Raw genomic sequence first — 70,953 nt, forward strand, 5'->3', positions numbered from 1 at the left:
TGGGGACTTTTCATGTGGTGTCCACTTTCACTGCTCACACCTCAGTTTCAAAGGCTGTGATTAAGAATGGGTATGTGGTTTGGGAAATAGTATAAGTGTATGTTTGTGAGGCTTAGGGGCTAATAAGGATGTATAAGATGTGCGGCTTATCAGCCTACATATATGAATATGGATGAGTTTCCTCTGTGAGGCTGTGGGTCTAGAGTGGATGAACTTGTGCGTGGCCCTCAAGGTTACTTGGTCTCCAAGACAAAGTCTTCTGGAATCCTGAGCAAGACATGGGTCCAGAATGGAGTTTATGGATCCGGTGTTAGCTGAGCCTAAGAACATGTGGGACATGTACTTAGGACATGTGGGAGATGAACTTAAGTCAGAGACTGTGGGACCCTCACCCTCCTTAACTGGATGTCCACCTTCCTCTAGCTGTGTTCACGGCCGCAGGTCACTCCTTCCATTGGGGTACAGAAGTTGTGACATGTCACCTATCAGATGACTGCCAGGGGGCCTGTTCAGATTGGGCTTTTCATTTTGGAAAAGTCAATCTGACCTATGGTTCTTCCTTAGCAGTAAGTAGAAGCTGGGGGAAGGAAAGCAGGCACAGGGCAAGAATCAGGAACATCGGACAGGATGTGTGTGTGTGTGTGTGTGTGTGTGTGTATGTGTGTGTGTGTGTGTGAGAGAGAGAGAGAGAGAGAGAGAGAGAGAGAGAGAGAGAGAGAGAAAGACTTACCCCATGTCATGGCCTCCTGCCAGAGGGAGCTGTTGCTCACCCTCCCGCCCTCCGACCTCCTCCCAGGTCCATCTCTGTTTGGGAGCACAGCCTGGTTTTGAGCTATGGCTTTTCTGTCCTGCCTTCCAGGCACCAAAAAGGAAAAAGTAAAAGAGAAGATATGTTTAGCCTCCAGCTGGCTTCTCCTGCAGGCTCACTGTGGGGACAGTATAGTCTCAGACCCGCCCTGCTGATTGGGGCTGGGATTAAGGCTGGGCCACGAGGAGATCTGGTGTTCTTCCAGCCAAAGCAGTTCTTCTCTCCTCCTGCAGCTAGGTGCCTATGTTCTGGTAATGCTTCTGTTCCCATGTGCCCCCACCTGGTAACCTTTCTAGTTTTTCTAGGCTTGAGGTGCTGCTTTGCTCTTCCGGTCACTGCCTAATACCCAGACCCCCAGATCTAGCCTTCAGTTGCATCCTGGGATCTGAGGCAGATGTTCCTGTGGCTGCCTGCCTGCTTGGATTTCAGAAGACCCCTCTGGAATTGCCCATTGCTGTGATCCACCTGCTGCCAGATTCACCCTGCTACCAAATGCTAGCTGATCTGCTCCTCCCCTCCCTAGCGCTGACTGTTGCTGAGCTGCCACCTGTTGTCTGTTTCCACACCCTTGTACACTGCATTGTGCCTGTCACCTTGGACGGCTGCCCGGCAGCTGCAGCAGAGGCCGTCCTGCCAGCACCTTCCCCAGCTCAATGGGTGGTCCTGTCTGGCCCCGGGCCCTCCCAGCCTGCCTCATCCGTTGTATGTACTTGGCCACATCTGGTTGAATACAGAGCTGGGTTTGCCTGGAGGGGTCCTTGGCACACTCACCCCCAGAGACATGGTCACGTTCCCTTAGGACCACTAGGGGAGGACTAGGTCTGGAACTCAATCATGAAGTACCATAAAGCTAATGTTTACTGAGGACTTACGATGTGGCATGCTCAAATGCGGGGGCGGGGCTTTTGTATTTCAGGCCATCAAGGACCCCTGGACTCTGCTGCTTGGGCTGGTCCCCGGCACTCAAAGATTTACCAATATTACTTTATTTGTACTTCACAATTCCTCTATGAGGACATCCCCGTTTCACAGATGAAGAAACCAAGGATAACCAATCTAAGTGAATCTGTGTAGGGTTCCCCAGGACCCTAGTTATGAAGCTAGGATTCATATTCAGGCTGCCTGACTTTAGAGCTCACACTCCTAACGTCTCAACCAAAGAACCTCCTCAGAGCCCTCTGTTAAGGGCCCTGACAACATTCTCTATTGTCTCCAATGCCTTCTCCTTGGTCTGAGAGCAACTGACCACAGGAAAAGGCCATGGTCAAGGTTTTGGATATTTCCTGCTTGCTTTAGAGAAGGCTGGAATAACCTCACTTCTGGTCACATTCAGGAGGGGGTCCCAGAGCCATTTACCTCCCAGTCCCCCCCCCCCGCCCCCCTCCAGTGTAACCAGGCTCTTCTTCCCTTGTGTTCCTTCTCTTGGGATCCTTAAAAGTTTTCAGGGGTAGTTACCCAGTTAAACGAAGTGGGAATGGGGCTTGTGTGTGTTTATGACCGAATCATCAATTGATGGTTCTATCTTCTTGGGAGGCTCAGAGACTGTGTGAAAGGGAAAGAGAAAGGAAAAGGTGCCTGGGGGCGGCAGTAATCATGGAGGGGATGATGGAGGTCTTCCTGGAGGAAGCTGTGATGCAGATCACCTTAGCATGGCTTTTCCTCAGAGCAACCATAGGAGAAAAAGGGGAAGAGTGAGAGCTGGTTTGGGGGTTCTTCCGTTTCCAACTGAATGATTTTATACGTGGATGGGCGATAATGGAAAGGAAATGGTTAGGATGGTCGTGAGATGGGGCTGGAGGCTGGCAGATGTCCACTGAGTCAGTTCACTGTTTCACACTGAGTCTGTGCTTTGAGGTTTCTGTATCCTGCTTATTATTGGAAAAACAAGTTCTTGTGAAAGATATCAAGGAGAATCTTCTGTTCTCCTACCACCTCTCAATCACTGCTCAGCTTGAGATAAATGGCTGAGAAATGAGAGGGACATGTTTTTTAAAAGTTCCAAGAGGAACCCAGCATGTGGGCTGTAACCAGCTCGGCCATACTCATCATAAGTCCTCAGCCAGTACATGTAGCTCTGCTCCTGGGTCTCTCTCCTCTGCAAGGCTCCTCCTGGCTGGCCTGAACAGGGCTGGGCTGAGCAGGGAGCTGTTGCTCATTCCTTTTTTCCACGTCCATTTTTGTTTGAGAATGTGAATTAGTTATGAGCTGCTTCCTTTCAGTCCTGCTTCTTGGGCACCAAGAAGGAAAAGGAAAAAAGAGAAGATATTTTTTTTTTTTTTTTTTTTTTTTTTTGTGGTGCTGGGGATTGAACCCAGGGCCCTGTGCATGTGAGGCATGCACTCTACCAACTGAGCTATATCCCCAGCCCAAGAGAAGATATTTTTAAACTTTAGGATATTAAAGTCCAAGAGAACAGAAGGGAGAAGGACAAGAGATAGAAGGATGTCCTTGTCCAGCAGTGGAGATAGTAGTGGCATAAGGCATTGTGTGACCAAGCACTTTCCTTCCGAAGATATGGATCGGAGATAATTGCCTACCATGTCTTTGAATGGTTTTGGACCAGGGTGGAAGAACTGTGTTTCCACTGGGTTCTGCCGTATGCCTTGACTCTCCCTTAGAAGCAATATTCGACTGGATTTTGCAAGCTATGGTGTGATCAGGAAATAGGAATACAGCTGTGATTGGGTTAGGCTTTGTGGGATTCCAAGGTTAGTCCTATTATGGCTCTCAGTGCCCGAAGTGTCATTTTCTGATTGTTGAAAGAATTTGAAGGGGGATTTTGCCTTTTGGTCTTGTCAAGGAGGGCCCTATTTCAAAGAGCAAGGTGAGAAAGGAACTCTGCAGTGAATGTCCCTATCCCAGTGCCATGAGGGCTGGTGGAGCCCAGGCATGACCTCAGTTACACACATGCACCCCACATGCTGGACATGTGTGCTGCTGCCTGGGCTCTGCAGGATTCAAGGCCCTCCCTCCATGCTTGGAATAGTGTGGATCTGCTGACTTGGCAATACAGGATGGGGGCTGGGCCACATCTGGAGGGGAGGGGGAAGGAGCCCCCAGTGGCTGGGCCGTGGAGGAGCTTGCCAGCCCTGCAGCCCCGAGCTCCCCCCCTCTTCCCCCAACCACAAGAGCAGTGTAATTCTCCTCACGTTAAAAGTAAACATCTGGCAGCATCTGCAAGTGCCCAAAATAAACTAAGAACTAATAGGAGGCGTTTGTGACCACAGTGGGTCCTGCATGAAGAAAGGAAGGGTGGTTCACTATGCAGGAGCCAGAGTGGCTACTTGGCTCAACTCATTCGTTTATTGATTGGTGATGAGTTAATTGATCAATGCACAAGCTCCTAGAATACCCTGCTGATGCAATTTGCCATGGCCCCAGGGCAGCAAGGACATTACAATGACTTTGTGGGGTCAGAGTACACCAGAGGCTGAGAGTGATGGTCAGACCTGGGGGTGTCAACTGGGCTTGAATATCCAAGGATCCAAGAACAGTGGCAAACCTGTGTGGCAAAGCCACTAGGATCACTGTAGGGAAAAGTGTTGTTTTCTAGAAATGAAGGTTGTCTGGATTGCCTCATGACAGATCAGAAGCAGATGCCAGCATGGAAGCAGGTAGGATTCCTCAGTGGTCATTGTGCGAAAGGTGCTTCCAGGGGCAAGAGGGGAGGGAGACAGAGAGCCGAGACTTCTTTTGTGTATTTGTGTGGGTGATGCTGAGATCAAACCCAGGGCCTTGAATGTGCTAGGCAAGCACTCTGCCCCTGGGATACAACCCCAGCCCAAGGCAGCCCATCTTCACATCAGTCCTCTGAAGCTGGTCACTGGGGCCAAGCAGGGCGACAGTGTTGGAAGACATGGTGATGAGCACATTGACTGTTGAGGTCTGATTAACAACAAGCTGGAAACAGAGCCTGGGACTGGCTGGCACCATCTGACAACTGTAAAGGGGCTTAAGGATGAAATTGGGCATATTTGAACAGCATCAAATCCATTCCTCACAGCCACACTAAATGTAAGCGACAGACAGAGAAACAAATTAATACCAAAAATGTCGCCAGCTTTCATGTTCTGGAAGGACAAATGCTTCCAACTAGGGACAGATTCGCAAGCCTTCACAGTTCTGAGGACACCATGCTTCATCACTCTCATCAAGCAGTCCCAGTGGTGCAGGGCTCGCCGCAGAGGAGGGAGCAGAGGAACTCGGGCAAGATTTAATTGCCAGGGTGCTGGGAAATCGGGCAGCAGGCTAGGCTTTTAGAAATGGCCTTTACCCTAGAGGCCATAAACTGTCTGCCAGCTTGATGAATCCAACCTATAGGCATGTTCTATTTGGTCCACAAATGTCTATTTTTTTTTTTTTTTAATTTTGAGTTTTTATTAGTAGCCCCAAATCTACAAATTAGGAGAGTCACAGAAAGCTCCAGTTCCCCTGAACTGGAGTTTACGTCTGGGTTCTCCCGATGGCCCCCAGAACCACTGATTGCTTCTGCTGGCCTATAGGCATTTGAGATTTCAACTCCTATATGAAGCCATCAGGCACTTTTTATATATTAGAGAGTTAGTGGGAATGACTTTCTGAAAGTCCAATTGAAAATGAAGTTTATATAACAAAATAGGAGAATTTGGTCCCACTTAATGTAAAAAGAACCACTCCTTCAATACATTGAAACAGCACTCCAAATAAAACCATTTTTTATTAAGCAAACATCACAACATACGTGAACATTTTTAAAAAATAAAGAGAAACATGAATTAGTTTGTCATCCTTGCAAAAGTCTGTTCTGCATATTTCCTTACAGTCTTTTCCACTTTCATTTTAACGTGCTTGAATTCACATCCTGTTTTTTGCATTTAACCCCGCAAATCTACATTTTATCATATTGTATAATCCTCATGTTTTGTGATTCTAAGTAACATTGTAGGGAACATCCGTGTGCATTTGAATCTCTCCGCATCTTCAATTACTTGCCCAGAATATATTTTCAAAAGCAGTGTGAATGGGCTACAGAAAGACTTGAGCATGAAAGAGTTAACCTGGAAGTTCCTAACCCAAAGTGCCTGGTAGAAATCTCTTCATCTCAGCAAATTGTTGGAGAGGCTATAGGAAAAAGAAGGTCATTTCAACATATGTGATAGGATTGTGGGTAATTAAAAAAAATTTTTTTTTCAACATGTAAAGTCCATTCCGGGACTAGCCCTACCTTGAGACCCAAGTCAAATAGTACTAAATATGCTAAGCAGAGATCTATGTTTGAAGAGGAAACTCATTTGCTCTTAACAGCAAAATGTTGCATAGCTCTACGGTGGAATCAGAAGACTCCACATAGCATTAAAGCCCTGTTCAAAAGAAATGGGAGGCCATGATATAAGACAAACTGTCTTCCTCAATTATGATAGCTCTGCGCCTTAAGTATAATCGTCATTTCTTAGAATAATGGCTGCCTTTAAATTTTTTATTGATGGCAGAAAAAAATGACTAAACAGGAACAGAGCATTTAAAGGTAATTTATATCCTATATACAGCCTGGAGAGTGGTGTAAACAAGGTGGTATGTCATAAAATGAAATCTGATACAGATAACCTCACTACTACCTTCTGCACAAGTTCAGATGAATTCAGGGCCTTAAATCTCCAAGCAGTGGAAAGCAGAGCCTACTGTCTGTTTTATTTTTATTTTGCTCCTTTCTCCTCACCAACCCCTTGGGGCTGATAAAGAAGATCAATATCATGGAAGGGGAGGACAAAATGAGAGCCTTTTCTCGAGATCTGCACCTTGGCACCAGGGGCGGAGAAATGGAAGGCACCAGAGGGGTCTCTGGGAAATGGCCCACCAGTTTTTTTTCCCTGGGACACCAGGCAAGTCGACAGAACCTCTAAGGGCAGGATTATGGAGCACTTGAGCCAACTCCGCCTCCGGTGGAAGGCAGCCTGTCTCTAAGGAGAAATCATGCCTTCCTAATCTACTAGAGCTCTTTGAAGGGTCAAATAAGTGTACGGATAAGGGGGTAACAGTAGACACAATCTATTTACACTCTCAAGAATCCTCGGAAAGCTCCACACCAAAGCCTGTTAACGAAGCTGAGTCACCATGGGAATGGGGAGAATGTCTGGTGACAAATAGGGAACCGGCTTAGAGATAAGAAGTAAAGAGTGAGGATAAACAAGTCTTTCCCTGGATGAAAAAATGTTCACAGCAGGGCTTCTGCTGCAGGGGTTGATGCTTCTGGGCCACCAGGCTAACTGATCCTTACTGTTTGGAGATATGACTGTAAAGCCCTTTTGCCTTCATAAGCCATGGGTGGAAATCAGCCACCTGGCCATAGAGTCATATCTTATATATCACCTTGTTGAATTTGTCTATCTTTGTGAGCTCCTAATGGGCAGGGGGCATGTCTGATATTTCAGAATTCATTACACTGACTAATAGCCAAGAAATGTTTTGTGACTTGATTAGTTAAGAGAAGGTTGGGTCTACTGAAATCTTCTGATTTGCTAATAATGACCCAGAGCTTCTCCATGTAGGGAAATAGCAACCCAGGGCTGGAAATTGCAGAAGAGGCAGCTCGCTCAGGCTCCAGGGTAGCCAAAGATGTTCAACAAGCCCTAGTGCAGGTTGGGTAAAGTATTAAGTGAAAAGGAATTCAAATCATAATTTGTTTTTATTATGAACTGCATAACGAATGAATATCAGTTTAGAGAATAACGGTAAAACTACGGAGTGCATGACAATATATAACGAGGGGAGGTGGCAGGGGGAAGAGAAGAATGAAGGAACTCTGGAAGGTGTAGAGGAAAATGGGGTGGGAGGGTGTGGGGGACAGAAAGATAGTAGAATGAAACAGACAGTATTGCCTTATGTATATGTGTGATTACATGAACGGTGTGAATCTACGTTGTGTACAACCATAGAAATGAAAAGTTGTACCCCATTTGTGTACAATGAATCAAAACGTGTCTGTAAAATTAAAAAACATATTTTAATAAAAAATAAATAAAAAAGAAGCTATAGATGTTAAAAATACAATTGATTATTTAGACTTAACAGAAATATAGAATATTTCATCCCCAAAAAAAGAAAAAAAAAAAAAAAAAAAACCTGCAGGGTGAAGGGTTGTGACTAGGAGCTCTCAATGACAGCCCAAGGAAGGGTTATGGGTCACTGTGAGCCAGTGTTTCTCAACCTACTCTGCTTTATTAATCCTATTGCCACCATCACCACCATTACTACTAAGCCCCCCCGCTTTTTTCCCCCCCAATACTGACCCAGGGGCTCTCTATCATTGAGTTATACCCACAGCTCTTTTAAAATTTTTATTTTGAGATAGGGTCTCACTAAATTTGTCCAGGCTGGCCTCAAACTTTTGATCCTCCTGCCTCAGACTCCTGAGTTGCTGGGGTTACAGGCATCTGCCACTGTGGCCTGCTATCAAGCACAGTTTTAGACACTTTTTGCTAATTGCCACCACTTCATGGAATTTAATAGCATGAGTATGCTGTATATCTGTTTATGTCCCCTGCCCCTTTGGAGAGCCACAAACCATTGTAATATCTAAGGTTTTTAATCTTGCAAGGACCAAGGGCTGTCTCCAAGGGGCTGGCAGTGGCTCTATTGGGAATCCATGCTGACCAAACCTCTGAAGATTTGGGCCCGAGGTGTTACTTTGACCAAACAGAATGACATGTAACTGAATATCTAAAAATGGAACTAGGGACAGAAAGAAGACCTTTTTTTGTCCTCCTCTCAACCAAGGCTCAAAGGTGAAGAGGGCTGGGGTGCAACTGGTCTGCCCTCTTTCCTTCTCCACCCTGCTCAGTCATGAAGGGGTGACAGTCATGAACCTCATGCCAAGTTCTCTGCCCTTCTGCCTTCAAGTGGGGTTTGGCCAATGAAGAACTCCACAGGACAGTGGGTGGAGGGGAAGGAGAGCCTGGGTCTGTGTTCTTCTTAGTGAGAAGAAGAACTGTCTGTGTATCTTGGTCCCTTCTCTCCTTGAGGTGAACCCCCACAGGTCTCCTTTGATGTTCTCATTCTAGGTAATGGTAATGGCTCCCACCTCTTCTCTTGGGTAGAGATGGTAAGGATTCGGCTTTTGTGAGCTCCAGGTGGCAGCACTGTCCCTTAGGTTCCCCTGTGTGTGTGACACATTTTGTCATTGCTCATGGTGCTGTTTCCTGCTGGAACCCTGGATAATAGAGTGTGTGTGGGGGTGGGCATCTTGTCACTGCATCTCAGGAGAGACATTCAGGAGCTGGAATGAAGGCAGAGGTGGGCAGGTGAGTGGATGTAGGGGGATGGGGCAGGAGAACAAGGGACCATGATCCAGAGAAAAGGTGGATCAAAGGGCCTTGAATGGAATAGGGTGGGAGAATGAATCCCCCACTCCCCCCTGCCCCAACACAGTCCTCGGGGAGTCTCTGGAGTGAGAGAGGTAATTTTAGAAAGATCTTGGTCCACATCTTTCACATAGTCACACTGATACAACACTTTCTCCACTTGGGTGGCAGGTAGCATTAGCTGTGTCACAGAGAGGTGAACAAGGAAAATACAAGTCCTGCACAGTGCACCACAAGGAGGTCCTTCAAGGTCAGGTTCTTTGGGGACAGTCTCACTCTTGGGGGATGATGCAGTGAGGTGAATCTGGTCTCCTTCAATTGCCTGTGGGGCTTCTCCTCAAAGGCAGGGTGCATGCCCCGGAATCTCTCCTAGGGCTGGTGGCAGGTGTGAGTGATATCACTGATCATGCACTGACACTGATCTTCGGGGTGCTGGGTGGAGGGAGGGGAACACAAACACCTAGGCTTGGATCTTGGCTCCTCTGGACCTCTCTGGGCCACCACCCATCTCATAGTTGCCGTGAGGACTGAATAAGAAAGTGCACACAGAGGCAGCCAGGCCTGGCTGGCAGCCAGGAGCAGCCCAGCCCCCTTCCCTAGCAAACTGAGTAAGTCTCCTATTCAGTCTACCAAATCTCCTTTCCTGGTAGCAGGAGCAGAAGGCAACCACTGTCGTACATGCTCCAGACTCCAGAAGCCATGGAGTGAAAGCAAGAAGCCGTTGTCATGGATGGGGGGCGGGTGGGCACATTATCCTGAGGCCTCCTAATCCCATTTTCTGCTTTCATGTTAATCCTCTTCCTCCTTCTGCCTGCTACACACTCAACTCCCAGGGCACTGACCCGGGGAACTGGGCCACACCTCCAATCATCAAAGGCAGTGCTCCCTATTGGTGGTGGGGGGTGGGGAGTAGACAGGGGCCAGGACAGTCTGTCTGTGCCTGGGTCCTCACCAGCTGACCTGGCTGTTCTTGCAGGCCAGATCATGGATGAACATTGAGCACTCAGCCCACTAACAATGACACAATGACAGTGTCAGCCAGTATTCCTAAGAACTTACCATTTGCTGATACTGGCTAAGACCTTTATGTACGTAATTTCATCCAATTCCCATAATGCTCCTAGGAAGCAGATAGTATTGATTAAATTTGCAGATAAGGAAACAGAGGCTCAGGGAAGTTGTCACAGCCAGATAACACTGAGAAAAAAGTAGAATTGTTCAGGATTCCTGCCCAGCTTGGCCTGGCTCCAGAGTCTCATGGGGAACCATTAGACAATACTGTCCTGTGTCTCTTCCTCTTTTCTCCGACTCTGGAAAGAACCTGTCCTTCCCACCCCTTCCCCTGGCTTCTCTCTTCTGGCAAGTCTCCCAGGCCTTCTCTTGGGTGAATATATTTCTCCCATTCATACACCTGGACATCCCTGTATTTCAATGGAGTAGAAACAGCAGAGGCCTTGTGGGAGAGGTGAAGGGGAACGTGGTTCTGGCTCCCTCAGGAAAGGGAACAAGATGCACCCAGGAACCGGAAGTTCTCCACGGATACAGGTGGCTGCATGTCAAAGGCCATCTGTGAGGAGGAAAGATTTTGCCTCAGGTCGTCGCTCACTCTCCTCTTTCTTTCTGGGCACTCCATCACTTCTCCACTTCCATTTGAAAATGTCGTTCTCTCAACTCTGCAGGACTGAGCTTGACCATTTCTGTCCTCAGAAAGAGGTTCTGAGGCAAAGTTCATTCTCAGGGAGAAGTTGTCTATCATCCCGAAGATTTGTGGGCAAATCTTTTTTTTTTTTTTTTTTTGTACCGGGGATTGAACTCAGGGGTGCTTCATCACTGAGCCACATCCCCAGCCCTTTGTTAATTTTTATTTTGAGACAGGGTCTCACTAAGGTCTTAGGGCCTTGCTAAATAGCTGAGGAACTTTTGATCCTCCTGCCTCAGCCTCCCAAGATGCTGGGATTATAGGCATGCCCAGTTGGGTGAATCTTTCTAAAAAGACTTTGTGCCTTTTGGGTCTCCGTTTTAGCTTGTCACATGCTTAAAATAAGAAGGGATCTCTCTAACTTTAATTCAGAATCCTCTGACTGCAGTTTTGCCCTTTGGGGGTTTTGAATTAGGGCTGAGTTTATATGCTTACTAAATCATTCTGCAGCTGTGATGTGGGATTCAGTTTTTTGGTCTGTAAAAATGGAATAATTGCACCTCCCTAAGGCCAGAGTGTGGCGGCCCTCTGTGGGTGTCATTTCCTTCTGCCCCTCTCCATGGGCTGATGAAGCCTTCATCTGGAAACCTTTCAGTGTCTGGGAGGCAGTGCTGGGCTCATCTTCAGCCATTTCTTCTTCTACTGAGTTAGGTGGACCGTGGGCTCTGTGGGCCTCCCTGCTGATCAGACCCAGGTCTTTGTGTTCCTCTAGATTGAGAGATCTCACCAATTTTCTTCTCCCAGTCATCTCTCCTCAGGTTCTCACCTCAGGTTCTGGCACCTTCTCGGGCCCAGGTTGGTGACGTGGCCCCTCCTGCCCTCAGTGCCCCATAGGCTAGATGACATTATTGGAAAATAATGGAGGGTGGTGCAAAATCCAACCCTGGATGACATGGAGTGGGCCACCTGAGTTCAGCTGGGAAGTCTGGAGGCTGATGGAAGCCAAGGTCCTTCTCAGAGGCCTGAGAACTGAGGGTGGTGAGCTGGGGCAGGATTTGACTGGGTGAGTCATGGTGTGAGGTTGCTGCAGAGACTTTGACTCTCCCCTTCTGCCCAGTCACAAGCCTAGACACCAGAAATGAGACAGGGGGTTTGTGAGCTGGGGTAGAGGTGGGGAGCTACAACCATGAGGGTCAGAGCAGTGTCCATGGAGACAACTCGAGCTGATATCAGTCCCTCACTCACTCAGAACTACAAACATCTTTTACCTGAGAAATAACACCCACCATCTCTACTGAGGAGAAAGTGGGTTCTGAGTTAAAGTTTGGTTCTTCTTTGTAAAGCCCACAAAGGGTTCATGCCCTTTGAATCACCATCCAGGCTTGGTTAGAAGTCTAATATACTATCCTTTGTGTCACAGAGTGGGTTGGTTCCTTCCTTCCTGAACTTGTGGTAGGCAGTGGGGATAGTGGCAAGACAAAGCTGATCTGCCTGGAGATTGCTTGTCCAGTAATTCTTTCCGGAGCTATTTATCCATCTGTTAACTGAGGCGGCTAACATCCCACCATGGGGACCTGACTCTTTTGTACACAAGAAACTGGGATGGGTTAAAACGAGAGCCTTCCTGGGGAAAAGGCTGTTTCCATGTCTTTTGTCAGAACATTGAGGTGGGGGGCCACACAGGAGGAAGGTACCACGGAAGGAGGGTTTGGAAGCACATTTGGTATCTGTAGTGTTTGCCACAGAGATTTTACTCTTCAAAAGCCATCACCCCCCATGACACACACATACCCACAAACATACACCAAAGAGATGACAGGGAACCGAAAAGTCACAGCCCATGAAACTGTAGCTTGAGAAGAGTTTTTGCCGTGAAACATCATTTTATTAACCGATATATATATATATATATATATATATATTTTTTTTTTTTTTTTTTTACAAAAATAAACAATTTAACAAACAAGAAGTACAAAAGCTTCTGGATATGCAAACTCCAGGAGGGGGGAGCCTGGCGTGGTTGCTTGAGGCTTTCACTGAAAGCAAATGAGGCAGAAAGGTCCTGGTCCCACCCCCACTCCAGGTCCTGGCTCAAACGGCAACCTGCTCCTCCACCCTAGTCTTGGCTCATATTGATGTGTGCACCTCTGCCCCTGACCCCTGGGCTGGCCTGGGAGCGTGCCCTCTCGGTATAAGATCACCCACATCCTGGAGCATCCCCACCCACCGCCAAGTTTCCTCTCTGGAGCTAAGCTGAGAGAACACTCTGTGACCGATTGTCCCCACGCAGCCCCCGCCTGCCTTGGCATGTGCAGCAATGGTGGCAGCGGCGGCAGCAGCAGCAAGGGCTTTGGCTACATTCTCACACTATGAACACAGTGATGGGGCTGCCCACGGAGCTGTCCCAGTGCAGACCAGCCTGAGCCTTGCTCGCAGCCCTGAGCGCTGGAGCGGCAGTCGCTCCCCAACCAGGATTCCTGGTCTGGGAACCAGCAGTCTCAGACTTAGCCTTGTCAACTCACATTTTAACATTTTGCATTATTGCACGTTTGTCCTGGTCACATCGGTCTGTCTGGGATGTCAGTCTTGTCTGCAGAGGTTACCAGGTGACATGCAGCTCTGCTAGTGCAAGTCACTTCCTCCATAGGCAATCCCAGCTGGTGAGGACAGTCAGCTGAGCCCTCAGACAGGTCAGCCAGTGGCCCTTACATATGTGGTCCTGTTGGGATCGGGGACTACTTGGTTCCATCCAGTCTTGAAAAAGACCAGCTTCCGACCTGGGGGCAGAGGTGAGATGTAACAGGTCAGGATGGTTCTCTTCTTGGAGGCAGGGCCACTGTCCTAAAGCAACTGCCTTGAGGACACTATCTCTCTTCCATTATCTCAGCCTCCCCGATGGTTTCTTATTCACTTTTTGGGGGGGGTCTTCGGGGTGGAACCCAGGGCCTCATGCATACTAGGCAAACACTCTATCACTGAGCTACCTCCCCAGCACTCTTTGTATTTTTTTACATTTTTGTTTTTAATTAGCTTATAAATTAATTTTAATTTTTAATCCTACTGCCTCAGCCTCCCAATAGCTTTGGTTACAGATATGTGCTGACATACCCAGATTTCCCCATCAGATTTCTGAAGGGACCCACTCCCTGTCAACCTGCTCTAGAGCAGTTCAGTCACCTTCCATGGAATGCCCTCTCCCTCTCACTCACCTGTCCAGGTGGTCTGGTTAGTGACCACAAAGGCATGGCACTGGGCATGGCTCTCACAGACATCCACGGCCTCTGCCAGGTTGAATACAGACAGGAGGCAGCTGCCATGGTGGTAGGATGGCCAGCACCGGTAGTCCTCCTGTGGAATGGTGCTGTCTGGGATGCGCTGGTACTCTATGGGTGGGGATGAAGCAAACGTGAGAACTCTGGCCTGGTGAGGGCTGGGGTCACTTTCTGAATGAGGGCTGCAAGACTCATTTCCTAAGTGGCGGCTGAGATCCAGGCCAGCATTCCCAGCACGGAGGTGAAGGCGGCAAACACCCCATGAGCTGATTGTTCAATGAAGACGAAGTGCAGACTTGGTTCTGGGGAGATACGCAGCTCTCAATTTTGAGGGCACTGAACTGGTTCAACAAGATCAGCAGGCACATGTGTGGCACAGATACATAGAGCTACTAGCTGTCCAACCTGGCTGCTGAGGCCAGGACATTTCAGACATTTAGAACACAGTTCTCAAATAGCACTAAGCATGTGATCCCCAGGGAATCTTGTTAGGATGCCTTACGATTCAGGAGGTCTGGGTGGGACCTGAGAGTGCATTTCTAACCAGCTTCTGGTCTTGCTAGTATGCAGGCCTCACTTGGCTGCAAGGGTTCAGAGCACCCCTCACTGAACTTTCTTCTGGTTATGGGGAGAGAGGTCAGGCAAACTCCTTAGATAGGCCTAGGGGAACAGTCAGGTAGTTCTGAGGTTAAGAGGCCTAGGAGTGGATGCAAAATGTCCATGGCTAGAGCAAGAGGGAGCTGAGATCTCCCAGGATGCAGAAAGAACCACAGAGGCTCTAAAAACACCTCCTAATTGGAAAGTAGCTCAGCCTCAGGCCTCTTGCTCACCCCACCTTTCCTGCTGCCTGGGGAGCCCCAGTTCTGGATCGATCATCCAGAAGCTCTGGGCCTCTGGCCACCCCGCCCTCCGGCCTCCTTCTCCTGCCAGGGACTAGACCAAAGTCCAGGGCTAGCTGTGATTTATGGCCCCATAAACAGCGTCCTCAGGGACAGAGCCAGCCATTGTTCACCTCGTTAAACTTTATTTACAGGGCTAACGAGGGCTCCCCCACCCCTAAGACTGGTCAGAGTGCCTTGAATACAGAGGCTGCCCACCCCTTGCCCCCCTGCCAACCACAGCTAGACCCAAGGACTTCTGCAGAGGGACCACAGCCTGTAACCAGTGGCCAGAATTCTCTCAAGCCCTGGGAGAGCAAGTGTCTTGTTTGGTTTCAGTGTGGGGTCCCCTTCCACTTCTAGCTGTCCCCCTAGCCCAGGGAGTGCAGAGGAAGGAAAGAGAAGCAAGTCTATATTGTGTTCCAGCTGTGTAACAGGAACTGCGCTAATGCTTTTACACACCTGGCCTGCATCTAATCCCCATAAGAACTTTGTGAGGGGAAGTAATATTGAACCCCAATTCACAGATGAGGAAAGTGAGGGTCCAGGGCTAAGGCACACAACCAGTAAATAGAGGGTTTGAAGCTATCAGAAGAAGGAGAGTTGGCACCCACCCCTGCCCCAGTTCCAGGCAGAATGGCAGTGTTCTAGCTCAGCATGAGACAGGACCTCAGGGTAAAGGCTCAACAGTCTGTGTCACCCCAACTGAGCCCTCAGGATGACCTTGGAGACAAGGGTCCCCAGAGGAAGGGTGAGTCACTAAGCTCAACTGGGGGTCACTTACCCTCCTACCTGCTCCTCACCTACCCAGCTCCTGGGTCCTGCTGGGCCACTCACCAGCGCTACTGCTTGTGGTGGAGTTCTGCAGATACTGGCCGCTCCGGTACAGGTTCAGCACCATCTCTAGCTGGGCCAAGGTCTCATCCACTCCCCAGGTGAGCTCTCCTGCAAATTGTAGTGTGGCTATAACAGGGTACCTGGGTTCCTACTCCTTCCCACAGTAGGCAGCCAGCCACTGCTCCTTCCTTCCTCTAGGGCCTGGACCCTACAGGTGGGCTTGGGAGGGTCTTTGCCTCAGAATACTGCCCTAGCACATGGTGGGTTCTGGACCTATGCCGCCCTGGGTCATTCTTGTCCCCTGCTGGGGGAGGGGTGGGTGATGAGAAGCAGATGGCCCTGAGACTCACCTGTGGCATTGACAATGATGTCCAGCAGAGGCCGTAGTGAGGGTGGGGCACTGTGGGGGCAGGAGGTATGTGAAGAAAAACCTGTGGTAAAGATAAACTAAGGGCTCAGGGGAGCCAGTCTTTGGAGACACATCCTTCCTTTACCCCAACCTGGGACAGAACCCAATCTGGCTGGGGAGCTGGATCTCTTAGGCCTGGTGACCAGGCATATCCTGAGTGTGTCCCAGGGAGTCTACTCTTCGGAATGGGCCTGGGCACAGATATGACCACATCTAACGTCAGACCCAACTGAGATCAGAAGCATGTTTTTCCCGTTCTTCCTCATCTTCCAGCCCACATCACCCCCTGACTGAGCTCCAGCACCACAGCAGTTCCAGGGTTGGGGCTTCTTAGCCATGAAAAATACTGCAGAGGTCAGGAGCCATGGAAGGGGAAGGGGAAATGCCAGCTCTAGTCCCTGAGTTGGAAACTATTTTTAGAAGCCTCCAGCTGCCACCCTCCAACCCGGATTCTCCTTGGACTTGTCTATTTTTAGTTCTTACCATCAGGAGCTTGTGCATTCCCTCTTGACTTGGCAGAAGGCTTTCCCTGCCTCTGTGGCTCCATTGGTCAGGGTTGAGCCTTCCTCCCTAGCTGGCCTCCTGGACCCCATGTTGGTTCTGGCTCTGCCTCCCTCCTTGACCTCCTTCCCTGGTGGGAACTCCTGTGGAGGTTACCTGTAGGCATTGTAGAGGTTCCGCTTCTCATTCATGCCATCACACCAACCCTGGGCCGAGCAGGGCAGGGTGAAGTTCCTGGCTGGAAACTCCAGTATGCAGTCAGCACTGCTTGCACATGGTGTCTCCTCCCACACGGGCATCATCCAGGTCTGTCACCTTCAGCTCTCCATCCACCAGCACGAACTGCCGAGGGCGGAAGTCTAGCAGGGTGACTGAGCCCAGTGGAGAATGGGCCAGGTGGTGAAGGAGGCGGCCCAGGCTGAGGCAGATCTGAAGGACAGACACCGGCTGAGTAGGGCCTGCTGGACCTGGGCTCCTTCTTTTGTGGCTCTGAACTGAGCTTGGATTGGTCTTTCTATTCTCTGGGCCCCTAGGGACCTCAAAGAAGAGGCCAGTGATTTTGATTAACCCTTGGCTGGCCTGACCCTGCAGGCAGGGGGTCTAAGGATGAGGAATCTCTTCCCTGAAGCTTCATCTTGAGTGTGGTTTTAGTTCAGTGTATGGGAGTAGAAGGAAAGTCAGGATGACCTTAGTCATTCATGGTCCCAGGAAATTGGCCCTCCTACAGTGGCTGTGTGTGTGTGTGTGTGCATGCGCCTGCACACGTGAGGAGGGGTGAAGCAGTGAAGCAGAGAATGCTGGGATCCTCTATGTCTTGCTTCTTTTCTTAACCCTTTGGTTGATGGCTGAGTCAGCTTCCTTCCCTCTCCTTGGGGTGAGGAGGAGCCGAAGCTACTCTAGAAGCCTGGCCTTCTAAGGGAGAATCATCCCAGCAAGGAGCCTGGGGAAGCCCCACTCCCTGCTCACTCGGAATCGATCCTCCCAGGAAGTCTGCAGCAGCTGGATCATCTCCACAGGGGCGCCCAGCTCCGTGATGGTAGTCAGGGTGTCCGGGATGTCCTCGCTGTCCTGGTAGCAGTAGCCATAGAGCTGGGGGAAAAACCAGGGCAGGTCATTAGGTCACAGGGTGGGGGAGGGACAGAGAAAGGCTGGATGCCCCCTCCCTCTGGCCTGAGGCCATCCCTAGGCCTTTGCTACAGCTCAGGCCAGAGGAGAATAGCAGCATTGCCTGGGAGGTCTGCCCCCTCTTCCTGCTGCCGGCAGCCTGAGTTCCTACTGACTGACTACAGCAGCCCCTCACCTCTTGCCACTCAGGGTGATGGGCAGGTCTGGCCACCACATGTTAACCAGGTACCAGGCAACGTGCTCAATGCACTACATGCGGAATTCAATTTATTATAAATAACCCTGAGGGGCACAGTAGGTACTGTTATTATTGTCTCCAATTTCAGGTGGGAAACCTACTCAGAGAGGTTAAGTTGCTTGCATAAGGTCACACTGCTAATAAATACAGGAGGTAGGATTCAAATTCTGCCACTCAGATTCTACAACCTGGTTCTTTCCAAGAATACCATTTGCTAATACACAATACCGCAAATGATTACCACACTTTGTCCCCTATTCCAATCCTTGTCTATTCCTTACCATTCCTACTTTCTGGCAACTTCTTCTTTTTTTTCTTTGCTGGGATTTTGTGGGAAAAAAAGCAAAGAGGCACATCCCTGGGTGCCCTTGGCCCTTGTGGGTTAGTGACATGTTTCAAGGGGGTTGTAGTGAGGGATGGGTCTCAGGGAAGATCAGCTTCTTGGGGACATGGTCACAAGAAGCTGCCCATATCATGTCATCTGAGGGAGGGGCTTAGTACCACCCACCTGATCGGGGAAGTACAGACTGACTTTGTCACTAACACCTACACCAGAGTCCACAGGAAGCCCTGCTTTTCCCAGCACACTCCATAGCAGTAGGGGCTCAGAATGGGCTCTAAACAACCAGCACCCTGTGGGTAGGAACACAAAGGTGAGTTGTCCAGGCCAGCCTAGGGAGAGGGGAGAGCTGGGAAGAGTCCATGGGCTAGATGTTCCTGCACATTGTCACTCCTCATGCCATCATTCACACCCTTCCCAGACCCCTTCATGCCCCCTTTCCTCCCCAGGGTGCCCTTTTAGCTGCCCTTCCCCAGAGCCAGCTGCCCTAACTCTGCTGGAATCAGAGAAAGCGTGACTCGGTGTTAAGCTATCAGATCACTTGGGTGGGGGTGGGGGTGGGATGGGATGTCAGGGGCAGTTCCAGGCACCCTCTTTTTCTCTCCCCTTCTACCCCCCCATCAGCCTAGGGAGGCCTCAGACCCTGGTGAGGTTGGGGGGGGGGGGGTAAGGGGAGCAGCCCTGGGGCCTGGTTCTCATTTTCTTGCCCAGAGTCTGAGCCTTTGTGGGAAACTTCTGAAGGTTATTAACACCCGGAGGTCGTTAAATGCGCTGTTACGAGGTATTAATCAACACCCCTCAGAAAAAAATAAAAAGACACCATTAACCCCCCCCAGGAAGCGTGAGGCTGAGCATTTCAGTCACATCTTTTGTTCCATTTGGAAGAAGAAATACACTCTAGCATGGCCAGAATCTGGGCCCAAGTAGGCCTGGGGCCCATCTGAAGCCTGAAGCTCCCAGGATGACAGAGTTGAGGAGGGAGGAAGACCCTTGTGCCCTCTGACCTTGGGCTGCAGAGGCAGCCAGGCATCTATCACGTGAGGAAGTGTGTGTGTGTGTGTGTGTGTGTGTGTGTGTGTGTGTGTGTGAAAGAAAGAGAGGAAGAGAGAGAGAGAGAGAGAGAGAGAGAGAGAGAGAGAGAGAGGGAGAGAGAGAGAGAGAGAGAATTTGTGTGTATATGTGTGTTGGGATGGGGAGGTGTCACATAAGACAGATAGAAAGATCCTGGTGACCAGAGCGCATGTTGGGAGGTGCACAGTGGCCCTGCTATTAGAGCCAACAGCACCAACTAAGGCTGCTGAGAGCAGCACTCAGGAACCTGAGTGACTGGGACTTCTAGAAACCTTCCTTCTGGTTTCCTCCCACTTCAGCAAACAAACGGTTTTGAATTTAAGCAATTAAGAAACATAAAACAACACGGTTTCTGGTTCCCTTCTGATTCCTGGCATACCCAAACCAAGCCTCCTGGGCAGGAAGACCCCCACCATAGACTTCCCTGGCTTAGAGATGGCGCAGCTGAGGAAGCCAGAGGGATACAGGCCTGGGAGGACAGGGATAAGCAGGGTGACCCAACTCCAAAACACACTAGGGCACCCCACTTTTTTACTTCCCTTGGGTCCTAGCTACCGTAGCAACTCTTGTGCCTGAGTGCAGTTGACTCCAGCCTCTGACCCTGTGAGAGTCACTCAGCCAACCCAGACAGGCCCAGTCTTGATGAGGGAATGGGTGAAAACAGTCCAATTGTAATGTTTTTATTTGTTTTTTTGTTTTCCCCTGTAGCACCTTCAGCACCGGGACCTGATGTACACAGGGTGATCATTCTGTGGTAGGTGTGCGGGGGTGGGGGGCTAGCTGGAGGCTTGCCAGGAAGTTTTAAGAGGTCCATGAGCGAGAAGTTCCTGAAGACACAGGAGGACACACCAAAGGCAAACCTATTCTGAGAGGGTGGTATTGAGTCAATTAACTAACATTTAAAGTCCTACTAAGTCACTCAGAACCTCTCCACCCTCTCAGAATCAGGCTGACATTCCAGAATTTCCAGAAAGTTCTCCAAAACCCCCTGGGAAGTGCAGAGAACAAGATCCTCCCAGTTAGAATGGCCACGTAACCAGTGGCTCACTCCCTGGAGCTCTAGACACAGTGTCAGCCATGCAGCCAGGCATAACTACACACAAAGGTTGGCTCTGCCCAACATGTGACCAAGGCAGGGCCCAGGACCCTGCCATAGTGTCTGGTCAGGGTAGGGGTATCCTGGGGAAGATGGGAGCCAGCAGGAGTCCTAAGGAGTTTTTTTGACTATCTATCTTATTCTGGGCTAGGATTCCATTCACATCCCAGGGAAAGAAGGGATGCCTCGTTTTTTGGTCAGTTCTGCTGGGTGCAAAAAGGTGAATCTGAGTGGGTCAGGAGGTGGGAGGTGGGAGGCATGGGCATATTCACTGCTGGGGAGTGCACACGCCCTGTGTTCACTGGGCTAGAGCAGTTAGGGATTCCCCTCAGTCTGCTCAGACATGTGCAACAGGAATAGTTTGTCTTATCCTAGGCAGACTTAAGAACTGGGACCCAGGAGAAAGGAAGCAGGGTATGTTAAGGCAGTGCTGGATTGTGAGAGGCTCACTGAAAGTTCAGTTTGGAGGAGATTAGGTGGGGGTCTCATCTCTCCTGCCTGTTTCCTAGTAAACAGGAGAGGCAGATTCTCACTTAATAGGATTCTGAGCCTCTGGCCCTCAGTCTGCCTAGGATCCTAAGGCTTTCCCAGTGGTTCAAGTAGACCCTCTTTAAGCCCCTGGGAACCCCAGGGTCACTTCTTGGAAAGGCTGGACATTTTCTGGTCAACTCCCTCACTCCCTTCCAGTGGTTTCTGACTGAGTGGGTGGGGACTCTGTGAGAATCAAGCCTGCCACACGGTCTCTTTCCAGCCCTTCCTAACTCCATTGCAGTCCCACCCCATCTTTAAGGTCAGACGAATCACTGGGAATTGAAAGAAGTGGGGTTCATATTCCATCACTATGGGGGACTCTACCACTGCTGCTGGGGGCTGACTCAACCATGGATGTTTGGTGTCTTGGCTTAGAATTAATTTGGCTTGAGTAAATATCCTGATGTTCAATACCCTAGCTCCAGTCGGGCACAGGGTTCTAAATTCGAAGCACTGCCCCATCCCTAGGGTTTTGGGGCTCTCTGTCCTGGCCTCTGTCTTTCAGGGATGTGTGTAAGCTGAGAAACCCAGGAATCACTGGGTAAGAGGCAGAGTGGTGCAATGGGAAGGGCCCTAGCGCGGGTTCTGTTCCTAGCTTAACATGGGCACAGTCACTGGTGCCGCATTTCTTTTTCTATAAGACCAAGGCGTTCTCTTTCAGCCTCAGTGACCAGGGCCTGGGCGTTCCAAGCAAGCCCCCTCACCCTCGCGCTCCACCCTCGTACCTGCAGCACGTTGGGGTGCCGCAGGCCGCTCCAGCAGCACCATCTCCTTGAGCAGTTTGTGGCCGCCAGCCCGATAGCAGCCCCTCCGCGCCCGAACTCGCGCACACAGCTGCCCAGATCGTGGCCCCGCTGAAGTCCACCGCTTTGAGCGCCACCGCGCCCCTCCGGGCAGGCGACCCGGTACACTGCCTTAGTGTAGCCGGAGCCCACGTACTGAGCGCCAGACACGTGCGGAGCGCGGCGCAACCCAGGCGAGGGCCCGGGCCGGGAGCCGGGGGCCAGCCCGGGGCGCCGTCGGGGCAGGGGCCGGGCCCGTGGGGGCCGGGGACGCTGCAGGCCCAGCCCGCCCGGAGCCAGGTCCATCAGGCGCCGCCGTTCGGGCCGGCCAGCCCCGGGCCCAGGACCCCCGCGGGAATATCGCTGCACCTCCTCGTAGCGCGCCCGGATCTGCCGGGCTAGCTCTCCACGGCCCCCGCGACGTCCCGGGCCCGGGGCCGGCGAGGGCCCGGGGGACTGGCCTGGCCGCGGAGGCTCCGAGCCCGGTGCGAAGAGCACGTTGAGAACCGAGCCCAGCAGGAAGGAGGCGCAGAAACCCGCGGCCACCGCCGCCCGCCGGCGCCGCATCGCTCCCCTCCCCCCGGCCGGCCGGCCCCGCGCGGCTCCCCGGCCCCGGCCCCGGCCCCGGGCGGCTCAGGCTCGGAGGCGGCTTCGCTCTGAGCCCCGGCGGCCCCCTGCCCAGCCCGCGCGCATGGCCCAGGCAGCCCCGACCCCGGCCCCTCGCAGGAGGCACATCGGCCTGACACTTGCCTCCCTCCCGCCCTGCCCCCGCCGCTTATAGGCCCGCAGCCGGCCCCCGCCCCCGCCCTCCGCCTCCGCCTCCCGCTCCCGGCGCGAGCCCGTCCTCGGCACCGCCCCCTCCGGCCGCCCGGGCCGGCCTTCCTGCTGACTGACAGCGGGACCTCCTCCCGCGGCGGTCCGGGCCTTGGGAAGCGGCGCGGAGGCGGCTCCGGCCCTGCCCAGCCCGCGGCCCCCGGAGCTCAGGCTGGGAAGCGCGAGAGGGGGCGGTGGCGATCCCGCGGCTCGCAGGGGCTCCGGGCCCAAAGCGAGGGAGGATAACGGGGCCGGGGCGGCCGGATAACGGGACCGGGAGGCCGATAACGGAGCTGGCCCAGCAGAGTGGGTGGGGTAGATAAAGGGGCGAAGCTGGCGGGTAACGGGTTACGGAGGGACGAGCAGCTGAGGGCGGGAGCGGGGATCCCTGTGATCCCAGAGCTCCCTGCCTGGGACCCCGGCTTTGGGGGCGAGCTGGTCACAGGGAAGGCGCTTGGGTTCCGCTTCTCGCGGGTGGGGCTGGGGGGTGGGGACTCCTTATTCTGCCCTGGACTCTGGGTTGGGGTGAGGTGGAGGGCGGTTTGTTGAAGCGAGCACGGCCGAGTTGGCACCTGTGAGTGCCATGGGACGGGAACTCTGGGCTCAGAGGAGTTATCATGAGCTTTCTAAGATGCCTCTGTTCAACTCCTTTCTGCCAAGACTTTCTGAAGTTCCTTGTCTGAATCCCATATTTAGCCAGGGATCCACGGCTTACCCTGAAATTCCGGGGGGTCTGACGGGTCAGCAGCGAATCACGAACCACGTGCAAAAAGTTCATTTGTGCCCACGCACGTCTGTGGGGTGTGGTGCATCAATATGTCCGAAGGAGCCACTGTGTCCCAGGAAGGGAGTATGTACCCTGTGTGAAGTTGGTGCTGACTCCACCAGAACGTCTGGTCCCTCCCCCTCCCTCCCTGATTGCATCATTAGTGCTAATTGAGGGGCTTTCACACGCCAGTGCATTAGTTGTTGGAGTAAGCTCCCCCCTCCGGGAGAGATAAGCGCTGCCCCTCCCCTCGCAGTTCTCACCTTTCCCCACGCCCTGAAAACTATCCACTTAGATCCGCTCGCCTCCATGGGCATCCTCCTCCCTCCCTCTGGGCAAGTTATTCTGCCCTCCCTAGTGTCAGGATTGACCGGGGAGGGATGGTTGGGGAGAAGGAGAAGGATCCAAAGCCTCCTTTCTGAGTGGGTATCAGGAAGGGGAGATTTTCCCAGAAGAAATCTGACTTCCTACGGAAAAACAGGGTCTCTGATTAGAAAGGGGACAGAAATTTCTGTCCTTTTGAACATGGAAGGTCGAGTTCTCTTGCCAGGCTATGATCCACCAAGGTAGGCCATCCAACACTGACTTTTTGATCCTCTAAGACTTAGAGAGTAGGGGGTCCCCCAGCTAACTTAGCTGTCATGGGAAAGGCAAGGTGAAGGAAGCCATGATCCCCCTGAGAGCTTTGGTTTTGGTCCGGTCCTGTTCCTGCTTAACTGCTCTGCCCTGTACTGGCCTATGGATGCTGGTGTGGGGGGAAGGCTCTGAGCAGATGCCCTCCCCAGCCCTCACACCAGATGTCTTTGGTCTAATTAACTGTGCTGGGAAAACCAACCTGGTTTGTAAACAGAGCTACTGGCTAAAGTCAACAGGGAACAGCAGCAAACAGCAAACATTCCCCTTGCACTCAGTCTCAGTCCAATTCAGCCTCTGGGGGAGAGGGGGAGCTGGGTGGATCATAGGCCCACTGGTCCACAGCTGAGTCAGGGAAAGCTTGTCTGCTTCTGGGGCCCCAATGTGGCTGTTGATTTCCTTGGTCAGTTTCTGGATCTCCTCTACTGGGAAGAAAGGGGACTCTAGGAGATGCAATTGCCATCCCAAGATAGGCTCTGTCCTGGTTCTGGAAATACCCCATGGATTTTTACACAGCCAAACATATCAATCCATGAGGACACCTTTGCCAGGAGATTATTCCTTGAAGAACTTTCTTTGGGGCCTACTCTGCTTTCAAGTCTTGGAGAAGCATCTGGGGGTAGGGCTTGATATTGTGGGTCTGCAGCTCCATGTTGGTGAATATAACATGAACATTGTGAAGTTCATTACACATCATGTAGGTATTATAATAACATGTTCTGAAATTAGATAATGATTCCTGTGATATTTCTGCCAAGCTTCAGTATTTCTGTTATGGTTTGAAAGTTCAGTGCATACAGGGCCAGAGAAACACGCAAATGTACACATAACACATACACAACACATACACAGAAGCCCCCCGAGTGGGAGCCTCACAGGAACACAGGCATTTCAGCTGTCTCACTCTTAGACACGCAGACATATACAATGAGATGGTAATAAGGCTTTTGGCTTTTGAAAGAAAGAGATTGAACTTATGAACAGAGTAGTTTCTGAATTGATAGTTCTTAATCAAATTTTGCTTATTTTATTTTATATATTTTGTGCCACCCAGGGAGGAATTATTTCAAATTGAAAGACATGAAACACTGGGCTGCGCTACTATAGGCCGCTAATCTCCATCTACTTATCCATCCAGAGACCAAGTGGGACCCATAGCCTGGGCTTCACAGGCCACAGTCCTCAGACCAGTGTCCTGCTTCAAACCTCTCGTGCTATCTTCACATGGGGAGTCATTCCCCGTCATCCCCAAGCAAAGTGGTCTCAGGAGCCCTCAGAACAGTGTTAGTGCTAGTAGCTTTGGATGCTATGGCTCTCCTGCCCCTGCCCATCCAGAACACTAACTGAAATACCAGTGCTTGGGAAGGAGAAAGATGACTCAGACTGCATTTCTTGGATTTTCTCTGAGGTAACTTCTTTCTGCATGTTCTTGTCAGGATTGTAATACCAGCCTTCCATCAGTGGTCTTTATTATTGACTCTTCCTTCCAGCCCAGGTCTTGAACACCTCTTTGGAGTGTCACTCTCCTGCTCAGAAACCTGGAGGATAAACTGAACTGGCCTCAGGCCTCCAGATGCTGACCCCGGCTCTTCCTATAGAAAGCCAGACTCCAGGGCTGTGCCGGTGCTGGCTCCTGACTTGCTGCTATCATCTATTTGCCCTTTCCTATCAGTGCCTCTCCTCTAGGGCCCTTCCTCCCAGTACCCGCTTCCTGAAATACTTCTTCTAGCCTTTCCATTCCATCTTTGCCAGCTGGTTCTTCAGTTCTCCCAGAAGTGAGTTAGAGACAATGCTTCTGTTACCGGGTACCTGAGTCCCTGAGAATCTGGAGAGTATATTCTTGGAAATTCTGTAGCTTTATTCCTTTAAAAGGAAATGTACAGATGCATTTCTCAGGTCTTAGAAATCTTGTGTACAGAGATGGAGAAGTGGAATCAGTTGCTTAATCTCAGTTGAGATTCCTTGGGCAGGTTAGTTATGCTCTCTTTGTGTAAGTTTCCTAATTAGGAAAACAGGGATAATAATAGTACCTATCGCATAAAGTTGTTGAGAGAATGAAATGCCAAAACAAAGTGTCTGGCATAAGACAAACCCTCAGTATGTGTAATCTACTACTAGTATTAATAATATTAAGCAAACAAACATCTGTGACAGCATGTTAGACAACTTGGTTGGCTGTAACTCTGCCTAAAGGCAGAAATGACTTTGAACGCTTTCTAGCCTGGTTCCCACTGATGAAATCTCTTGGCCTTCTGGGCTTTCTCTGGACCTGTAATTTTAACTTTTTTCTAAATCAGCAAACCAGCACTTGATCAGGAGAGTTCTCACTGGTGCCCCTACCCACCACCCCCCAGAGCTCCCAACTGGGAGGGAAGACTATGAATCTGGGTCTGGGCTCAGCCATCAGATGGCCACAGTGCCATCAGAGAGCAGGGGCAGGACCTCAGCTCTGCCCTCCCCTGGGGCAAGTTTCTGGGGGAGGGTGTGATTCCAAAATGAAGGGGGGCGGGTGGGGTAGAACCAGGCAGCCTGCTCCTCAGCCCCCACCTCCTCCAGGTAGGAAGTGAAGCTGATGTTTTAAAATATAAAAAACAGATGATGAAGGTCAGGTTTCCTATACACTGGAGAGCGGGAGCCCCAAGGCAGAGTCCCCACGAAATTATCTGAGATGGTGGGGTAGGAGGGGTGGGTGCGGAGAGAGAACCGATAGACAAAGATGCAGAAACCTGGAGACAGACAAAAAGCTCTGCATCCTGAGGTAGTCAGACAAAGACAGAGAAAGTTGTGGCTCAGGAGAGATCCTTCCACTGTCTCTGGAAAAAAGCTTAGTTCCCCTCTGTGGGTCTCAGGCTGGGAACATGAGCCGGTTGGGCTCTGAGACCCTGTCAGAGGGTGAGGCCCTCCCTGAACCCAGACACCAAAGGCTCTGTGAGCTCTCAGTCCCCCTGCTGACTGGGCTGTCTCCTCCGCCTCTGAGTCTGTGATCCAGTGGGTCCTGCTCAGTGTCCCTGCCTGTGCTTGGCACTCGTCCTGCTCCCTCCCCCCGGCTCAGCCTCACCCACCCACTACACGGAGACGCTCTCTGGAGGTTCTCCTGTGCTTGCTCTTCTGGATTTATGAGGTGTGTGCCTCCTCCTTTGCTGTTTGCTTCGAATGGAAGAGTCGGCAGAAGCGATGGTGGTGGGCAGGAGTCGGGGGGGGGTACCTGTGCAGGGGTATCTCCCCGGAGAAGGTGTGAGGGTCCACCTTGGGGTTGGGACCCCACCCTAAATGGAGACTCCGTCCTGAAAACTTTGGGCGGCCGGGGAGGAGGAACTGCAATAGTGGAACCCCAGGGCCTTGTCTTTGCCCGCTCGGGGCAGGCGCAGCCCAGAGGCAGGTAGAGGGATGGAAAGTTGGCCATCAGAACAATTTGGTGACAAATGGACTCCTGGCAGAGGCTGATGGAGCAGAGGCCTCCTCTTAGTCCAGAGGGCATGGGTGTGGGAGTGCAAGTGCCAGGTGGTGCAGGAGAAAACAGTATCCCTCTGACCAACTCAAATGTTCTCCCAGCGGACAGGGCAACTTTTCTAGGCTATGTTCGAGTAGGAAGAAGCAGTTTCTTTTGAGAAGCCTCAGGACTGCTGTTTGGGAAGTGGAGAGGAAAGGGGAAGCTAGGAGGGGCTGCTGAGCTGGTGCACTTGACTCTGGACCTCTCCTTTCCTGGTTCCTTCAGAAGGCCACCTGGATCCAGGATCAGGAGGAAGAGTGACCCTCCAGTCAAGGACTCCTTTCAGGAACTTACATTGTAATTGGGAAGAATCACCCCAAATCATTAGGTTCTCAAGTGAAGGAGAATGTGGAAGGTCAGTGGGTAGGGGTGGGGGCAGTGGGTGTGTGTGTTCTGTGTTGGGGGTGGATAGGCAGGACAGATCTGGCCTGCACCTGGAACTTGGTAGAGACCTGTCCTGCCCCGAGGGCCTGCGTGTACCAGAAAGTGTGGCCCCTTGACACATGCTGTGAAGTGAGTATGTTTATACCCATTTTATAGTGAAGAATAGAGGTTCATGAAATTCTGGGATCTGTTGAATGCTTCAACAATCCTAAGTGGCAGAGCAGGCGAACATGAAATCAAGAAGCAATGACTCAGATCGCCATTCAGGGTCTTTTCTCTGCTCTTTGTTCGTTTGCGGGGAGGGGGAAAAATTCCAAGGGAGAGCCAGAGAGGAAAATTCTTGGCACCAAGACAGAAGCCAAGATGGGAGTTCATTAAGATCATTTTTGCCTCTGGGCAGCAAAGTTTGGTCATAAAGATTTATTATTTTATTGTTCTTATTAATACTAATGATAGCGCATACTTATTAAATGCCTTTCATTATCATTTAATCCATTTAACAACTGTAGACTATAAATGCTATTATTATCTCCAATTTTCATGATGAGAAAATTGACATAGAGAGATTAGGTAAGGTGCTCAAAGACAGCTATTAGGAGGCAGAGTCTGAATTTGGGCGTAGCTGCCTCTGACTGCAGAGCCTGTGATGTTCCCTGTTCTGTCCTGGATTTTAGTTCATGGGCTGGATGAATTTCAGCTGCAAAAATCTTAAGGGCAGTCTTTCGATACTTGACACTGCAATCTTGGTTAAGAGAAGTGTGCGATGATGTTTGAGCCTTTAAAGGATACAAGTGGGATGTTCTGGGGAGGGGGGAAGGTGGTGAGGGGAGGGGGGAAGAAAGGAGAGAGAGACAAGAGACACTTTGAGTAGACCTCCGCCCTAGACCTCCGCCCCCTTTGCACAATTGGGAAAACCAGACTCGGCAGGAGAACTGAACTCCTATAGGTGTTTTTCAGAGATCCCAGAAGGTCCTGTAATCATTTCATCCTCTCTCCCTTCCTGGGGGGATGGACTGATGATTTACAAAGGGTTCATGAGACTCTGGGAGTCTGTGTGGAATTAAAATAATTATTTGAAAAATTCCAAAAAGCACACAAAAAAAGGAAGTCAAAATTATACAAAATCCCTCCATTAAAAGCGATTATCTATAGTAAGAGCTACCTTGCCTGCCCCTCCAGCCCCATCCTTGTGGGTAACCACCATGACCTGTGCAGAGTATAAAGGTTCCCTCAGATGCCTGTGCACCCACCATCCCCTGCCCGTCCAGTTTTCCTTGGGTTCTGTCATTTCCGCCAGGCTTCAAGGTTAGACACCCCAGAGCCTCTTTGGTATTTCCAAACTCAAATCCAAGTCCTGTGCTTTTAAAAAACACCTCTTGGATTTGTTCCTCTTTTCCCTCACCGCCCGGTCTCGGTTCTTCCTCCCACATCTGCTCTGTTGACTGGGTCTCCTCGGGTTCTCCCACCTCAAAGCATGTATGGGCTCCAGATTCATCTGCCAAGAACACTGCTTCCAACACGTCATTTTCCTGTTCTAAAATCTTTGATGATTCCCCATCATTTGGAGGATACCTGGCTGGTGGCTTCAGCAATGTTGGAACAAGTGCTGCTACTGCTACCTGAGGACACCCTTTCTCACCTATTCTAAAGCTTGCCTCCCACCCCTATGCCTGCCTCCCCAGCTTGGTAACAGATGACCTAGTATAGGAACTAAACTTTGTTTTCTCTTTTTCTTTTCTTTTCTTTTCTTTTCTTTCTTTTCTTTTCTTTTCTCAGTACTGAGGACTGAACCCAGGGGTGTTCTACCACTGAACTCCATCCTCAGCCCTTTTTATTTTGAGACTGGGTCTCATTAAGTTGCTGGGGGTGGCCGCCAACGTGGGATCCTCCTGTTTCAGCCTCCCAAGTAGCTGAGATTATAGGCGTGCACCACCATGGTGACTCGATTTCTAATTGCTTGTCAAATTAAAAAATAATCTGAGCTGGGCATGGGGGTGCATACTGGTAATTCCCGACACTCAGAAGTCTGAGGCAGGAGGATTATTGAGGCTAGCCTGGACAAACTTAGTGAGACCCTGTCTCAAAATAAAAACCAAAAAGGTCTGAAGATGTAGCTCAATGGTATAGAGCCCCTGGGTTCAATCCCTGTACCAGAGGATGAATGAATAAATAAATAACAATTTGACTCAATGAAGTTCCCCCATATGTTCATTTCCCCTCCTCCCTCTCATTCCCTTCCCCTGAATCAACACTATTTATTGATCATCTACTTTACCTGATACCAAGCAAATAACCAGGAACACAAAGAAGAATGATGGAGTCATTTCCTGTGATATTTCTTGAAATATTCTTAATGAAAGAGAACTCTGAGGTCTCTCCTCTGATTACTCAGCAGTTTGTTAATGCTCCTTTCACAGTGGGGCCACAGGATCTTTGCACTTGCTATCCCCCCTCCCCTGCTCCTACAGATGACATCTGAGGCTTCAGGCAATTCTATGACTAGCTGCCTCTTGAGTATTCAGGCCCAAAAATCACTTCATCAAGTGGCCTTCTCTGGTCATTGTCTATCACATTGCTCTGTTGTATGTCCTCAGGACATTTTGTTTTCTGAAATGATCTTGCTATGTCCATCACATTGTTACTTTTCTGTCATGGGTCTCCTCTTATGAAAGCATAAGAACAGGGTCTTTGCTTCATTGCTGTGCACTGCAAGCTCCAAGCAGCTACCACATAGAGTAGGATTTCAGGAATGGAAACATGACATTACAGGTATCTTTGCCAGTTCATCTGAATGCTTCCCCTCCTATGATTTGGGCATAGTACATCTAGTAATGCGCTCATCTTCTGATCTTTTTCAGGAGCATCAGTCATATGCCAGAGGTTAAATAACCAATGTTTCCTCACTAGCAAGGAAAAAAAAAAATCCTCTCCTGTCTTAACCAAATGCAGCCTGGCTTCTTGCTTCCTGTAACTGTGACCTGCCCATCTCCTCAAAATTTACCTGCCTTGTGTCTCATTCCCTGAGGGCTTTACTTGGTGACTTTTAAGGTGACAATCAGTTAATCCAATAACAGAATCCTGCTAATGTGCTAACGGGAAAGGGTGGAAAGAAAACGACTCCCGGCTCCCTCTCTTCGACTCAGGTAACATCTGTGCTTTTAGCAGGGCCCTTCTGGAGACAATTAAATCAATGCTTTATTGAAACAATAAAATTAATAGAGGTCTCGTGGAACTCAATGAAAGGTTTTTAAAAATTAACTTCATTGTTTTTTAATCTTCAAAACAAGCTTTGCAAGGCAAGGGGGCTGGGCAGGGCCAAATTTTCATTAAAGCAGGTTCCTTTCCAAAGGGCTGTGCTTGGGGGGCTGGGAACCTGGGCTTAAGCTCTCTTGCAGGAGGGCCACTACTGCTTTTCTGGGGGCCTGGCTTCCATGGGCTCCAGCAGAAACAGGTCTGGTTCTGTTCCTAAGACTCTGACCTCACAGATTCACCAATCCCAGTCTTCATGGGACTTAGGCACCCCGAATTAGGTGTCCCATGAAAAGAAATGTCATGATGACATTTATCATGTGGAGTAACGAACATTGGGGATACTCCTTCTGTCAAGAAGAAGTTGTCTGGTCTTCATTTGTCTGTACCCAGGTCCAACTACACCACTGTGCTGACCCCAGCCCACTCCCCAGCCTATCACTGATGGTTACTCCATCTCCTTAGGAACCATTTTTGGCTTCAAGAAAGGTCTAGAGGAGTCATTTTGTCAAACTGGAACCTGAGGCCAGAGATTTTTGGCAATCCTATGGGTGGTTCTGCTGGTGGGGGGCTGGAGGCAGGTGTGATGTGGGGCCAGGGAATTTCCTCGTGAAGGATTTGCCTGGCTTGGAGGGTGTGGGACGCTGGACAGGGAAACTCTCCTGGAAGAGGTGGTTTTCTGTCCAGAAGGATGGAGCTGGCAGAAGACTGTCTTCAGGGCTCCTCATTATTCCTATCAAGGTAGCACTTTGATTCAAACCATCTGTGGGCTTGTGAGGTTTGATTAGACTTGGCGTTTCCAGCCCTGGGCTCCCGACTTACGCCCTCTGCGAGTGTGAGGAGTAGACTGAGGGTGTGGTTGAAGTCTGGGGTTGGACCCTTTCTCTGAGCCCCAGACTCCCTAGTGACTCAGGGCACTTGCTGCCTGGGCCCCTCTTCTTCCCTGGGCTGCCGACGGGCCCTGGGAGGGGCTCTGAGCTGGAAGTTAGAAGGCTTCTGCTCCCAGTGCTGCTCTAAACTAGCTGTGGGACGTGGAGCAAATTATTTGGCCTTCTTGGGTCTCAGTTTTTTCATCTACAAAATGGGATAATGACACCTGCTGTGGTTATTTTGAGGATCAAATGAGGCACAGGTGTGAGTCACTTTGAAGTGCATGAAAGAAAGATCGTACAAAGGTTGCTTTCATGAATGGTATCCTGGGTCTTGGAGAACAGGACTTTTTCTACGCTGGTGTTGCTCTTCCCCCAGTACTGGGTTCAGGGCATCTTTTGACTCTGGAAATGACAATGAAGCTTTTGGGGACTTTTAAGTCCTCTGCCCCCCGCCCCCGCTGGAGGGCAGCTCCACTCCCTTCCAGGCCCTGCCTCCCTCCTAGTCTCCCAGTCTGGAGATCATAGAGGCGTTTTGACTCTTCCCGCTCCTTCATCCCCTCCTATCTGTTCTGTCAACACGTCTCTTCCTCCTTTGAAATCGAGCCCAGACTCGCCTTGCCTTCGTGGTCTCAGTGCCATCGCCTGTCACCTTGGTCTAAGCCATCATTACCTGGCTTCTGCTCCAGCTCCCGGCAGGCTTCCACCCCTCTGCCCTTCCTCCCCTCGCGCCTTCTGCAGGGAGCTGCCAGCTTACTCTCCCCGAGTGCCACCTTTTAGTGGGTCACTCTCTCCCTCCAAAAGACCCGGTGGCTCCCGGGGGGTCTCATCAACCCCGTTCTGCACGGGTGCTTTCAAAGTGTCCCGTGCTTCGGTTCTACCTGTTCTTCTCCACTGGATTTTCTCTAGCTCCTCTGCACACACCCGGTTTCCCCTGCAAAACCAGGCCCGTTTCCTAATTGTTCTCCAAAGAAGCTTAGTCCACTCTTACTTCTGTACCTCTGCTGCCCCTGCTCTGGTCATTTATCCTGTGTGGCATGGAAACACCTTCCCCAGTTTCTCTGCCAGTTCTTTCTGGAATGCACCCTCCAGCCCAAGTCCCAGCCACCATCCTCAGAGTCTTCCTAGGAGCTTGGTTGCTTTGGGTGACTATCTTTCACTCTAGCCTAAATTCTTTTTTCTTTTTCTTTTTTGTGTTACTGGGGATGGAACCTAGGGCCTTGCACATGCTAGGCAAGTACTCTACTACTGATCTACCTCTCCAGCATGTTTTATTTATTTTTTAAATTCTGAGACTGTGTCTGCTGGATTGTAGAGGCTGGCCTCAAACTTGCTTTTCTCCTGCCTCAGCTTCCCAAGTAGCTGGGATTGCAGGTGTATCCTAAATTCTTACTGCTTATATTGACATGACCAATTTTGTATCAATTAATTTTCGTTTCTCATCCTCCTGCCCTGCCTCTCTTACCTAGATTATAAACATTTTGCAGGCTGGGACTGTCTTCTATCTTCCCTAGGATGCCTAATCAAAGGCTGGGTGCCCAGTGAGGTCTTTGTTGGTTGGGTGAACAAAGAGGTTTGGTTTGGTGCATGGAGGAGCGTGGAGATGCTCTATTCTGAAGAGAGATTTCTGGCCCCCACCTCGCCGCCCCCACTGCACCCCTGCTCTTCACAATCTCCCCCCTGCTACGTCTTCATCCATCAGTAATAAAGCAGGAACAATAGGGGGTTTCTTTCTAATTAAAGGGAGCAGTTAGTGTTTCCACTTCAAAGCCCTGAGAGAGAAGACTTTTGTTCCCCAGGCCTGGGAGCTCTGGGAGCCCTGGTTGGGTTGGGAAGTGGAGTTCCAGGCCTAGCCAGCATTAAGCTCGTGAACCTGAGATTCCCCCATTTGCAGGCAGAGAAGCTCAAATTTAAAACAACAACATAATTTGGTAACTTCGGCTCTGATAAAACAGTTGGGGGAATTTCTTCTCTCCCAGCGTCTGAAGCCAATGTTATTACAGGTGTGTGCTTGTCTCTCCCACACCCTACCCGGGCCCTGTCGCCCCAGTGCACAGCACACACATGTGCCACATTGTGCGCTCTCACGTAAGTGGGACTCAGCACACGTGCTGCACGCTTGGTGGGTCCGGCTCCTTGCCCCCATTCCCAGGGTGCTCCAAGCCCTCACTGTGTCACACACCCAGTTACTCTCACACACATCTTCTTTGTGTTTCCAGATGGCCAGAAAGAAGGACTCTGGCTTGAGGACTATGCATATTCTATTCAGCAGCAAGTCAGCTTGCCGGAGAGACTTCCACTGGCTACAGATTGATCCTTTAACTTGGGCCCAGACTGAGCCCCACAATGATTATAAACTGGCTCCTATTTCTGACCCCAGACAGAGAAGCCAAGGTGGCTACCAACTGAGACTGCCATATGGTCACAGACTCAGGCTCCAAAGTGGCCACAGACTGGTGTCATGATCAGTGAGCCAACAAAGAGCATAGAACGTGTCTTTGATTAAGACAAATCACTCACACATTTGACCTATTGATTACAAGGGAGATGATAAAAGAGTATTTTGGGGAGCCCATTTCCATCTCTTAAACTCTGTAAACCCCACATCATCCTTATATTTATCTGTTCATCTGTCCGTCCAACTGTGTCCATCAATCCGTCCATCCACCCTATCTTAAGCACCTAGTCTTTGCTGTGAGGTAGTAAGCAAGGCTAAATACAGACAGACCCTCTGGAATGTCTGTTGACATCAGATCTGCTATTTTGCCGCTGCCATTATTCTGCTCCCTGACACCACCTTACAATCCAGATCGTTAGTCCGCAAACTTCCAACCCAGTAATTGGTCCAGATTGTTAGCCCGCGAACTTCCTTGCCAACCATTGGTCGGTTGTTATTAGCCCGCCAAATTCTACTGCTTAAGAATGGCTCCCGGGCTGGGTAGACAGCTCAGTCGGTAGAGCCCTGGCCTTGCAAGCACGAGGCTCCGGGTTGGATCCCCAGCGCCGCCAAAAAAAAAAAAAAAAAAAAAAAAAAAGGAATGGCTGCTCCACCATTTACTCTCTCTCTCACTCTCTCTCTTGCACACACTCTCTCTCTCACCCTGCAGGGATACACTCTGTCTGTCCGCTTAATAAACTCTCTTGCGTGAGTTCCTGCCTCTGGAGTGGTTTCTGGGTTCCTACAATGTCCCCCAAAGTTTCATGTGTTCAGCGGTACGACTTTTGGTGAGTGAATGGATCGTAAAGGACTGTGACCTCATCAGTGGATTAATCCATTTATGACTGAGTGGATTACAAGAATATGGGACCTAGCTGGAGGAAGTAGGTCACTGGGGGTGTGCTCTGGAAAGGTCACTGGGGTGTGGCCTCCCACCATGATACTCTGGGTCACCTGGTCCCAGAGCAATGGAGTCAGCCTGCCATAAACAGAGACCTCTGAAACTGTGAGCCAAAATAAATCTCTCCTCCTCTTAGATGTTCTTGCCAGGAATTTGGTAACAGTGATGAAGAGCTGATTGACACAAACCTGGTCCTTACACTTCATGTTAGATTGACAGCCGGGCTTTGGCACTTCACCATTCTGTGTTGAGTCCCCCTTTAAGTAAATCAAGGAAGATTTACTAGCTGGGTCACTTTGGGACCCAATCACTTAATCTAGCTGAGTCTCAACTTCCTTGTGAGTAAAGTGGGGATAACAATGGCCTCTAGGGTGCTAACAGGATTAAATGAAGTCATCTATCAAAAGCTAACACAGGGTCTGGCACATAGAACATGTTCAATAAACAATGATGGTTCAACTAGTTATTACTTATTCGGGTGAGATACAGAAATACCCACCTACAAAGACAAAACAGCAAGGGAGAAACTGGTACTGGTTACACGTACCGGAAGAAGGAAGAACTGAGACAAGAGACCCTGGGTCTGCTGGGATGTCGGAGAGGCTTCTGGAGATGGGAGGCAGTCTTGGTCAGAAGCTTGACCTATTTGGTCCAAGATGGGGAAATAACATGCATACTCCACTGAGGTCAAGAATGGTATTCCCCTGCAGGACTGAGGGCAGCCAGCATATTCTGAAGACCACACTGAGGCACTATTCCTATGACATACTTAGTGTATGCACTAACTGACGAAGGTGAAGACATTCTAAGCATCCAGGGAGGTCCTGAGGGCCTTGTGATGGTGCTGAATGGAACTTGCAGTAAAGCTCTCTTGTGGTGTTAATGGGGGGCTGAGGCCTCCCCTTAGCTCTGACTTTGCCCTCTCAGCTCCTTTTTCTTTGGCGGTCCTCCAGCCCACTTTCTTTATTGGCCTTGGTCTCTGTGGAGGCGTGGAGGGATCTTTCCTTGCTGCTTGCTTTCTTCCTCCTGCTGGCCCCTCTGGTCTGAGGTCTCATCTGGTTTGCCTGAGGGGCCTGTTTCCACACACGTGATCCTGGCAGCCCGGGGCATGGCCGGCCTGCTGTGGCCTTGCTTGCTCCCCTGATTATTTCTCCTTAATTGAGCGTAAAGAATGTGAGGAATGTGGAGTAGACGCATGAAGAGGGCTGCTGCAGCCTCGGGGATCCAGATTCCGGCCTCTGGGATGGGAGAACTGCAGATGGCCGGTGGAACCCCACGTAGTGTGCCTTGGGGCCCCCCACCTCCTCCGCATGATGGTGGGCCCACTTCTCTTGCTTTGATCTCCTCTAGTCTCAGCTCTGGGGTTTCCTTCTCCCTTCTTTCTGCCCTAAAGAATTTCACATCTTTGTAAAACTGGCTGTGGTCTTCCTTCTTCCTGGAGTCTGCCTTGATTTAAATCTGTCGGACACAAATAATCCCTATAAATCTGTAATTCTAAAAGCTATTAATTCTCCCTCTGACAGAGGATGGGGAGTGATGTTTCTGTCTGCTCCTGAGTCTTGCTTGGTTGCTGGAACCCCTGGGCCCAGCTGCCAGTCCAGTTGCTTACTTGTCAGGAGGTGAGACTGTGAGGACCCAACAGCAGTGCTTCATGGGCTCTGCCACCCAGTGACCCTCAGGTGGGCCCCTTCATTTTGATAGTGCCTGTGTATTAGTGAGGCTTAGGACAACCCTCCAGCACACCTGTCCCAGGTGTGACTAGAACATGGAGAAGGCACAGATTGCTGCTTAGACCCGGGTTCAGTGCTATTATCTATTAGCTGTGTGACCTCAGGTGAATTTTCCACCCTCTCTGAGGCTGTTTACTCATGTTGGAAATGCCAGTGGTATTTCCAACTTCGTAGGGCTGTCGAGGTGAAATTAGATGTGATAGAGTATGTGAAGTATGTGGCAGGTACTCCAGAAATGTTTGGTTTTTGTAGGAAACTAAGGTGTGGAGAGTTTAATTTCCTAAAAAAGGTTTTGTTTCCTGTGGTAAGTGCAGTCAGCTGTCCTTAGAAATCCCATAGAAGGGACAGGTTGATACTGAGAAACTGAGTCCTAGGATTTCCACCCAAAGTCTGGTTGATCTCAGAGCAGATTTCTGCATATGAACAGATCTGTGTAGCAGCTGGGGGCCTGGGCCATCTCAGTGCTGCGGCTCCTCACTGGATGACCATGACAGCTGTCTTTAGTCTCTCTCCTTGGGTCCTACCAAAGGACGTGGCTGGTTCTACAATGGGAGGGGTTCAGGCTATATTTAAAGAACTTCCTGCCCAGGGGAGATGTTCTATGTCGAGACATCCAATCCTCCTGGAATAGCAAAGTGTGGCTGGCCTCTGTGTTTTCACAAACAGGCTGGGGACAGACCAAGCTCACCGACAGGGGGGGGGCTGGGCAAGGTCATCCTGTATGACTTCTTCCCACTCTAGGCTCTGCCAACCTCGGGTCTCCTCTGCTCCCTGGTAGGATACTCCTCGGGGAGAGCTCTGTCTGAAAGTGGCAAGACTGATTATATGCACTGATTATATTCTGTACTTCTGGAAATTTCCTGCTGTGAGCAATTTGCAAACTTCTCCTGCGATGAGAATTGAAAACGAAGTGGGAAGTAAAGGTGCCTGATGGGTGGTGGTGCCGCAGCCTTAGCACTGTGTTGTGTGCGGGGGCTCCTGAGCAGGGCTGTGGCCCCTTCATCTTCATAGTGCCTGGGTATTAGTGAGGCTTAGGACAGGGGCTGACCTGCCAGCAGCAACTGACATTTCCCTCCCTGTCCCAGAGACAGGAAGCTGTTGCTGCCCTCCCCTCAGTGGCAGGAGGTGCCCAAGGAGAAAGGTCCCCGTGAAGCTGAGGTCAGGATGGACAGCAGGAGTTGGAGGAGAGCCGAGAATGAAGTCAGGAGTTTGGGGTGCCTGATGGTGGAATATTTATTCGAAGGGATCTATTTTCCCCAGGGAAAAATCGACTGAGCATTTTTGGTGAAGTCAGACACTATATCTCTTCTTCCTCAGAGTTGTGCTCCTCTTGGAGCCCAGAAGCAGCTCTGTCCCTTCCTCTGGCCCCATCTGGGTGTGCATTCCTGTTCACAGCCACAACAGCAGCCCTGGCAGCGGCCGGGGCTGAGCCACATCTGGGACTCTGATGGCCACATCTGCACCCGCCCCTCTCCGAGCTTGGTTATTTCTGTTCTTACTTTTATCTGCATCTGTGGAATTGGGGGGGGGGTCTGTGGATGGTGGGTCTTCAGCTCCAGGAGCTGTCAGTTTCTAGGGGAGGGCTGGGGAGGACCAGGCCCCCACCCCTCTGCACTCGCGGGTTCTTTCAGGTTCCTGACGGAGACCACTGGGGACCATCCCATTGCGGTCTCAGATCCTCCTGCCCAGACACTCGCTCTCTCCTGGTTCTCTCTGCTTATGCCACTTGCCCCTCTTCCTCCAGGACTCATTATACTTATTATAGTCACTGACTCCAGGTGACGGCTCCCACGTGACAAATGGGGACAGCGGCGGAAGAACACTGAGGTTACGTGCGAGAGGGAGATGAATGTGGGAGGTGGGAGAAGAGTGAGATGGGACTGGACACAGGTGGCTTCAGGAAGTCACTCCTGGCTATCCTGGGAGTCGAGGCCCTGGGAAATGTCGGTGTGCAACACCAGGGCTGAGGGCTGCGAGGCCAAGCGTTCAGTGCTTCCAGTACCAGGAGGTTCCATGAGGGGACTTCTGTTGGCTTTTAAGCCAGAGCATCCTGGGTCATAGACTGGGCCTCCCACTTGGTCTCTGATCAGGCTTCTTTGCGGCCAGGGATACCTGGCTAGGCCAATTTGTAAGGACTGAGGGAGAGTGGTGGAGTAGGGTCTGCTGAGCATTTCCTGATGTTGTCCTTCATGGTTGGACAGATTCTGGTCATAAAGTCCCAGACACAAAGCCTGACCCAGGAAGAAATAGAGGACTCCAGGGAGTAGGTGCCTTTCCTCTCGTCGGACCCAGACATGCTGATGTCTATGGATTTTTGCAGATCAGTGTCCCCCTGAGTGAGCTCCTCGATGAGGGGGATAGACCTCCTATTGGCTTCCCTTTACATGCTGAAGAAATCATCAGGTTTTGGGGAGAGAGAAGCTGGAGAGATCCTGACCTGAGCAGCATGGGAGTGCCCCTTGTGGATGTGTGCGTGGGTTAAGCCACTGTGTTAAGGTCCCTGTGGTGATGGAGGTATCCCCTCACGGTGTTCTGGATAGCCTGGTCATTTAGAATGCCTTTTTGCTGGCCGAGAATGGATTGGAATAATATCTGGGCGCAGTTTGGGTTGACTGATCGGGAAATGTACTCTCAGCGTGGTGGGATCAGGGCTGCAGTTGTGAGGTCGTCAGTGACTCTGTGGACCTGGGGTTAGCCAGGCTAGGGGTCATTTTCCTGGGTCTGATCCTTCCCACCCACACGGTACTTGTGTCACTCTGTAGTGTATTTCCAGGCTCCGAAGTCTCAGGGCCAACTCTCACTTGATTATTGAGCAGAGACCCCATCACGATCTCATCTGACAGGGCTTGGTTTGGCTTCTAGAGCAGCATAATATTCCCCATGTAGATAGAAGATGTCCAGCTGAGACCTGACCCTCACTCTGCTGATACTGCAGATGGGAGTGAATGTTTCCATTAGTCCTATTCAGGGCAGGGGGCGCCTTACCAGTATCCAACCTTTTTTTTGAACCTTGGTTTCCTCGTCTCTGAAATGGTGATTATAGTCATGCCAACTCATAGGGTGGCATGGTGTAACTATGACAGAAAACTGGTGCTTAATACCTCATAATTACTCAACACATGTTAACTCTTCTCCTTGGCCCCTCTCCCTTCTTCTTCATCTTTTGTTGTTGTCTCCTCTTCTTTCTCCTCCTGCAGCTCGGGATTGAGCCCTGGTCTCCCACCTATGAGATACATGCTCTACCACTGTGCCACACCTCCAGGTCCTTTTTATTGTTTACTTTGAGACAGGGTCTTGCTAACTTGCTGAGGCTGGCCCTGAACTTGCCTCCTCCTGCTTCCACCTCCCAAAGCACTGTGGTCACAGGTGTCCAACACTGCACCCAGCTCGCTCTTCCTTTTTGTGAAGTTCCTCCCCTCAGCAGACATCTGTGTTTAGATCAGTTTTCCTCTTGATGTTCATATGAAAACCTGGAGCTGGGGTAGTGGTAAAGTTCAGAATTTGGACGCAGATAAAAGCATGGGGTTTAATTCAGCAATTTTGAAGGGTTCGGGTTGAGACTGGTTTGGGGGTCCTGTGAGGGATGGGTGTTGGGATTGAGTTCAGGGTTAGAAGGACGTTTGGGATGGAAGTCATTGGGAAAAGTTGGCTTAGGAAGAGAGTCGCCCTTGAGAAGTCCTTTTCTGTTGGGACTAGAACAACTATGTCCTGGTAAGTCCGAGCATGAACTCAAGAGACACGTTTGGTTGCCCAAGGTTCAACTTCCGGAAGGGATACCCTTGTCTGTCTGCCTAAGCCTGGAGCTTTTCCCAGGATAATTCTCTGCCCCCCACCCCGCCCCAACTGTCAGGTCTTATTCTGGTGGAGAGGTTGGTGACCAAGGCCATGGAGCAGGAACAAGACTTGAGAGAAGGTCGGGGCCTCAATGGGGTTGAATTCTGCTTTGCAGCTAGTTCTACTCCTTCTATGTCTAACCCATCATGCCTCCCGCCAACTTATCTGCTCCACCCCACACACATTCCATGTTCTCACTGGACTGGCCTCTAATTCCAGGACTTTGTGTCCCTGGCTCCCTTTCCCTCATAGGGAGCAGCAGGAAGAAAACTTGGCCTGGCCTGGGTGTCCCTTCCAGGCCCCCTGTCCTTCTTAAGTCTCCATCTCCTGGCAGAGGGTAGGACACAAAAGCGGATCTCTCCTCCCTCCAGCCTCTCTCCCTCTCTCTCCCAGTTCCCTCCAGGACTGGAGGAGGCCAAAGAAAACAAAGTGCTTCCCCAGTCAGCTCACTCTTTCTCCATACTTCCTGCTCTGGGAAGATGGTTTATTCCCTCCCCCCAATCCTGGCCTGGACCTGGTCTTGGTGTCAAGTTTCTCTAGAGCTCTTAGAATCAGAGGCCCTGCCTGCAGCTCAAACTAGACCCCTTTTCATGTCGTTTCTCCCTGAACCTAAGAACCAGTACCTCATCATCCTCCCTATAGTAATGTTTTCTTCTTCAGGTGGTGGAAAAACCCAATGAAAGGAGGGTTTTTCTTGGGAATGTCAGAAATGTGGGAGGGTGAGATCAAGGCGGACAGAGAACTGCTGTGGGGAAATGGTCCCTGTGCAATGAATAAGAAATCCTGTGGACATATGGACCTTTCAGGTCTGGGGACCCAGAAAAAGAAATCTTCTGCTTGCAACCCAGGAGGAATGGCATCCTTGGAGATATACAATATGGTGGCCCTGGATGGTGGCTGGGTGGCCTTGAAAGACTCTACTGCAGTAGCACCAGGGGGCCAAGCATCCCCAAGTCGTTGGTGACCAACTCAAAGACACATACATCCCTTAGAAACCTTTTGATTTTGGACCTCTGTTCAATCCAATTCCAAGTCCAGCTACCCTCCCCAAATCCCTAAGAAGATTCTCTTGTTTCTTCTTTTGGTCTTTTCTCCTTTGCTCTGAGTAGAGCTTTGTTGAAGAGTCCCTGAGCTCCTGAGGACATTATGGAGGCTCTGAAGTCTGGATCTCTCTCCTATCCCTGCTGAGAAAAGCAAGAGGCAAGTAAGTAAACAAGGAGGGGGAAGGATGGTCTGGAGGAGCCCAAGAGAGGCCTGCTCATGGAGACTACTGTTATCACTGCCTTATCTTATGATCCTCTCCCACACCTGCACCTGCAGGTGATTCCACAGGGACTGTAGAAAGAAGGTTGAAGAATAAGGGTGTCGCTTCCCACAGGACTGGCCAGCAGGAGGCCTGGGTTTGCAGATTTACTACTCTGTGAAACTATCCTTGCACTTAATGCCACATTAGGTCTCCCTTCTTTCCTCCCTTCTTCCCTCCCCACCTCTTTCCTCTTTTCCCCCTTCCATTCTTCTTTCCTTCCTCACTCTTTTATGCATTTAACACTGAAGAATCTACTTGCTGTGTACTGAGGATACGATAAGGGATTAGGAAAAGAAACCACCTGAAGTCTGGTCTTGGTGATGGAGGAGGCAAACATGTCAACCAGAAACACCATGCTGTATCCTAGATACCCGTAGCAGAAGGTCATCCAGGCATGGTGGACCATCAAAGAGGTGAGTTAGCAAAGCTTCCCAGTGGAAGGGTCCGGAGTAGGTTTTCAGAAAAGGGAAGACTTGAACAACGACGACAAGGTGAGAAGTATCACATTTATGGGGAACGTCTTGTTCAGTTTTGAATTGAGGAGTAATGACATGAACATGAGAGCTACAGAATATATTTTCTTTTGGAGAAGGCCAGAAGAGCAAAGTTTGTTTGCTTTTGCTAGAGCTCATGGAGTAGGCCTTTCTCCCCCCTCACTTTCCCTCTCTCTCTCTCTCTTTGTGGTACTAGGGATCGAACGCCAGCACACTCTACCACTGAGCTACATCCTCAGCCCTTTTTAATTTTATTTTGAGACAGGGCCTTGCTAAGTTGCTGAGGCTGACCTGGAACTTGTGACCCTCCTGCTCAGCTTCTTGAGTAGCTGGGATTGCAGATGTGAGTCCCCACAGCTGACTTTACTTCTTCTCTTTAGAATCTTGACTCAGTTGCCCCTTTCCTGGTGATGTCTTCCCTGACCACCCCATTTTAAACCACAACCTATCTCCCCCTCCACAGCTCTACCCTTCATCCTTCACCTTGCCTTATTTTTCTCCATAGCACTTACTGCATTCTAACATTTCATGTTTCTATTTTTGTCTTTTACCTTAGAATGTAATCTTCATGAAGACAAGTTTTTTTTTTTTGTCCATTTTCTTTTTTTTAATATATAAATTTTTTTTGGTTGTAGGTGGACACCATACCTTTATTTTTATGCAGTGTTGAGAATTGAACCCAGGGCCTCGCGCATGCTGGCGAGCATGCTACCACTGAGCCACAACCCCAACCCCATTGTCCGTTTTCTATATTACTGTATCCCTAGTTCTTGAACAGCTTGGCATATAGTAGGGGCTCAATAAATATTTGTCAGATTAGTACTTATTTTTTCATTCATGTCAGAAACACGTGTGGCCATCTCTAAAATGGGCCAGGGTGGGGCTGATGAGCTATAGCCAATGACACTTATACACTAAGTCACAGACTAGGTGCATTAGAATCATTTTAAGATTTTTGTTCCTCCTCCTTGTCCCCCTCCTCCTTCTTCTTTTAATTCTGAGACAGGGTCTCACTATGTTGCACAGGCTGACCTCAAACTTGTGATCTTCCTGCCTCATTCTCCCAAGTGGTTAGGGTGCTTACTAAATACATTCTGGAATTTCTCTCAAAACCCAGTGAATAAAATCCCCACAGGTGGATGCTGTGTATTAGCAAGGGCACCGGTGATTCCATGTGCAACAAGCTTTGAAACCACACCTCCAAGGAAAGCAGAACCTGCTTCAATTATTGAAAGCTCAGTCCTTGTCCCCAGTGCTGATTTAATAAGGAGTACAAGGTTTTGAGAAAAAGGAAAAAGAAGGTTTGTTGCTTTGCTAGCAAAGGAGAAGCACAGGGGATTCCTGTCCCAGAGGCTGTGGTTCTGCCCATCAGGGAAAACACAGGGCTTTTAAAGAAACTCTTCAAAGGCTGCATTCCAGGTGTGCTCTGATGGGGGTCCCAGGTGTGCCTTGATGGTGTGTTGAAATTCACATGTTAATTTGGGAGATAGTCACTTCCCAGATCTTCTGGTGACATCCTTTCTGTGATGTGTGTGTGTGTGTGTGTGTGTGTGTGTGTGTGGTGTGTGTGTGTTCAAGAACAGGTATCTTGGTTTAGGAGGGGAAAAGGTAATCTTGTCCTGGCTCCAGGTTAGGGAGGGGGAGAGGGAGAAGAGGAAAGGAAAACATGTCCCTTTTAAAACAAGGTGAAGTGGGCCACTGTTACACTTCTTGGTAGAGAATGGAGAATAACGGGAAGGAGGGCCGGGAGACTAGTCAGGAAGTTATCATCTAACTCAGAACCCAGCTGGCTTGAACTAGCATTGAGGCACTGATGTGGATGGATTCAGAGGATGTTTCAGGAGCTCAAAGCTTGAGAGGGGTTGAATACATCAGGTAAAAGAGAGAAGGTATTAAGAACATCACTAGGTCTCAGATGCATGGATAAAGGGCTGTTATTCAGATGAGGATATCCTGGAAGAAGATCTAGTTTGGAGCATCAGATTTTGAATTGGACTCAGACATTTTGAATGGAAGGAGTTTTTGGAAACCAAGGGGAAATTGTCAACAGTTATATATGCCAGGCCAGATTTCCAAAGCCAATCATCCAAAACATCATGGCTAGGATAGAAGTAGCTGACTTTTATCTAAGCACTAAAACTGAGATAAAAGAAATCTGCAAGGGCTATCATCATGGTTACCTGTTATGGAGAACAATATGCAAACATATATGGTTTCTACTGTGAGACACAAAGTAATGGAAACTAAATAAAAGTACGTGTGCTCAAAAAAAAAAAAAAAAAAAGAAGAAAGAAAGAAAAAGGAAAGCTGGAACTATACAACTATAAATTGCATGTACTGCTTTTATTGAAAAATCTTGCTGACACAAATTTGAAATGGTGGGTCGTGACTCACAGGAAAGGTAATGTGATTCGTGCACATGGTCTCTGACCTTGGGTGCCTTAGCCAGAGCTTGGAGAGTGATTCTAATTGAATCAGCACCAAACTGGATCATGATGGGGTGGAGACACCATATCTACTAGGACTATGGGAAGACACTGCACTTTAAATGGAAAGAAAAAAATGGGCCAACAGAGAAGAGGCAGTTCACATGGAAAGAGAGGTTTATAAAAGAATAACATTTAAAGTCCTACTAAGTCACTCAGAACCCTCCACCTCTCAGAATCAGGCTGACATTCCAGAATTTCCAGAAAGTTCTCCAAAACCCCCTGGGAAGTGCAGAGAACAAGATCCTCCCAGTTAGAATGGCCACGTAACCAGTGGCTCACTCCCTGGAGCTCTAGACACAGTGTCAGCCATGCAGCCAGGCATAACTACACACAAAGGTTGGCTCTGCCCAACATGTGACCAAGGCAGGGCCCAGGACCCTGCCATAGTGTCTGGTCAGGGTAGGGGTATCCTGGGGGAAGACTGGGAGCCAGCAGGAGTCTAAGGAGTTTTTTGACCTATCTATCTTATTCTGGGCCTAGGATTCCATTTCACTCCCAGGGAAAGAAGGGATGCCTCGTTTTTTGGTCAGTTCTGCTGGGTGCAAAAAGGTGAATCTGAGTGGGTCAGGAGGTGGGAGGTGGGAGGCATGGGCAATATTCACTGCTGGGGAGTGCACACGCCCTGTGTTCACTGGGCTAGAGCAGTTAGGGATTCCCCTCAGTCTGCTCAGACATGTGCAACAGGAATAGTTTGTCTTATCCTAGGCAGACTTAAGAACTGGGACCCAGGAGAAAGGAAGCAGGGTATGTTAAGGCAGTGCTGGATTGTGAGAGGCTCACTGAAAGTTCAGTTTGGAGGAGATTAGGTGGGGGTCTCATCTCTCCTGCCTGTTTCCTAGTAAACAGGAGAGGCAGATTCTCACTTAATAGGATTCTGAGCCTCTGGCCCTCAGTCTGCCTAGGATCCTAAGGCTTTCCCAGTGGTTCAAGTAGACCCTCTTTAAGCCCCTGGGAACCCCAGGGTCACTTCTTGGAAAGGCTGGACATTTTCTGGTCAACTCTCCCTCCCTTCCAGTGGTTTCTGACTGAGTGGGTGGGGACTCTGTGAGAATCAAGCCTGCCACACGGTCTCTTTCCAGCCCTTCCTAACTCCATTGCAGTCCCACCCCATCTTTAAGGTCAGACGAATCACTGGGAATTGAAAGAAGTGGGGTTCATATTCCATCACTATGGGGGACTCTACCACTGCTGCTGGGGGCTGACTCAACCATGGATGTTTGGTGTCTTGGCTTAGAATTAATTTGGCTTGAGTAAATATCCTGATGTTCAATACCCTAGCTCCAGTCGGGCACAGGGTTCTAAATTCGAAGCACTGCCCCATCCCTAGGGTTTTGGGGCTCTCTGTCCTGGCCTCTGTCTTTCAGGGATGTGTGTAAGCTGAGAAACCCAGGAATCACTGGGTAAAGAGGCAGAGTGGTGCAATGGGAAGGGCCCTAGCGCGGGTTCTGTTCCTAGCTTAACATGGGCACAGTCACTGGTGCCGCATTTCTTTTTCTATAAGACCAAGGCGTTCTCTTTCAGCCTCAGTGACCAGGGCCTGGGCGTTCCAAGCAAGCCCCCTCACCCTCGCGCTCCACCCTCGTACCTGCAGCACGTTGGGGTGCCGCAGCCGCTCCAGCAGCACCATCTCCTTGAGCAGTTTGTGGGCCGCCAGCCGATAGCAGCCCCTCCGCGCCCCGAACTCGCGCACACAGCTGCCCAGATCGTGGCCGCTGAAGTCCACCGCTTTGAGCGCCACCGCGGCCCCTCCGGGCAGGCGGACCCGGTACACTGCCTTAGTGTAGCCGGAGCCCACGTACTGAGCGCCAGACACGTTGCGGAGCGCGGCGCAACCCAGGCGAGGGCCCGGGCCGGGAGCCGGGGGCCAGCCCGGGGCGCCGTCGGGCAGGGGCCGGGCCCGTGGGGGCCGGGGACGCTGCAGGCCCAGCCCGCCCGGAGCCAGGTCCATCAGGCGCCGCCGTTCGGGCCGGCCAGCCCCGGGCCCAGGACCCCCGCGGGAATATCGCTGCACCTCCTCGTAGCGCGCCCGGATCTGCCGGGCTAGCTCTCCACGGCCCCCGCGACGTCCCGGGCCCGGGGCCGGCGAGGGCCCGGGGGACTGGCCTGGCCGCGGAGGCTCCGAGCCCGGTGCGAAGAGCACGTTGAGAACCGAGCCCAGCAGGAAGGAGGCGCAGAAACCCGCGGCCACCGCCGCCCGCCGGCGCCGCATCGCTCCCCTCCCCCCGGCCGGCCGGCCCCGCGCGGCTCCCCGGCCCCGGCCCCGGCCCCGGGCGGCTCAGGCTCGGAGGCGGCTTCGCTCTGAGCCCCGGCGGCCCCTGCCCAGCCCCGCGCGCATGGCCCAGGCAGCCCCGACCCCGGCCCCTCGCAGGAGGCACATCGGCCTGACACTTGCCTCCCTCCCGCCCTGCCCCCGCCGCTTATAAGGCCCGCAGCCGCCCCCGCCCCCGCCCCTCCGCCTCCGCCTCCCGCTCCCGGCGCGAGCCCGTCCTCGGCACCGCCCCCTCCGGCCGCCCGGGCCGGCCTTCCCTGCTGACTGACAGCGGGACCTCCTCCCGCGGCCGTCCGGGCCTTGGGAAGCGGCGCGGAGGCGGCTCCGGCCCTGCCCAGCCCGCGGCCCCCGGAGCTCAGGCTGGGAAGCGCGAGAGGGGGCGGTGGCGATCCCGCGGCTCGCAGGGGCTCCGGGCCCAAAGCGAGGGAGGATAACGGGGCCGGGGCGGCCGGATAACGGGACCGGGAGGCCGATAACGGAGCTGGCCCAGCAGAGTGGGTGGGGTAGATAAAGGGGCGAAGCTGGCGGGTAACGGGTTACGGAGGGACGAGCAGCTGAGGGCCGGGAGCGGGGATCCCTGTGATCCCAGAGCTCCCTGCCTGGGACCCCGGGCTTTGGGGCGAGCTGGTCACAGGGAAGGCGCTTGGGTTCCGCTTCTCGCGGGTGGGGCTGGGGGTGGGGACTCCTTATTCTGCCCTGGACTCTGGGTTGGGGTGAGGTGGAGGGCGGTTTGTTGAAGCGAGCACGGCCGAGTTGGCACCTGTGAGTGCCATGGGACGGGAACTCTGGGCTCAGAGGAGTTATCATGAGCTTTCTAAGATGCCTCTGTTCAACTCCTTTCTGCCAAGACTTTCTGAAGTTCCTTGTCTGAATCCCATATTTAGCCAGGGATCCACGGCTTATCCCTGAAATTCCGGGGGGTCTGACGGGTCAGCAGCGAATCACGAACCACGTGCAAAAAGTTCATTTGTGCCCACGCACGTCTGTGGGGTGTGTGCATCAATATGTCCGAAGGAGCCACTGTGTCCCAGGAAGGGAGTATGTACCCTGTGTGAAGTTGGTGCTGACTCCACCAGAACGTCTGGTCCCTCCCCCTCCCTCCCTGATTGCATCATTAGTGCTAATTGAGGGGCTTTCACACGCCAGTGCATTAGTTGTTTGGAGTAAGCTCCCCCCTCCCGGGAGAGATAAGCGCTGCCCCTCCCCCTCGCAGTTCTCCCTTTCCCCACGCCCTGAAACTATCCACTTAGATCCGCTCGCCTCCATGGGCATCCTCCTCCCTCCCTCTGGGCAAGTTATTCTGCCCTCCCTAGTGTCAGGATTGACCGGGGAGGGATGGTTGGGGAGAAGGAGAAGGATCCAAAGCCTCCTTTCTGAGTGGGTATCCAGGAAGGGGAGATTTTCCCAGAAGAAATCTGACTTCCTACGGAAAACAGGGTCTCTGATTAGAAAGGGGACAGAAATTTCTGTCCTTTTGAACATGGAAGGTCGAGTTCTCTTGCCAGGCTATGATTCCACCAAGGTAGGCCATCCAACACTGACTTTTTGATCCTCTAAGACTTAGAGAGTAGGGGTCCCCCAGCTAACTTAGCTGTCATGGGAAAGGCAAGGTGAAGGAAGCCATGATCCCCCTGAGAGCTTTGGTTTTGGTCCGGTCTGTTCCTGCTTAACTGCTCTGCCCTGTACTGGCCTATGGATGCTGGTGTGGGGGGAAGGCTCTGAGCAGATGCCCTCCCCAGCCCTCACACCAGATGTCTTTGGTCTAATTAACTGTGCTGGGAAAACCAACCTGGGTTTGTAAACAGAGCTACTGGCTAAAGTCAACAGGGAACAGCAGCAAACAGCAAACATTCCCCTTGCACTCAGTCTCAGTCCAATTCAGCCTCTGGGGGAGAGGGGGAGCTGGGTGGATCATAGGCCCACTGGTCCACAGCTGAGTCAGGGAAAGCTTGTCTGCTTCTGGGGCCCCAATGTGGCTGTGATTTCCTTGTCAGTTTCTGGATCTCCTCTACTGGGGAAGAAAGGGGACTCTAGGAGATGCAATTGCCATCCCAAGATAGGCTCTGTCCTGGTTCTGGAAATACCCCATGGATTTTTACACAGCCAAACATATCAATCCATGAGGACACCTTTGCCAGGAGATTATTCCTTGAAGAACTTTCTTTGGGGCCTACTCTGCTTTCAAGTCTTGGAGAAGCATCTGGGGGTAGGGCTTGATATGTGGGTCTGCAGCTCCATGTTGGTGAATAAACATGAACATTGTGAAGTTCATTACATCATGTAGGTATTATAATAACATGTTCTGAAATTAGATAATGATTCCTGTGATATTTCTGCCAAGCTTCAGTATTTCTGTTATGGTTTGAAAGTTCAGTGCATACAGGGCCAGAGAAACACGCAAATGTACACATAACACATACACAACACATACACAGAAGCCCCCCGAGTGGGAGCCTCACAGGAACACAGGCATTTCAGCTGTCTCACTCTTAGACACGCAGACATATACAATGAGATGGTAATAAGGCTTTTGGCTTTTGAAAGAAAGAGATTGAACTTTATGAACAGAGTAGTTTCTGAATTGATAGTTCTTAATCAAATTTTGCTTATTTTATTTTATATATTTTGTGCCACCCAGGGAGAGGAATTATTTCAAATTGAAAGACATGAAACACTGGGCTGCGCTACTATAGGCCGCTAATCTCCATCTACTTATCCATCCAGAGACCAAGTGGGACCCATAGCCTGGGCTTCACAGGCCACAGTCCTCAGACCAGTGTCCTGCTTCAAACCTCTCGTGCTATCTTCACATGGGAGTCATTCCCCGTCATCCCCAAGCAAAGTGGTCTCAGGAGCCCTCAGAACAGTGTTAGTGCTAGTAGCTTTGGATGCTATGGCTCTCCTGCCCCTGCCCATCCAGAACACTAACTGAAATACCAGTGCTTGGGAAGGAGAAAGATGACTCAGACTGCATTTCTTTGGATTTTTCTCTGAGGTAACTTCTTTCTGCATGTTCTTGTCAGGATTGTAATACCAGCCTTCCATCAGTGGTCTTTATTATTGACTCTTCCTTCCAGCCCAGGTCTTGAACACCTCTTTTGGAGTGTCACTCTCCTGCTCAGAAACCTGGAGGATAAACTGAACTGGCCTCAGGCCTCCAGATGCTGACCCCGGCTCTTCCTATAGAAAGCCAGACTCCAGGGCTGTGCCGGTGCTGGCTCCTGACTTGCTGCTATCATCTATTTGCCCTTTCCTATCAGTGCCTCTCCTCTAGGGCCCTTCCTCCCAGTACCCGCTTCCTGAAATACCTTCTTCTAGCCTTTCCATTCCATCTTTGCCAGCTGGTTCTTCAAGTTCTCCCAGAAGTGAGTTAGAGACAATGCTTCTGTTACCGGGGTACCTGAGTCCCTGAGAATCTGGAGAGTATATTCTTGGAAATTCTGTACATTTCCTTTTAAAGGAAATGTACAGAATGCATTTCTCAGGTCTTAGAAATCTTGTGTACAGAGATGGAGAAGTGGAATCAGTTGCTTAATCTCAGTTGAGATTCCTTGGGCAGGTTAGTTATGCTCTCTTTGTGTAAGTTTCCTAATTAGGAAAACAGGGATAATAATAGTACCTATCGCATAAAGTTGTTGAGAGAATGAAATGCCAAACAAAGTGTCTGGCATAAGACAAACCCTCAGTATGTGTAATCTACTACTAGTATTAATAATTAAGAACAAACATCTGTGACAGCATGTTAGACAACTTGGTTGGCTGTAACTCTGCCTAAAGGCAGAAATGACTTTGAACGCTTTCTAGCCTGGTTCCCACTGATGAAATCTCTTGGCCTTCTGGGCTTTCTCTGGACCTGTAATTTTAACTTTTTTCTAAATCAGCAAACCAGCACTTGATCAGGAGAGTTCTCACTGGTGCCCCTACCCACCACCCCCCAGAGCTCCCAACTGGGAGGGAAGACTATGAATCTGGGTCTGGGCTCAGCCATCAGATGGCCACAGTGCCATCAGAGAGCAGGGGCAGGACCTCAGCTCTGCCCTCCCTGGGGCAAGTTTCTGGGGGAGGGTGTGATTCCAAAATGAAGGGGGCGGGTGGGGTAGAACCAGGCAGCCTGCTCCTCAGCCCCCACCTCCTCCAGGTAGGAAGTGAAGCTGATGTTTTAAAATATAAAAAACAGATGATGAAGGTCAGGTTTCCTATACACTGGAGAGCGGGAGCCCCAAGGCAGAGTCCCCAAGAAATTATCTGAGATGGTGGGGTAGGAGGGGTGGGCGGAGAGAGAACAGATAGACAAAGATGCAGAAACCTGGAGACAGACAAAAAGCTCTGCATCCTGAGGTAGTCAGACAAAGACAGAGAAAGTTGTGGCTCAGGAGAGATCCTTCCACTGTCTCTGGAAAAAAGCTTAGTTCCCCTCTGTGGGTCTCAGGCTGGGAACATGAGCCGGTTGGGCTCTGAGACCCTGTCAGAGGGTGAGGCCCTCCCTGAACCCAGACACCAAAGGCTCTGTGAGCTCTCAGTCCCCCTGCTGACTGGGCTGTCCTCCGCCTCTGAGTCTGTGATCCAGTGGGTCCTGCTCAGTGTCCCTGCCTGTGCTTGGCACTCGTCCTGCTCCCTCCCCCCGGCTCAGCCTCACCCACCCACTACACGGAGACGCTCTCTGGAGGTTCTCCTGTGTGCTCTTCTGGATTTATGAGGGTGTGCCTCCTCCTTTGCTGTTTGCTTCGAATGGAAGAGTCGGCAGAAGCGATGGTGGTGGGCAGGAGTCGGGGGGGGGTACCTGTGCAGGGGTATCTCCCCGGAGAAGGTGTGAGGGTCCACCTTGGGGTTGGGACCCCACCCTAAATGGAGACTCCGTCCTGAAAACTTTGGGCGGCCGGGGAGGAGGAACTGCAATAGTGGAACCCCAGGGCCTTGTCTTTGCCCGCTCGGGGCAGGCGCAGCCCAGAGGCAGGTAGAGGGATGGAAAGTTGGCCATCAGAACAATTTGGTGACAAATGGACCCTGGCAGAGGCTGATGGAGCAGAGGCCTCCTCTTAGTCCAGAGGGCATGGTGTGGGAGTGCAAGTGCCAGGTGGTGCAGGAGAAAACAGTATCCCTCTGACCAACTCAAATGTTTCCCAGCGGACAGGGCAACTTTTCTAGGCTATGTTCGAGTAGGAAGAAGCAGTTTCTTTTGAGAAGCCTCAGGACTGCTGTTTGGGAAGTGGAGAGGAAAGGGGAAGCTAGGAGGGGCTGCTGAGCTGGTGCACTTGACTCTGGACCTCTCCTTTCCTGGTTCCTTCAGAAGGCCACCTGGATCCAGGATCAGGAGGAAGAGTGACCCTCCAGTCAAGGACCTTTCAGGAACTTACATTGTAATTGGGAAGAATCACCCCAAATCATTAGGTTCTCAAGTGAAGGAGAATGTGGAAGGTCAGTGGGTAGGGGTGGGGGCAGTGGGTGTGTGTGTTCTGTGTTGGGGGTGGATAGGCAGGACAGATCTGGCCTGCACCTGGAACTTGGTAGAGACCTGTCCTGCCCCGAGGGCCTGCGTGTACCAGAAAGTGTGGCCCCTTGACACATGCTGTGAAGTGAGTATGTTTATACCCATTTTATAGGTGAAAGAATAGAGGTTCATGAAATTCTGGGATCTGTTGAATGCTTCAACAATCCTAAGTGGCAGAGCAGGCGAACATGAAATCAAGAAGCAATGACTCAGATCGCCATTCAGGGTCTTTTCTCTGCTCTTTGTTCGTTTGCGGGGAGAGTGGATGGCGGGAGGGGGAAAAATTCCAAGGGAGAGCCAGAGAGGAAAATTCTGGCACCAAGACAGAAGCCAAGATGGGAGTTCATTAAGATCATTTTTGCCTCTGGGCAGCAAAGTTTGGTCATAAAGATTATTATTTTATTGTTCTTATTAATACTAATGATAGCGCATACTTATTAATGCCTTTTCATTATCATTTAATCCATTAACAACTGTAGACTATAAATGCATTATTATCTCCAATTTTCATGATGAGAAAATTGACATAGAGAGATTAGGTAAGGTGCTCAAAGACAGCTATTAGGAGGCAGAGAGTCTGAATTTGGGCGTAGCTGCCTCTGACTGCAGAGCCTGTGATGTTCCCTGTTCTGTCCTGGATTGTAGTTCATGGGCTGGATGAATTTCAGCTGCAAAAATCTTAAGGGGCAGTCTTTCGATACTTGACACTGGCAATCTTGGTTAGAGAAGTGTGCGATGATGTTTGAGCCTTTAAAGGATACAAGTGGGATGTTCTGGGGAGGGGGGAAGGTGGGTGGAGGGGAGGGGGGAAGAAAGGAGAGAGAGACAAGAGACACTTGAGTAGACCTCCGCCCTAGGACCTCCGCCCCCTTTGCACAATTGGGTGAAAACCAGACTCGGCAGGAGAACTGAACTCCTATAGGTGTTTTCAGGAGATCCCAGAAGGTCCTGTAATCATTTCATCCTCTCTCCCTTCCTGGGGGGATGGACTGATGATTTACAAAGGGTTCATGAGACTCTGGGAGTCTGTGTGGAATTAAAATAATTATGTTGAAAAATTCCAAAAAGCACACAAAAAAAGGAAGTCAAAATTATACAAAATCCCTCCATTAAAAGCGATTATCTATAGTAAGAGCTACCCTGCCTGCCCTCCAGCCCCATCCTTGTGGTAACCACCACATGACCTGTGCAGAGTATAAAGGTTCCCTCAGATGCCTGTGCACCCACCATCCCCTGCCCGTCCAGTTTTCCTTGGGTTCTGTCATTTCGCCAGGCTTCAAGGTTAGACACCCCAGAGCCTCTTTGGTATTTCCAAACTCAAATCCAAGTCCTGTGCTTTTAAAAAACACCCTCTGGATTTGTTCCTCTTTTCCCTCACCGCCCGGTCTCGGTTCTTCCTCCCACATCTGCTCTGTTGACTGGGTCTCCTCGGGTTCTCCCACCTCAAAGCATGTATGGGCTCCAGATTCATCTGCCAAGACACTGCTTCCAACACGTCATTTCCTGTTCTAAAATCTTTGATGATTCCCCATCATTTGGAGGATACCTGGCTGGTGGCTTCAGCAATGTTGGAACAAGTGCTGCTACTGCTACCTGAGGGACACCCTTCTCACCTATTCTAAAGCTTGCCTCCCACCCCTATGCCTGCCTCCCCAGCTTGGTAACAGATGACCTAGTATAGGAACTAAACTTTGTTTTCTCTTTTTCTTTTCTTTTCTTTTCTTTTCTTTCTTTTCTTTTCTTTTCTCAGTACTGAGGACTGAACCCAGGGGTGTTCTACCACTGAACTCCATCCTCAGCCCTTTTTATTTTGAGACTGGGTCTCATTAAGTTGCTGGGGGTGGCCGCCAACTGGGATCCTCCTGTTTCAGCCTCCCAAGTAGCTGAGATTATAGGCGTGCACCACCATGGTGACTCGATTTCTAATTGCTTGTCAAATTAAAAAATAATCTGAGCTGGGCATGGGGGTGCATACTGGTAATTCCCGACACTCAGAAGTCTGAGGCAGGAGGATTATTGAGGCTAGCCTGGACAAACTTAGTGAGACCCTGTCTCAAAATAAAAACCAAAAAGGTCTGAAGATGTAGCTCAATGGTATAGAGCCCCTGGGTTCAATCCCTGTACCAGAGGATGAATGAATAAATAAATAACAATTTGACTCAATGAAGTTCCCCCATATGTTCATTTCCCCTCCTCCCTCTCATTCCCTTCCCCTGAATCAACACTATTTATTGATCATCTACTTTACCTGATACCAAGCAAATAACCAGGAACCAAAAGAAGAATGATGGAGTCATTTCCTGTGATATTTCTTGAAATATTCTTAATGAAAGAGACTCTGATGGTCTCTTCCTCTGATTACTCAGCAGTTTGTTAATGCTCCTTTCACAGTGGGGCCACAGGATGTTTGCACTTGCTATCCCCCTCCCCTGCTCCTACAGATGACATCTGAGCTTCAGGCAATTCTATGACTAGCTGCCTCTGAGTATTCAGGCCCAAAAATCACTTCATCAAGGGCCTTCTCTGGTCATTGTCTATCACATTGCTCTGTTGTATGTCCTCAGGACATTTTGTTTTCTGAAATGATCTTGCTATGTCCATCACATTGTTACTTTTCTGTCATGGGTCTCCTCTTATGAAAGCATAAGAACAGGGTCTTTGCTTCATTGCTGTGCACTGCAAGCTCCAAGCAGCTACCACATAGAGTAGGATTTCAGGAATGGAAACATGACATTACAGGTATCTTTGCCAGTTCATCTGAATGCTTCCCCTCCTATGATTTGGGCATAGTACATCTAGTAATGCGCTCATCTTCTGATCTTTTTCAGGAGCATCAGTCATATGCCAGAGGTTAAATAACCAATGTTTCCTCACTAGCAAGGAAAAAAAAAAATCCTCTCCTGTCTTAACCAAATGCAGCCTGGCTTCTGCTTCCTGTAACTGTGACCTGCCCATCTCCTCAAAATTTACCTGCCTTGTGTCTCATTCCCTGAGGGCTTTACTTGGGACTTTTAAGGTGACAATCAGTTAATCCAATAACAGAATCCTGCTAATGTGCTAACGGGAAAGGGTGGAAAGAAAACGACTCCCGGCTCCCTCTCTTCGACTCAGGTAACATCTGTGCTTTTTAGCAGGGCCCTTCTGGAGACAATTAAATCAATGCTTTATTGAAAACAATAAAATTAATAGAGGTCTCGTGGAACTCAATGAAGGTTTTAAAAATTAACTTCATTGTTTTTAATCTTCAAAACAAGCTTTGCAAGGCAAGGGGCGGGGGCAGGGCCAAATTTTCATTAAAGCAGGTTCCTTTCCAAAGGGCTGTGCTTGGGGGGCTGGGAACCTGGGCTTAAGCTCTCTTGCAGGAGGGCCACTACTGCTTTTCTGGGGGCCTGGCTTCCATGGGCTCCAGCAGAAACAGGTCTGGTTCTGTTCCTAAGACTCTGACCTCACAGATTCACCAATCCCAGTCTTCATGGGACTTAGGCACCCCGAATTAGGTGTCCCATGAAAAGAATGTCATGATGACATTTATCATGTGGAGTAACGAACATTGGGGATACTCCTTCTGTCAAGAAGAAGTTGTCTGGTCTTCATTTGTCTGTACCCAGGTCCAACTACACCACTGTGCTGACCCCAGCCCACTCCCCAGCCTATCACTGATGGTTACTCCATCTCCTTAGGAACCATTTTTGGCTTCAAGAAAGGTCTAGAGGAGTCATTTTGTCAAACTGGAACCTGAGGCCAGAGATTTTGGCAATCCTATGGGTGGGTTCTGCTGGTGGGGGGCTGGAGGCAGGTGTGATGTGGGGCCAGGGAATTTCCTCGTGAAGGATTTGCCTGGCTGGAGGGTGTGGGACGCTGGACAGGGAAACTCTCCTGGAAGAGGTGGTTTTCTGTCCAGAAGGATGGAGCTGGCAGAAGACTGTCTTCAGGGCTCCTCATTATTCCTATCAAGGTAGCACTTTGATTCAAACCATCTGTGGGCTTGTGAGGTTTTGATTAGACTTGGCGTTTCCAGCCCTGGGCTCCCGACTTACGCCCTCTGCGAGTGTGGGAGGTAGACTGAGGGTGTGGTTGAAGTCTGGGGTTGGACCCTTCCTCTGAGCCCCAGACTCCCTAGTGACTCAGGGCACTTGCTGCCTGGGCCCCTCTTCTTCCCTGGGCTGCCGACGGGCCCTGGGAGGGGCTCTGAGCTGGAAGTTAGAAGGCTTCTGCTCCCAGTGCTGCTCTAAACTAGCTGTGGGACGTGGAGCAAATTATTTGGCCTTCTTGGGTCTCAGTTTTTTCATCTACAAAATGGGATAATGACACCTGCTGTGGTTATTTTGAGGATCAAATGAGGCACAGGTGTTGAGTCACTTTGAAGTGCATGAAAGAAAGATCGTACAAAGGTTGCTTTCATGAATGGTATCCTGGGTCTTGGAGAACAGGACTTTTCTACGCTGGTGTTGCTCTTCCCCCAGTACTGGGTTCAGGGCATCTTTTGACTCTGGAAATGACAATGAAGCTTTTGGGACTTTTAAGTCCTCCTGCCCCCCGCCCCCGCTGGAGGCAGCTCCACTCCCTTCCAGGCCCTGCCTCCCTCCTAGTCTCCCAGTCTGGAGATCATAGAGGCGTTTTGACTCTTCCCGCTCCTTCATCCCCTCCTATCTGTTCTGTCAACACGTCTCTTCCTCCTTTGAAATCGAGCCCAGACTCGCCTTGCCTTCGTTGGTCTCAGTGCCATCGCCTGTCACCTTGGTCTAAGCCATCATTACCTGGCTTCTGCTCCAGCTCCCGGCAGGCTTCCACCCCTCTGCCCTTCCTCCCCTCGCGCCTTCTGCAGGGAGCTGCCAGCTTACTCTCCCCGAGTGCCACCTTTTAGTGGGTCACTCTCTCCCTCCAAAAGACCCGGTGGCTCCCGGGGGGTCTCATCAACCCCGTTCTGCACGGGTGCTTTCAAAGTGTCCCGTGCTTCGGTTCTACCTGTTCTTCTCCACTCGGATTTTCTCTAGCTCCTCTGCACACACCCGGTTTCCCCTGCAAAACCAGGCCCGTTTCCTAATTGTTCTCCAAAGAAGCTTAGTCCACTCTTACTTCTGTACCTCTGCTGCCCCTGCTCTGGTCATTTATCCTGTGTGGCATGGAAACACCTTTCCCCAGTTTCTCTGCCAGTTCTTTCTGGAATGCACCCTCCAGCCCAAGTCCCAGCCACCATCCTCAGAGTCTTCCTAGGAGCTTGGTTGCTTTGGGTGACTATCTTTCACTCTAGCCTAAATTCTTTTTTCTTTTTCTTTTTGTGTTACTGGGGATGGAACCTAGGGCCTTGCACATGCTAGGCAAGTACTCTACTACTGATCTACCTCTCCAGCATGTTTTATTTATTTTTTTAAATTCTGAGACTGTGTCTGCTGGATTGTAGAGGCTGGCCTCAAACTTGCTTTTCTCCTGCCTCAGCTTCCCAAGTAGCTGGGATTGCAGGTGTATCCTAAATTCTACTGCTTATATTGACATGACCAATTTTGTATCAATTAATTTTCGTTTCTCATCCTCCTGCCCTGCCTCTCTTACCTAGATTATAAACATTTTGCAGGCTGGGACTGTCTTCTATCTTCCCTAGGATGCCTAATCAAAGGCTGGGTGCCCAGTGAGGTCCTTTGTTGGTTGGGTGAACAAAGAGGTTTGGTTTGGTGCATGGAGGAGCGTGGAGATGCTCTATTCTGAAGAGAGATTTCTGGCCCCCACCTCGCCGCCCCCACTGCACCCCTGCTCTTCACAATCTCCCCCCTGCTACGTCTTCATCCATCAGTAATAAAGCAGGAACAATAGGGGGTTTCTTTCTAATTAAAGGGAGCAGTTAGTGTTTCCACTTCAAAGCCCTGAGAGAGAAGACTTTTGTTCCCCAGGCCTGGGAGCTCTGGGAGCCCTGGTTGGGTTGGGAAGTGGAGTTCCAGGCCTAGCCAAGCATTAAGCTCGTGAACCTGAGATTCCCCCATTTGCAGGCAGAGAAGCTCAAATTTAAAACAACAACATAATTTGGTAACTTCGGCTCTGATAAAACAGTTGGGGGAATTTCTTCTCTCCCAGCGTCTGAAGCCAATGTTATTACAGGTGTGTGCTTGTCTCTCCCACACCCTACCCGGGCCCTGTCGCCCCAGTGCACAGCACACACATGTGCCACATTGTGCGCTCTCACGTAAGTGGGACTCAGCACACGTGCTGCACGCTTGGTGGGTCCGGCTCCTTGCCCCCATTCCCAGGGTGCTCCAAGCCCTCACTGTGTCACACACCCAGTTACTCTCACACACATCTTCTTTGTGTTTTCCAGATGGCCAGAAAGAAGGACTCTGGCTTGAGGACTATGCATATTCTATTCAGCAGCAAGTCAGCTTGCCGGAGAGACTTCCACTGGCTACAGATTGATCCTTTAACTTGGGCCCAGACTGAGCCCCACAATGATTATAAACTGGCTCCTATTTCTGACCCCAGACAGAGAAGCCAAGGTGGCTACCAACTGAGACTGCCATATGGTCACAGACTCAGGCTCCAAAGTGGCCACAGACTGGTGTCATGATCAGTGAGCCAACAAAGAGCATAGAACGTGTCTTTGATTAAGACAAATCAACTCACACATTTGACCTATTGATTACAAGGGAGATGATAAAAGAGTATTTTGGGGAGCCCATTTCCATCTCTTAAACTCTGTAAACCCACATCATCCTTATATTTATCTGTTCATCTGTCCGTCCAACTGTGTCCATCAATCCGTCCATCCACCCTATCTTAAGCACCTAGTCTTTGCTGTGAGGTAGTAAGCAAGGCTAAATACAGACAGACCCTCTGGAATGTCTGTTGACATCAGATCTGCTATTTTGCCGCTGCCATTATTCTGCTCCCTGACACCACCTTACAATCCAGATCGTTAGTCCGCAAACTTCCAACCCAGTAATTGGTCCAGATTGTTAGCCCGCGAACTTCCTTGCCAACCATTGGTCGGTTGTTATTAGCCCGCCAAATTCTACTGCTTAAGAATGGCTCCCGGGCTGGGTAGACAGCTCAGTCGGTAGAGCCCTGGCCTTGCAAGCACGAGGCTCCGGGTTGGATCCCCAGCGCCGCCAAAAAAAAAAAAAAAAAAAAAAAAAGGAATGGCTGCTCCACCATTTACTCTCTCTCTCACTCTCTCTCTTGCACACACTCTCTCTCTCACCCTGCAGGGATACACTCTGTCTGTCCGCTTAATAAACTCTCTTGCGTGAGTTCCTGCCTCTGGAGTGGTTTCTGGGTTCCTACAATGTCCCCCAAAGTTTCATGTGTTCAGCGGTACGACTTTTGGTGAGTGAATGGATCGTAAAGGACTGTGACCTCATCAGTGGATTAATCCATTTATGACTGAGTGGATTACAAGAATATGGGACCTAGCTGGAGGAAGTAGGTCACTGGGGGTGTGCTCTGGAAAGGTCACTGGGGTGTGGCCTCCCACCATGATACTCTGGGTCACCTGGTCCCAGAGCAATGGAGTCAGCCTGCCATAAACAGAGACCTCTGAAACTGTGAGCCAAAATAAATCTCTCCTCCTCTTAGATGTTCTTGCCAGGTAATTTGGTAACAGTGATGAAGAGCTGATTGACACAAACCTGGTCCTTACACTTCATGTTAGATTGACAGCCTGGGCTTTGGCACTTCACCATTCTGTGTTTGAGTCCCCCTTTAAGTAAATCAAGGAAGATTTACTAGCTGGGTCACTTTGGACCCAATCACTTAATCTAGCTGAGTCTCAACTTCCTTGTGAGTAAAGTGGGGATAACAATGGCCTCTAGGGTGCTAACAGGATTAAATGAAGTCATCTATCAAAAGCTAACACAGGGTCTGGCACATAGAACATGTTCAATAAACAATGATGGTTCAACTAGTTATTACTTATTCTGGTGGAGATACAGAAATACACACCTACAAAGACAAAACAGCAAGGGAGAAACTGTACTGGTTACACGTACCGGAAGAAGGAAGAACTGAGAAAGAGACCCTGGGTCTGCTGGGATGTCTGGAGAGGCTTCTGGAGATGGGAGGCAGTCTTGGTCAGAAGCTTGACCTATTTGGTCCAAGATGGGGAAATAACATGCATACTCCACTGAGGTCAAGAATGGTATTCCCCTGCAGACTGAGGGCAGCCAGCATATTCTGAAGACCACACTGAGGCACTATTCCTATGACATACTTAGTGTATGCACTAACTGACGAAGGTGAAGACATTCTAAGCATCCAGGGAGGTCCTGAGGGCCTTGTTGATGGTGCTGAATGGAACTTGCAGTAAAGCTCTCTTGTGGTGTTAATGGGGGGCTGAGGCCTCCCCTTAGCTCTGACTTTGCCCTCTCAGCTCCTTTTCTTTGCGGGTCCCTCCAGCCCACTTTTCTTTATTGGCCTTGGTCTCTGTGGAGCGTGGAGGGATCTTTCCTTGCTGCTTGCTTTCTTCCTCCCTGCTGGCCCCTCTGGTCTGAGGTCTCATCTGGTTTGCCTGAGGGGCCTGTTTCCACACACGTGATCCTGGCAGCCCGGGGCATGGCCGGCCTGCTGTGGCCTTGCTTGCTCCCCTGATTATTTCTCCTTAATTGAGCGTAAAGAATGTGAGGAATGTGGAGTAGACGCATGAAGAGGGCTGCTGCAGCCCTCGGGGATCCAGATTCCGGCCTCTGGGATGGGAGAACTGCAGATGGCCGGTGGAACCCCACGTAGTGTGCCTTGGGGCCCCCCACCTCCTCCGCATGATGGTGGGCCCACTTCTCTTGCTTTGATCTCCTCTAGTCTCAGCTCTGGGGTTTCCTTCTCCCTTCTTTCTGCCCTAAAGAATTTCACATCTTTGTAAAACTGGCTGTGGTCTTCCTTCTTCCTGGGAGTCTGCCTTGATTTAAATCTGTCTGACACAAATAATCCCTATAAATCTGTAATTCTAAAAGCTATTAATTCTCCTCTGACAGAGGATGGGGAGTGATGTTTCTGTCTGCTCCTGAGTCTTGCTTGGTTGCTGGAACCCCTGGGCCCAGCTGCCAGTCCAGTTGCTTACTTGTCAGGAAGGTGAGACTGTGAGGACCCAACAGCAGTGCTTCATGGGCTCTGCCACCCAGTGACCCTCAGGTGGGCCCCTTCATTTTGATAGTGCCTGTGTATTAGTGAGGCTTAGGACAACCCTCCAGCACACCTGTCCCAGGTGTGACTAGAACATGGAGAAGGCACAGATTGCTGATTAGACCCGGGTTCAGTGCTATTATCTATTAGCTGTGTGACCTCAGGTGAATTTTCCACCCTCTCTGAGGCTGTTTACTCATGTTGGAAATGCCAGTGGTATTTCCACATTCGTAGGGCTGTCGAGGTGAAATTAGATGTGATAGAGTATGTGAAGTATGTGGCAGGTACTCCAGAAATGTTTGGTTTTTTGTAGGAAACTAAGGTGTGGAGAGTTTAATTTTCCTAAAAAAGGTTTTGTTTCCTGTGGTAAGTGCAGTCAGCTGTCCTTAGAAATCCCATAGAAGGGACAGGTTGATACTGAGAAACTGAGTCCTAGGATTTCCACCCAAAGTCTGGTTGATCTCAGAGCAGATTTCTGCATATGAACAGATCTGTGTAGCAGCTGGGGGCCTGGGCCATCTCAGTGCTGCGGCTCCTCACTGGATGACCATGACAGCTGTCTTTCTTTAGTCTCCTCTCCTTGGGTCCTACCAAAGGACGTGGCTGGTTCTACAATGGGAGGGGTTCAGGCTATATTTAAAGAACTTCCTGCCCAGGGGAGATGTTCTATGTCGAGACATCCAATCCTCCTGGAATAGCAAAGTGTGGGCTGGCCTCTGTGTTTTCACAAACAGGCTGGGGACAGACCAAGCTCACCGACGGGGGGGGGCTGGGCAAGGTCATCCTGTATGACTTCTTCCCACTCTAGGCTCTGCCAACCTCGGGTCTCCTCTGCTCCCTGGTAGGATACTCCCGGGGAGAGCTCTGTCTGAAAGTGGCAAGACTGATTATATGCACTGATTATATTCTGCTACTTCTGGAAATTTCCTGCTGTGAGCAATTTGCAAACTTCTCCTGAGATGAGAATTGAAAACGAAGTGGGAAGTAAAGGTGCCTGATGGGTGGTGGTGCCGCAGCCTTAGCACGGGGGTGTTTGTGTGCGGGGGCTCCTGAGCAGGGCTGTGGCCCCTTCATCTTCATAGTGCCTGGGTATTAGTGAGGCTTAGGACAGGGGCTGACCTGCCAGCAGCAACTGACATTTCCCTCCCTGTCCCAGAGACAGGAAGCTGTTGCTGCCCTCCCCTCAGTGGCAGGAGGTGCCCAAGGAGAAAGGTCCCCGTGAAGCTGAGGTCAGGATGGACAGCAGGAGTTGGAGGAGAGCCGAGAATGAAGTCAGGAGTTTGGGGTGCCTGATGGTGGAATATTTATTCGAAGGGATCTATTTTCCCCAGGGAAAAATCGACTGAGCATTTTTTGGTGAAGTCAGACACTATATCTCATTCTTCCTCAGAGTTGTGCTCCTCTTGGAGCCCAGAAGCAGCTCTGTCCCTTCCTCTGGCCCCATCTGGGTGTGCATTCCTGTTCACAGCCACAACAGCAGCCCTGGCAGCGGCCGGGGCTGAGCCACATCTGGGACTCTGATGGCCACATCTGCACCCGCCCCTCTCCGAGCTTGGTTATTTCTGTTCTTACTTTTATCTGCATCTGTGGAATTGGGGTGGGGGGTCTGTGGATGGTGGGTCTTCAGCTCCAGGAGCTGTCAGTTTCTAGGGGAGGGCTGGGGAGGACCAGGCCCCCACCCCTCTGCACTCGCGGGTTCTTTCAGGTTCCTGACGGAGACCACTGGGGACCATCCCATTGCGGTCTCAGATCCTCCTGCCCAGACACTCGCTCTCTCCTGGTTCTCTCTGCTTATGCCACTTGCCCCTCTTCCTCCAGGAACTCATTATACTTATTATAGTCACTGACTCCAGGTGACGGCTCCCACGTGACAAATGGGGACAGCGGCGGAAGAACACTGAGGTTACGTGCGAGAGGGAGATGAATGTGGGAGGTGGGAGAAGAGTGAGATGGGACTGGACACAGGTGGCTTCAGGAAGTCACTCCTGGCTATCCTGGGAGTCGAGGCCCTGGGAAATGTCGGTGTGCAACACCAGGGCTGAGGGCTGCGAGGCCAAGCGTTCAGTGCTTCCAGTACCAGGAGGTTCCATGAGGGGACTTCTGTTGGCTTTTAAGCCAGAGCATCCTGGGTCATAGACTGGGCCTCCCACTTGGTCTCTGATCAGGCTTCTTTGCGGCCAGGGATACCTGGCTAGGCCAATTTGTAAGGACTGAGGGAGAGTGGTGGAGTAGGGTCTGCTGAGCATTTCCTGATGTTGTCCTTCATGGTTGGACAGATTCCTGGTCATAAAGTCCCAGACACAAAGCCTGACCCAGGAAGAAATAGAGGACTCCAGGGAGTAGGTGCCTTTCCTCTCGTCGGACCCAGACATGCTGATGTCTATGGATTTTTGCAGATCAGTGTCCCCCTGAGTGAGCTCCTCTAGGATGAGGGGGATAGACCTCCTATTGGCTTCCCTTTACATGCTGAAGAAATCATCAGGTTTTGGGGAGAGAGAAGCTGGAGAGATCCTGACCTGAGCAGCATGGGAGTGCCCCTTGTGGATGTGTGCGTGGGTTAAGCCACTGTGTTAAGGTCCCTGTGGTGATGGAGGTATCCCCTCACGGTGTTCTGGATAGCCTGGTCATTTAGAATGCCTTTTTGCTGGCCGAGAATGGATTGGAATAATATCTGGGCGCAGTTTGGGTTGACTGATCGGGAAATGTACTCTCAGCGTGGTGGGATCAGGGCTGCAGTTGTGAGGTCCTCAGTGACTCTGTGGACCTGGGGTTAGCCAGGCTAGGGGTCATTTTCCTGGGTCTGCTCCTTCCCACCCACACGGTACTTGTGTCACTCTGTAGTGTATTTCCAGGCTCCGAAGTCTCAGGGCCAACTCTCACTTGATTATTGAGCAGAGACCCCATCACGATCTCATCTGACAGGGCTTGGTTTGGCTTCTAGAGCAGCATAATATTCCCCATGTAGATAGAAGATGTCCAGCTGAGACCTGACCCTCACTCTGCTGATACTGCAGATGGGAGTGAATGTTTCCATTAGTCCTATTCAGGGCTGGGGGCGCCTTACCAGAGTATCCAACCTTTTTTTTGAACCTTGGTTTCCTCGTCTCTGAAATGGTGATTATAGTCATGCCTAACTCATAGGGTGGCATGGTGTAACTATGACAGAAAACTGGTGCTTAATACCTCATAATTACTCAACACATGTTAACTCTTCTCCTTGGCCCCTCTCTCCCTTCTTCTTCATCTTCTTTGTTGTTGTCTCCTCTTCTTTCTCCTCCTGCAGCTCGGGATTGAGCCCTGGATCTCCCACCTATGAGATACATGCTCTACCACTGTGCCACACCTCCAGGTCCTTTTTATTGTTTACTTTGAGACAGGGTCTTGCTAACTTGCTGAGGCTGGCCCTGAACTTGCCTCCTCCTGCTTCCACCTCCCAAAGCACTGTGGTCACAGGTGTCCAACACTGCACCCAGCTCGCTCTTCCTTTTTGTGAAGTTCCTCCCCTCAGCAGACATCTGTGTTTAGATCAGTTTTCCTCTTGATGTTCATATGAAAACCTGGAGCTGGGGTAGTGGTAAAGTTCAGAATTTGGACGCAGATAAAAGCATGGGGTTTAATTCAGCAATTTTGAAGGGTTCGGGTTGAGACTGGTTTGGGGGTCCTGTGAGGGATGGGTGTTGGGATTGAGTTCAGGGTTAGAAGGACGTTTGGGATGGAAGTCATTGGGAAAAGTTGGCTTAGGAAGAGAGTCGCCCTTGAGAAGTCCTTCTTTCTGTTGGGACTAGAACAACTATGTCCTGGTAAGTCCGAGCATGAACTCAAGAGACACGTTTGGTTGCCCAAGGTTCAACTTCCGGAAGGGATACCCTTGTCTGTCTGCCTAAGCCTGGAGCTTTTCCCAGGATAATTCTCTGCCCCCCACCCCGCCCCAACTGTCAGGTCTTATTCTGGTGGAGAGGTTGGTGACCAAGGCCATGGAGCAGGAACAAGACTTGAGAGAAGGTCGGGGCCTCAATGGGGTTGAATTCTGCTTTGCAGCTAGTTCTACTCCTTCTATGTCTAACCCATCATGCCTCCCGCCAACTTATCTGCTCCACCCCACACACATTCCATGTTCTCACTGGACTGGCCTCTAATTCCAGGACTTTGTGTCCCTGGCTCCCTTTCCCTCATAGGGAGCAGCAGGAAGAAAACTTGGCCTGGCCTGGGTGTCCCTTCCAGGCCCCCTGTCCTTCTTAAGTCTCCATCTCCTGGCAGAGGGTAGGACACAAAAGCCGGATCTCTCCTCCCTCCAGCCTCTCTCCCTCTCTCTCCCAGTTCCCTCCAGGACTGGAGGAGGCCAAAGAAAACAAAGTGCTTCCCCAGTCAGCTCACTCTTTCTCCATACTTCCTGCTCTGGGAAGATGGTTTATTCCCTCCCCCCAATCCTGGCCTGGACCTGGTCTTGGTGTCAAGTTTCTCTAGAGCTCTTAGAATCAGAGGCCCTGCCTGCAGCTCAAACTAGACCCCTTTTCATGTCGTTTCTCCCTGAACCTAAGAACCAGAACCTCATCATCCCTCCCTATAGTAATGTTTTCTTCTTCAGGTGGTGGAAAAACCCAATGAAAGGAGGGTTTTTCTTGGGAATGTCAGAAATGTGGGAGGGTGAGATCAAGGCGGACAGAGAACTGCTGTGGGGAAATGGTCCCTGTGCAATGAATAAGAAATCCTGTGGACATATGGACCTTTCAGGTCTGGGGACCCAGAAAAAGAAATCTTCTGCTTGCAACCCAGGAGGAATGGCATCCTTGGAGATATACAATATGGTGGCCCTGGATGGTGGCTGGGTGGCCTTGAAAGACTCTACTGCAGTAGCACCAGGGGGCCAAGCATCCCCAAGTCTGTTGGTGACCAACTCAAAAGACACATACATCTCCCTTAGAAACCTTTTGATTTTGGACCTCTGTTCAATCCAATTCCAAGTCCAGCTACCCTCCCCAAACTCCCTAAGAAGATTCTCTTGTTTCTTCTTTTGGTCTTTTTCTCCTTTGCTCTGAGTAGAGCTTTGTTGAAGAGTCCCTGAGCTCCTGAGGACATTATGGAGGCTCTGAAGTTCTGGATCTCTCTCCCTATCCCTGCTGAGAAAAGCAAGAGGCAAGTAAGTAAACAAGGAGGGGGAAGGATAGTCTGGAGGAGCCCAAGAGAGGCCTGCTCATGGAGACTACTGTTATCACTGCCTTATCTTATGATCCTCTCCCACACCTGCACCTGCAGGTGATTCCACAGGGACTGTAGAAAGAAGGTTGAAGAATAAGGGTGTCGCATCCCACAGGACTGGCCAGCAGGAGGCCTGGGTTTGCAGATTTACTACTCTGTGATAACTATCCTTGCACTTAATGCCACATTAGGTCTCCCTTCTTTCCTCCCTTCTTCCCTCCCCACCTCTTTCCTCTTTTCCCCCTTCCATTCTTCTTTCCTTCCTCACTCTTTTATGCATTTAACACTGAAGAATCTACTTGCTGTGTACTGAGGATACGATAAGGGATTAGGAAAAGAAACCACCTGAAGTCTGGTCTTGGTGATGGAGGAGGCAAACATGTCAACCAGAAAACACCATGCTGTATCCTAGATACCCGTAGCAGAAGGTCATCCAGGCATGGTGGACCATCAAAGAGGTGAGTTAGCAAAGCTTCCCAGTGGAAGGGTCCGGAGTAGGTTTTCAGAAAAGGGAAGACTTGAACAACGACGACAAGGTGAGAAGTATCACATTTTATGGGGAACGTCTTGTTCAGTTTTGAATTGAGGAGTAATGACATGAACATGAGAGCTACAGAATATATATTTTCTTTTGGAGAAGGCCAGAAGAGCAAAGTTTGTTTGCTTTTGCTAGAGCTCATGGAGTAGGCCTTTCTCCCCCCTCACTTTCCTCTCTCTCTCTCTCTCTTTGTGGTACTAGGGATCGAACGCCAGCACACTCTACCACTGAGCTACATCCTCAGCCCTTTTTAATTTTATTTTGAGACAGGGCCTTGCTAAGTTGCTGAGGCTGACCTGGAACTTGTGACCCTCCTGCTCAGCTTCTTGAGTAGCTGGGATTGCAGATGTGAGTCCCCACAGCTGACTTTACTTCTTCTCTTTAGAATCTTGACTCAGTTGCCCCTTTCCTGGTGATGTCTTCCCTGACCACCCCATTTTAAACCACAACCTATCTCCCCCTCCACAGCTCTACCCTTCATCCTTCACCTTGCCTTATTTTTCTCCATAGCACTTACTGCATTCTAACATTTCATGTTTCTATTTTTGTCTTTTACCTTGAGAATGTAATCTTCATGAAGACAAGTTTTTTTTTTTGTCCATTTTCTTTTTTTTTAATATATAAATTTTTTTTTGGTTGTAGGTGGACACCATACCTTTATTTTTATGCAGTGTTGAGAATTGAACCCAGGGCCTCGCGCATGCTGGCGAGCATGCTACCACTGAGCCACAACCCCAACCCCATTGTCCGTTTTCTATATTACTGTATCCCTAGTTCTTGAACAGCTTGGCATATAGTAGGGGCTCAATAAATATTTGTCAGATTAGTACTTATTTTTTCATTCATGTCAGAAACACGTGTGGCCATCTCTAAAATGGGCCAGGGTGGGGCTGATGAGCTATAGCCAATGACACTTATACACTAAGTCACAGACTAGGTGCATTAGAATCATTTTAAGATTTTTGTTCCTCCTCCTTGTCCCCCCTCCTCCTTCTTCTTTTAATTCTGAGACAGGGTCTCACTATGTTGCACAGGCTGACCTCAAACTTGTGATCTTCCTGCCTCATTCTCCCAAGTGGTTAGGGTGCTTACTAAATACATTCTGGAATTTCTCTCAAAACCCAGTGAATAAAATCCCCACAGGTGGATGCTGTGTATTAGCAAGGGCACCTGGTGATTCCATGTGCAACAAGCTTTGAAACCACACCTCCACAAGGAAAGCAGAACCTGCTTCAATTATTGAAAGCTCAGTCCTTGTCCCCAGTGCTGATTTAATAAGGAGTACAAGGTTTTGAGAAAAAGGAAAAAGAAGGTTTGTTGCTTTGCTAGCAAAGGAGAAGCACAGGGGATTCCTGTCCCAGAGGCTGTGGTTCTGCCCATCAGGGAAAACACAGGGCTTTTAAAGAAACTCTTCAAAGGCTGCATTCCAGGTGTGCTCTGATGGGGGTCCCAGGTGTGCCTTGATGGTGTGTTGAAATTCACATGTTAATTTGGGAGATAGTCACTTCCCAGATCTTCTGGTGACATCTCCTTTCTGTGATGTGTGTGTGTGTGTGTGTGTGTGTGTGTGTGTGTGTGTGTGTGTTCAAGAACAGGTATCTTCGTTTAGGAGGGGAAAAGGTAATCTTGTTCCTGGCTCCAGGTTAGGGAGGGGGAGAGGGAGAAGAGGAAAGGAAAACATGTCCCTTTTAAAACAAGGTGAAGTGGGCCACTGTTACACTTCTTGGTATGAGAATGGAGAATAACGGGAAGGAGGGCCGGGAGACTAGTCAGGAAGTTATCATCTAACTCAGAACCCAGCTGGCTTGAACTAGCATTGAGGCACTGATGTGGATGGATTCAGAGGATGTTTCAGGAGCTCAAAGCTTGAAGAGGGGTTGAATACATCAGGTAAAAGAGAGAAGGTATTAAGAACGATCACTAGGTCTCAGATGCATGGATAAAGGTGCTGTTATTCAGATGAGGATATCCTGGAAGAAGATCTAGTTTGGAGCATCAGATTTTGAATTTGGACTCAGACATTTTGAATGGAAGGAGTTTTTGGAAACCAAGGGGAAATTGTCAACAGTTATATATGCCCAGGCCAGATTTCCAAAGCCAATCATCCAAACACATCATGGCTAGGATAGAAGTAGTTGACTTTTAGCTAAGCACTAAAACTGAGATAAAAGAAATCTGCAAGGGCTATCATCATGGTTACCTGTTATGGAGAACAATATGCAAACATATATGGTTTCTACTGTGAGACACAAAGTAATGGAAACTAAAATAAAAGTACGTGTGCTCAAAAAAAAAAAAAAAAAAAGAAGAAAGAAAGAAAAAGGAAAGCTGGAACTATACAACTATAAATTGCATGTACTGCTTTTATTGAAAAATCTTGCTGACACAAATTTGAAATGGTGGGTCGTGACTCACAGGAAAGGTAATGTGATTCGTGCACATGGTCTCTGACCTTGGGTGCCTTAGCCAGAGCTTGGAGAGTGATTCTAATTGAATCAGCACCAAACTGGATCATGATGGGGTGGAGACACCATATCTACTAGGACTATGGGAAGACACTGCACTTTAAATGGAAAGAAAAAAATGGGCCAACAGAGAAGAGGCAGTTCACATGGAAAGAGAGGTTTATAAAAGAAAGATGTATGTGCCAAACTTCTCCAGCCTGGTGCTGAAGAGTGGAATATAGGATGTGGAATGCAAGAGCAGCCTAGTGACCAGAGGGTGTTCATTGTTGTGAGAGATGAGGGATATTTCATGGATGTTTCCTGAGCTAAGTTCACAAACAGCTTTCTGGTGAATTCAACTGATTAATACTAGGGAATACTTTCTAAGCACTTAGAAATGATAGAGAATACTGTGCTAAGTCCTTTACCATGTATTATCTCATTTATTTGTCACAATAACCAAGGGTATAGGTTGCTGTTACTACCTAGATTTTGCAGATGATAGAATTGGCACAGAGAGGCTAATGAATTTGTCCAAGGTCACACAGATTATAAACGAGAGAGCTGGGAATCAAACCCAGGCAGTTGGGCTCTTGGGTCCCCTCTTTTAGTCACTTCCTTGAGCTTGCATATCCAGTTGGATATTTTGACTGGGGACGTA

General features: G+C 50.1%; 1 protein-coding gene and 1 pseudogene across 2 annotated transcripts; both read right to left on the reverse strand.

Moving 5' to 3' along the window:
• Positions 1-12,705: 12,705 nt before the first annotated feature.
• LOC306644360 (extracellular tyrosine-protein kinase PKDCC-like) lies at positions 12,706-47,583 on the reverse strand. Its single transcript, XM_079111234.1, is given in 9 exon segments — positions 12,706-13,560; positions 13,993-14,166; positions 15,771-15,878; positions 16,121-16,178; positions 16,180-16,201; positions 16,837-16,967; positions 16,969-17,109; positions 17,647-17,769; positions 46,844-47,583. Coding segments are annotated over 9 exon segments (1,467 nt in total). The 5' UTR covers positions 47,468-47,583; the 3' UTR covers positions 12,706-13,474.
• LOC306644546 (extracellular tyrosine-protein kinase PKDCC-like) lies at positions 21,693-22,600 on the reverse strand (annotated as a pseudogene). Its single transcript has one exon. The product of its transcript is annotated as an extracellular tyrosine-protein kinase PKDCC-like (transcript).
• Positions 47,584-70,953: the final 23,370 nt, after the last annotated feature.

This window comes from Sciurus vulgaris (genome assembly GCF_902686455.1).
Source record: "Sciurus vulgaris genome assembly, chromosome: 14".
NCBI lineage: Eukaryota > Metazoa > Chordata > Mammalia > Rodentia > Sciuridae > Sciurus > Sciurus vulgaris.